Here is a 72,089-nt window from a genome sequence, read left to right on the forward strand (position 1 = left end):
TTTCCGGGCCCTTGGATCTCGTACTGTATGATGATGGTGCCAGAATGCATGAACTAACCTTTTGGGAGGGGAATGAAAATAAAGAAAAACAAAAAAGGTAACAAGTTAGTGCAGGTTATGAGAAGAAAATGTTGCAATATTTAAACACATTGTGCAAGAATATAAATCGCGTCCTAATTTGGGTGCCTCATTGTGCCCGAGGTAGGCCTAGCAATAAATTAATTTGGAGAACTTATAATGCTAAATGCCTCATTTTATTGATAAAAATAAGACGAATTCACAATGATGCTAAATAACAGAAAATAAAATGTCACTAGTGGCCATTGGCCTTATTACATCATTAAAAGCAAAATAAAAGACTCCTAACTACTTGGTCCCAGAAGGACCTTCCCCAGATTTGGCATCTTGATCCCCCTCGAACAGCTTCACCAGCTCGCACAGTCCTAGCAGCAGAAAAGCTTGGGCCAAATGTCCGCTTGCATTCCCTTCAACGTTCCGACAATCTTCAATCCTCTTGAGGAACTTTCCTTCTAGCTTCACTAGACCCTGCTCCAAATACCCTAGTCGTTCGTTGGCGCTGACAGTCATATCCTTCCATTCCTTGATCAACTTTTGATGGGCTTCTTGTATTTCCCGATGCTCACTTTCACACTCTTGAATTCTCTTGCGCAGTTGATTGTACTTAACCCGTGCTTCAGCTTTCTCGTCGATGATTCTATGTCCGTGAATGAACCCGGGCTGACCCATACCATTGTGATTATCTTCTAACCAACCCGAATAGTGAGGCACACAACTAGCATGATACCTGTCTGGCTCAATAAATTCTTTCCCCAAAATGAGCTTGCAATGCCACATGTGTTGTGCTTGGCATTTGTGAGGGCTATCATCGTCCTCGAAATCAGCCCTAAAATGACTCATTTTGTCGACCCCTGGTATGATTTGCTTCCTTCCAGCCTGTCTCATAGCTCGGAGGGGAACGTAGGGATAAGTTCCTCTTAGACCAATGAGTATGAGAAATAGTGCGTCTCGGGATCGAACAATGAATTCTTCCATAGGGAACCATTCGACCATCCACTGTACCTAGTCTTCTTTTAGATTCTCAAATAGCTCCACCCATCTTCCAGTGTCTTCTGGCTGAGCGAACATATTAGGGATATAATTCATACGCCTTGGCTGGTGGAAGGCAATGTGATCATCCCAGTCTCTGCGTAAGATCTCTTGTCGGTATTCTCCTTTCTGGAGGTGCTCCATGAGCCAGAGCTGAAGTAATAAATTGCATCCCTCAAAATGACTTGCTTTCGCTGACAGTTGTCCAGAGCCCGGTATATCTCAGCAACAATCATGGGCACTATACTAAAAGGTTGTCCGCCAATTCCTTCCATCAGAGTCTTGGTTACCATGGCCAGTCTAGTGTGGATCCTAGCCTTCTTCATAGGGAACACTATCATACCCATGAAACAAAACATGAATACGAAGACCCTTCTCTGAATATGCCCCAGTGAGGTGACGGCAAATTCATCAGAGTAGGTGCGGTATGACTTGTTATGGTCGTACCTCTCGTACATATAGTCTAATGGGATGTAGGAGTCTTTCAAACAGGTCAAGTCTGGGTTCTTCTTTAGTCCCATCATCTTAAGGAAACCCCTACCCTTGCAATTCTCTGGCATAAGCAAACCCGGAGTCTCCCAAGGAATACCAACTAAGCCTCCTATTTCTTCGAGCAAAGGAGTCATTTCAAGGTCCCCGAAGCGGAACACGGACCTGTCACTATCCCAAAACAGAGTTGCAGCCTCTATGATTTTGTTGTCAGGCTGGATTTCTAGAAGAGAATGCAGATTCCCTAAGTATTTGCGGACGAGTGTCTGATCACTTGAGTGGAGATCTTCCCACCAATTCAGCAGCCTTGGATGAATGTTGGTTACCATGCCAAATTTGGGGACTTCATGCCTCATTTTCTGCAAAACAAAGTGTTAGACCCCTACGCCACCAGACTCGACTATTTAAACCGATAATTAGCATAAAAAGCATTTAGTTCTCCAAATAAATGCACAAAACATGTAGGTGTCCATTTGGGTTTCAGGGAAACCCGATGGACTTTGGACAAGGCTATCTTAATGAGTCATTATGTGGACAACATAACTGACTCGGCTAGGTTTGACCATGATGCATGCACAATTAAACAGAGTAAGGTTTCTATTGGGTATTAGACAGGTACCCTTGAGCGGACAACTCAAGAGGGAAAGGCACGGAACCGTCGACTGCACCGCTGATCGACTGATTTTACCGCAAATACGCCTTTGCCGAATTTAAAGGGTGATTATATTGGAAGAGCGCAACCACTCATTATAAGCGTTGCTATGGTATTTGTTTGGCACTAGTGGAATATGATGTTGAAGATGCAGTTTACAAGAATGAAACAAATTGATATGTATTTTCACGTTCATAAGATAAATGATTACAATAATTGCAGTAATTACAACAGTAAAGAAAAGACATGAAGAGCCAAGTCAGTTTTGTAGCGAATAAAATACATTAAATAAAGCAATTAATGAGATAGTAAAGTCACAAGCAACATGCAATGGTAAAAGCCTAAAGAATCTCCCCAGCAGAGTCGCCATGATGTCGACGCCCCCTTTTTCTCTAACCGAGGGGTCAGAAATCGGGTATACGACATTGGGAGGACAACTCTATTCCCTTTCGAGAATTGGGTTTAGAAGTTGAAGAGTCGTCACCTAATGATTATAGTGCATTAGGACACTTTTTAGGAGAGTTTAAGATGAAGAGATCAGAGATTAGGGTAAGGGCTAGAACTTATCCCGAGGGGAAGGTGTTAGGCACCCCTCAGGATCCACAAGTGTGGTTCCCGGCCATGCTATAATTGTGACTTTACAAGTAAACAATCAAGGCTCAAATAAGGACTTGCATACAACATTGCAATTAGGTTGAAACTTATGAAAGTAAGTAGAAAGAGAGCAAGGATTTGAAAAGTTTAAACAACTCTAAAGGAAGCGAATAAAGAAAAGGGGTCCTAGGTTTTTGATTAATATGGATCACTTCAATGCAATATCCAGCAATCACTCCTCAGAAGAGGGGTCGCACGTGATATTAGCGCACCGGTCATCATATCCATATTCTACCCTTCCTACCCCGTTAAGGTATTAAAGCGCGGAATGGTATCGTTACTTATTGCATGCTATTATCCGTCCCAATCCAATCAATCTTGGAGGCATTGAGACTACTAATCCTGAAGGGGAGGGAGTTGGGGCTTTTATGGTTTTAAAAGGATAAAATTCTAGGGCGACAAACAAAACACATAAAGCAAATATGGGAAAATACATAACAGTTGAAAGGCTCAAATAAACCTTCTCAAGTCAGAAAATCATAGAGTTTAGCATGTCTTACATGTACTGATTAGGTCTGAATTAAACTTAAAAAAATGCGTGAGGCAGCCTGATTTATTACATACTTCAGATAAGAAATCTGAATCAGACCTGCATGCTGGTTGGAATTGTCAAAGACTGATGCACTTATGGCTTTTACCCTAAAGCTTGCCTAGGTGAAACCTATAGGCATGATATATAATAATGCAAAGTATACTGATTTTAAGGAAAAGCTTTACTGATTTTAGAAAAAAGGGATCTGCAGATTTTAAGACGGGTTTTAGATTCGAAACGAGGCTGATTCAATTAACTGATCCTATAGGCATGGTTTCTAAGTGTCATTGATTTTAAACAGTTGCAAGAATCCTATAGACATGATATCTAGGCGTTACTGATTTTAAACTTTTATAGAAGTGCAGAAGTCCTATAGGCCTGGTGTCTAAAATACTGATTGTTATTTAAACCTATATACATGTTTGCCTAATGATAGATGCATATGCAGAATACAGAAAGTCCTATAGGCATGGTGTCCATATGAGAATGCAGAAAATCTTATGGACATGGTATCTATGTGAGAATGCAGAGTTTCAATGATTTATAAAATGCAGAACTTTAAAACATACTAATTCCTATAGGCATGATCTCTAGATGAGATGCAGAATTTTATAAATGATAACCCCTATAGGCATGATATCTACCCCTTGCATGCATAGTTCCCCACCCTTTTCCACTAGCCGACCCCAAATGTTTATTACAAGATTATTATAAACCAGAATTGATAAAAGAAAAATAAAATAAAATTACATCAGAAAACTAAAAGTCCCAACCAAGGAGAGCCTGATTCGTACTTCTGTCTGAAGCATGAAGTAAACCAACTCCAAAGATCAAGTTCCAAAGCCTTTCTCTTATTTGGGATGTGTCAAAGCTCCCAAGAGTCGCAAAGGGGCTCCGAGCAATGCTTACACCCCAAATATATTTCAGAATCAAGGACATAGTGCAGTGTGGAAGGGTCAGCCCTCAAATGTCCAAGTTCAGAGGGAACTCAAAGTCCCAAAGCAAAGCTCATAGGAGGGGGCAGAACTTAAAATCTAAGAGTAGGTGCAAGTGCAGGGGAGGGGGAGTGATAAGCTAGTGGTCATGCCAAGCAACTTGAAGTATTGGCACACCCCTAACCAACTTGTCATTTCAAGTTGAGGAGTTAGGGCTTATTGAAAGCCAGGCTCAGGCCTGGGCAACCATTTAAGAGGCTACCAAATCATGAGCCTTAACTTAGCATACATAGGGGTAAGGGTAGGGGATTCATAACAGAAACAGTAGACAAAGGAAAAATGGGCAAAGGACATTATCAGCATTAAAACATACTGACACCCTTTACTTGGGGTTAAAATTCCGTTCATGGACAACAACTTATGTTTCCATACCCTGAATCCCCATTTACAAAACAACAGCATATGTACATGTCAAACTTTGCAGGTAATAGGCATAGATGTAAAGGTTCTAAGTAAACACATTAGGATGATTGCTAGGAACTGAATCAAGACATACCAGTAAAAGAGCAAGAGCAGGATGCAAAGACAAAGTAGTAGTAGTATATTAGCCTTGACTTTCACCCAGCTAATAATAAGCAGGAGCAGAGAACAGCAGTATAGAAGAGAGCAAGAAGGAATGCAGGTTTTGAAAGTAGTAGTAGTAGTAGTAGTGTGTAAGAGTATGCAATTCGAAGTATGTTGTAAAAAGTGTTGAATTGTCCCTCCAAAAGTGCGGAAGGGTAGTCCCTTTTATAGTGCAGAGAAGCAAGTAAGAAAGGTAAGAAAATAGTTTACAGTCAATCACATAGAATTTCCCTTCAGCTAAGGGATTTGATTTCAAACGGGTAGAAGGTAATTAAGGAAAGAATTTGATCAGAATCTTTTCCAAAGTAGTACAAGAAGGGAAAATACATAGGAACTATTTAAGGAAAGACTTTGATAGCAACACGGTTTGTGCAAATAAGGAAAGGCAATCAATCAACAGTCAGTAGAATCAGAATTTGAGTTTTGGTATGAATGAACCCAACCAGAAAAGGTGAAGAAAGGTTTAATCAAAGAAAATCAGTAACAATCAATCAAACCCCATTAGAGGATTTCAGAATCAATCAATTAGTAGTTGGCAAAACCCTTTTGAAGAAAGAATTCCTCATATATAAAGCACACAAACATGTCAAACAAGAAAGAACTGTCATGCTAATTAGAAAGAATCTAGTATAGAAATGTTCAGAGTTATAAACAAAGAGGCTCAAATTCAGTACATAGAGTCAAACTTAGTTTGAGAGAATCCATGGTTCCATAATAGAACCCTATTCGCCAAAACCCTAAATCCTAGGGTTTTCGACTCGAATCAGATGTAGAGACGAGGAGACAAATAACTGAAACAGGCTCAGAGGTCTTTTTCAGAGACTCATGAAAAAACAAATAGGTAAAATAGCAGGTTCGAAACAAACATAGTGAAAAAGCTGATTTGAAGCATAAAGAACATGTTTTAAGAAAAGCTTGGAACTTAAACAAGTTCAGAAGACAGAGAGGTAGTGTAAACTTAAGGAAACAGTAGATGAAACATGTTTAGAAAGAATAAAGCCCAGAAGAAGGCAAATAAGAACTAAGAGCTTAGTAGAAAATACAGTAAAGGAACACAGGGGTAAATGAACACATAAGATAAACGTGTGAAAGCATGATATAGAAACCAGTAGAAGAAAGAACGGAGTACAATAGAAGAATGCAAAATAAGGCAAACATAAAGATACGGGAGAAGAACATGCTAGGTAGAAAAGAGAACATACAAACATAACATAGACAGATTCACACACAAAAAAAAAAAAGTCAGAAAACATTTTAAGATTTTTTCAGAAACCCCAAATCGAAGAGAAACAAATTTTGAAAGAAAAGATTGGGGAAAACGTTTCAAAACTCCAGTAGAACAAAGATGTAGCATAGATATAAGAAAACAAATAGGGGAAAAACCTCGAATAGCTTAGGGTTTCAGAGAAACCCTAGAAATGAGAAAGGCTTGGAAGAAAGTCCGATCTAAGTCGGATGAGGTCAGAAACATGCTCAGAAGAACAAGAGCCACCGGAGCAAGGTCGGAGATGGCCGGAATCTTCGAATCGGTGAAGGTATGAGTGAAGACCTTCGAGGTATGGCCTCGATCCTTCGAGCATCAGACATGCAAGAGCCGGAGGAGGTGAGTATAGGTCGTCCATGGCCTGAGAGGCCATAGATTCCGGTGAGTCGGAGGTTGAAGATGGGATGAGAGAGTCTAGAGTTTCAGGAACCTTCGAGAGAGTTTGAGAGATAGAGAGATGAGGAGTCTCGAAAGAATGAGACGGTGGGAAGGGGGTAGGTGAGGGTTTAATTATGGAAAGGGGGATCTAGGCCGTTGATTTTATTTGATCAATGGCTCAAATTAATTCGGAACTAGGCCGGGTTAATTTAAGGATTGTGCTGGGGTGGATTTGGTTGGGTCTTGGGTTAATTGGGTTGGGGTTAAATTGAGGCTAAAATTGAAATCCGAATGGGCTATAATTGCAATGAAATGAGGCTAAATGTTAAATAGCCAATTTTCCCTTTTTATTTTATATAAAATAGTTAAAATAATTTTAAAAGCAAATTAAAAGTACTAACCCAATTAATAATATTTAAATATCATTTAAAAATATTAGAACCAATTTTACAATTATAAAATGCTATTAATCTTAAATTAAGCTATAATTGCAATTATATGCAATTTAGCTTCTAAAATACCAAATAAATTTGTAAAAATATACAAAAATTATATTAACTATATTTTGGTATAAATATGGGAATAAAATAAATTATTCACTAAAACTAATGATTTTGGAAATAATTATGGATTTTGCACTGCTAAAATAGACAATAAATTGATTTCAAAAATCTTAAAACTTAGGGAAAAAATACCAAAACTCTTGGGGCATGCTTATATGTGCATGTACATGCTATTTTGAAAGTATTTTGTATAAAAATACACAGGAAAAAATTAAGTATCAACAATTTATTTTTCGGGAATCATAATCATGTCACGCGAACATATACACAATCACAATAGTAATTTAAATGCGCACCTAAATCAAGCTACGATATTTAAGAATTAATATTAATTGGTCCTGAAGTTTGAGATTGAGTATGGAAGGCCCGGAACATATAGAATGATCATTTTTGGGAAAAATGCGTTCAATTTGCTCTTTTACTGAAAAAATTCAAAGCATAACACAGGACAGTAGGAGCAACCATGGACTTTCAACAAATTCACTCTTTAGATACTCAACGTCCCTTAAACAGACTACATAATTGGAAGAACAATGCAATTCCATACTAGTATATGATTAAAAAAAAAGACATCATGATACATATAGTCCACAACCAAATTAAATTACTAGAGTTGGAACAACACTTCTAGAAACAGATTAGAAGGTGTGAAAGACAAGACCAATATAATTAGCTTCAAAATAAATCAACTCTATGTAAACCATTTATCTAGCAGCATGGAATGTCTCACCAACAAATAATGTCTGTATGATATTCTAAAGTGCATTTACAACAATCTTAAGCTTGAATTAATTTTCTTTCCTAAACTTGTGGCAGACCTTCTTTGCTAAACGTTGATACTTAATTCATGGAATTACAAGATCAATTCAAGAAGAGGTTCTCACACTCTTCTTTATGCTAATTTGGTATCACTTTAAATCACAGACCCAAAACAACTCAAACAAATTATTACAAGAAAACTGAGTAATTGATCAAGATAAAAAAAAAAGACGTGCTGACATAGAACCAAACGACAAGATGGCAAGCATTATAAGAAAAAAATAAAGTTGCAGATAAAGAGACGGCCCTTCTATGAAGTTTATTTGATATGTTTTAAGAAATCTCCGGCAAATACAAACAGTTGCTCCGGAATATTGAAAAATGAAAAATGCTACTGAAAATTTGTCCGGAACCTCGAATTGGCGAACTCGAACATCTCCTCACTTTGACGATTGTTTCAGAGCTGATTTTGGACTGATTTTTAAAGCTGTTTTCGAGTTATTTCGCAACCGGTTTTACTTTTGGTTGGATTTTACTGAACTTTTGGTGGTGTTTATGGGAGCTAAGGTGTGAGGAAGATGAGTGAAAGAGGGAGTGCAATAGCTGCGTTCTTAGCTCTCTTTTCCAGATTTCCTTTTTTCTCTTTTGTTTGTGTGTGCTCGTTAGTGATGGAAAATCAGAGAGGGGGTATTAGGTTTATATTATTCTCCTTTTGTCCGTTTGTGAGTGTGTGTCTCCTTAGGTCTTAGGTGTTTAACAGCTAGGTTTTTCTTTTATTTAAAGGGGGGGGGGAGGCGGGTAAGTTAGGGAGATGGGCTTGGGTAGGTGAAACAAGATTGGGCCGACTTGGCAATTGGACCACTTTAAACAATTGTGCTCTTAGCCTAGTGTCAACAAAGACTAACCTCTTTTCCTTTCTTTAATTTCTGCAGTATTAGCCACTCTAACTCAAATTTTAATTTAAATTCCATTTTTTGTGTGGCTAGGTTATTTATTTATAAAATTATTTTTGATTATTTTTAGGAGTAATTTCCATGTAGGACAAAAATTAGGTGTTCACAATGGTCTGTCATTACATATTCATCAATGACGTCCATTATTATTATTGAAGAGGGGCTTGATCCTAGGACCTTGTTACCTAGGTATAACTATAAATAGTGACTTCAACAACCACTGTAACACACAAAAATCCAAGCTAAATACTCCCTCGGTTTCAAATTAGATGAGACACTTTCCTTTTTAGTCTATTCCAAAATAGATGACACATTTCTAAATTTGGAAATAATTCAACTTTAAACTCTTCATTTTACCTATTTTACCCTTAATGAGAAACTTTTATAACCCCACAAATGTCATGGTCCCACAAAGTTTTTACCCCTTAAGTTTTTAAGACCACAAGTTTCAAAATTTTCTTTTTTTTTTCTTAAACTCCATGTCAAGTCAAACTATCTCATCTAAATTGAAACGGTGGGAGTAATACTTTATTTTCTGTCTAATATTGCTCTTATTGCTGCTTTCGGAAGCCTTGCTCCCTGAGGCTATCTGCTATTTATCTCGATTTCAACGTTAATTCTTGTATTTTTGTTTAATTCATTTATCTTTTTGGATCAAATCAGTTCGTTTGTCAATAAACCACGTAATAAATTCAATTGTACCATTTTACGGGTAAACACAGTGAGATCTCTCATACTTTTTGTATTTCTTTTTCGCTTTGTATTTTACTTGGTTTAGTTGAAAGAATGGATTGAGATTTCCTGAATTGCTTGTTTGAGACGGTTTAAACTTCCCTGTACCTATAATCTGATTTTTTTTAAGCCTCTTTCAATTGCTAGGCAGTGGAGAAACAATTCTCCGTAATGTAATAGAGCTAGCTGAGGACCCTGACGTTGATGCCCGTTTTTATGCCAATCAAGCACTTCAGTCGATAATGTTCGAGTTGGACATGTTAGCTCTGTTGGGAGCTCAAAACCAGAAAAATCTCGCCAAAATTCCTCTGGTGATCTGGGATTATGCCTTCATGTTCTGAGATTATCCCTGCAAGCCAAGAAGCAAAAACAGGAAAGCGAAAGTGAAATGCATTCTCTTGAGACTAGTTTTGTAGGATGTGTCAGCTGAGATGCTTCGACATTAAGGAAGCCCAAGTCTTTCCATGTAAATTTGCCAGGAGACTGACTATTTAGATCTTCAAGAGAATGTAAGAAACTATTCTCTCGAGTTTGAAACGTGCTTGGATTATGTGCAGATTAGCATCGTTAGTTACCTAATTAAATCTGTTACGAAATTGGGTATATACAGAGCTTTTCTGGGACATTTTTGTCGGGGACGGGGACTCAAGATTCATGTCCATTGTGTTGTATGAGCATAGACGTGTTGAAGGATCCTGTTCGACTTACATTTCAAACCAGAAAATTTGAATATTAGTGCTCTACTAGTGGTGTAAAAACTCCTTAGGTAGAACACTAAGGATGTATTGGACATTTTTGCCCTTTATTCTTCAGTTCATTAATTTCTGAAGGAAACAGATCTGCAAATTTAAATAATCAGGAAACTGGATGTGAATTAGTGCAATCATCCTATCAAGTTAAATTAGCTATCCGTTTTGGGACATGGTGACTGTTAAAACTCAGTTGTAACAGTAGTCTAAGGATCATCATCTTCAACTGTTTTAGCCCAACATTTAGGAAATATAAAGGCTCATAATATAAACTTGTAACACCATCCAATTTAAAACATAACCAGAAAGATTAGACATGCTGAATAGGATTCAGAATCACCCAATCTGCTTGGAATAAGATGTCTTTCAACAGACAACAATAACAGTGGGACATGCTTATTAAGCAAGAAACAAACAATGAAGTAAAACAAAACAGACACAACAAACTGGAAACAGTACTTTTACAACTCAGAAAGAAAACACACCACCATGATTAGGACCTCAAAATGCAACAGACACGGTAAGGATGTTTGTTCAAGCCGACAGTGGAGCGCATTTATTTTAACATTTCTCCAAAACCACAGAGACAGACTCATTTTGAATGCTAGAATATACAAAAAGACAAAGTCTTCCTTTATTGGAACAATATCATCAGATGACCTGACTGCAGAAAACACGAAATGGGGTCATACCATATCCATGACCCCAGGCTCCCAGCAAGGTCAATGTCCATATTCTTCCCTGCAGAAAGGAGGAAAATTAGCAAATGAAAAGACAGAAACAAACAGAGGAAAACTGGTGCAAATAAGTTCGAAAGAAACCACTAAATCATTCACAGTAATCCATCTACTATAGTAACCATAGAAGTCCATTTACAGTAGAATAAAAAGAATGGTATTTTCTATTCTTAATCATGGTCGATCTGTTCCTATAAGTAAAAGCAGACTGCATTCAGAATGTAAGGGGAAAGAATTAGTCTTTCACGAATTAGAGGGCAGCTCGGTGCACTAAGCTTCTGCTATGCGCGGAGTCCGAGGGAAGGGCCGGACCACAAGGGTCTATTGTACGCACTTACCCTGCATTTCTGCAAGAGGTTGTTTCCACGGCTCGAACCCATGACCTCCTGGTCACATGGCAGCAACTTTACCAGTTGCGCCAAGGCTCCCCTTCTCTTTAACGAAGTAGAAGAATGCAAATAAAATTACAAAAGATACAGTCTTACACAGGCATTCTACTAAATGAGATAGATGCAGTCACGGAAAATATATGGCAGCTGGAAAAGAATGTAGTCGTGCAGACAAAAGTTTAGTGAAGACTATCATAGAGATTTAATCATTTCAATAAACAATATATTCGACTGACCTTTCAATTCACTTTGTGGCTTTGGATCCAGCTTCAGGAGGGAATATAGTGAGATTGAATTTGATACTTTTAGCTGTCTTGCTTTCCTGTATATCTTTTGCAGATTTGACCGCCTTGCTTGTATTCTCCAGCCTCATCTCTTGAAGGTTAGTTATGTTAGCCAGCTCAAGTGGCACAGCTTCGAGCTTATCACAGGAGATAAGAACAAGGTGCCTAAGCATGGGGAAGTTAATATCCGAAGCCTCCCAAGATTCTAACTCTGACCTTTCAATCCACAAGACCTGGAGTGCGCAAAATCCTGTCTTTGGCTTCCAGGAATCACCGGCAAATGCGTTTTCTTTAAACTTTAGAACCTCAAGGGCTTCCAACTTCCCCAATTTATCTGCCTCACTCCAACCAAACCTTGTGTTTGTCAAAGTTAACTTCTTCACAGTACGTACAAGTTGGGAGAATGTTGGAGGGAGGTGAGGAGCTTTATTCATGTAAAGAACATCATTCACCAAATTCAATTGTTCCAGGCACTTTAGCTCTTCAAGATTGTTGATTCCACCCTTGTAAGCACCAAGAAAAGCCGCCATTTGTCCTCGAATGCTCAATTTTTTCAGATGACACGCCTTTGCAAGCACTTCTTTCTCACAACTTTCTGGTGCAACCATACTAAGAGTTTGTAGACAAGAAGCTTTACCTGACGACGTGGCAGCAGGGGGTTGCAATTTTGCAGGTATGTTGGTGTGAAGATGCCTCAACTGTAACATGTTCCATATGTCTGCTTTTACATCAAGGGTGGACTCTGAGGTACTTGTATTAAGAATAAGAGTTTGTAAATTCCAAAATTTACCAATGGTCAAAGGAATGGAATTGAAGTCACCTGAGATAGCAATATATCTCAAATGAAATAACTGGTTAAAATCCTTTGAGAAGAGAAATTTGAGGGGTTCAACGTCCAAAATCCTGACAAGCGGAAACGCTTTGTGTATGAGTTTAATGTCATTAGGAGTCAACCCGCTGATTTGTTTTTCTTTTGAGGAAAAACAATAGAAAGATCTAACATGCTCCGCAGAAGGTTTCTTGGAGAGAAAGCCTTTCAGATTAGAGGGTTGAATGCACAATCGACGAGATTTATTTGGGTCTTCAATAGGAATAGCTTGATCAGGTGTTAGACTGACTTCTTGAAAAAGCCATTTGTTACTAGCTTCCTTTTTGCAGAACTGATGCAACATGTCGTGAAGACGACAAGTTTTTATTTGACCATCAGACCTCTTTTGCTGCAATATCACTAAATTTCTATTGATAAGATCGTTCAAATAAAACTCTGCTATCTCCTCCAGAGTGTACGATTCCTGCGGCTTTATCAACCCCTCCGCTATCCACAAGCGAATCACTTTCCAAGAAGGGATATCAAAGCCTCGAGGAAAGACACCACAAAACAGGAAGCATGTCTGCATTTCTTGGGGCAAACGATCATAACTCATCTCCACAAATTTCAAGCAGCTCTCTTCGTTATTCCCATAAAGATGCTGAGGCACATTTTTCTCAACTCTTATCCAATCATTTGTGTTCGGACGACCTCTTAATGCTCCTGCAATAACCACTACTGCAAGTGGTACTCCACCACATTTTCGGGCAATGCTTTCTCCATGCCCTACTAAATCATTAGGACAACTTTTCTTGCCAAAAACTCTCTTTACCAACAATTCAAAACTTTCTTTTGGAGTCAAAAATTTCAGATCGTGAGGATCTGGATTGGCATAAGTAGCCAGAACATTATCACGCGTTGTCATCATGACTCGATGCCCCTTTTTGTTTTCTGGGAAAACTTTCTTTACATAATCAATGACTTTTATTTCCCAAACATCATCTAAACAAATGAGACATCTACCTCCTTTCTTGATAAAACTGGCTATCACCTTAGCTAATGCATTCTCATCCTCATGCTGATAATCTTCGGTGCGTCTTGTGAAGAATTTGAGAATATTAAGAAAAACATCCTTTATTTTGTAAGATTGGCCGACGTAAACCCAATGGACACCGAAAAATTCATATGAAAGTTGAGGATCATTGTAGATTTTTCTTGCTAGTGTGGTTTTTCCAAGTCCCGGCATACCCACCACTGGAATAATATCAAGATCCTCTGATCCTTCAACAAGTCGCTTGATCACTTTGTTCGCTTCCTCATCAAAGCCGACAACTTCATCATCCTCCAAAGAAGGACCCTTTTCAAGATAATAAAAATGGATCACATCAGAAACAGAGTGAATAATACTTGTTACATCGAGTTTATCTAACATTTTCATGATTCTGTAAATCTTTTTACACGATCACTAGAACATATAACTTAAACACTTGATTGTTTGTGATGCCATTAATCACTAACTGAATAGATAGTCTTTGGATGCAATGATTTCGTAGTCAGATTTTGGATTTAAGAGTTTCTTTTTATCTTGATTTCCAGATTATTACATCAAACAGCCATTTAATATTGATCTGTAGCTACACATTAACACAAACCATGAAAAGCATCAGACACTGGACTAATGACTCAAAAGGAAACTTTTAAGTACTTATTTTTTCAGTCCAATAATTTCAAATGGGTTTGGAATTATAACACTCTCTTATCCATTAACAGATCAGATAACAACTTTCATCAACCGTCAAACCTATCCCAATTAAATAAAATAAATACATAAATACCAAAAAATTGAATTAAGCAACGAGTACATTTACCTCCACCTTTAGGTTCTGATCTTTCCTCATTCGCGTGCATTCGTTCATTTCTCCTAAACTATTTCACTTTTCTATTTCAACTCATTTTTCCTGCTATCTCTTTTTGTCTTGTTTAATTGATTTATACAATAGAAAGTAAGTCCTCTGTCGCAGTTTAATTAATTAAGTTTAAAGCTCTTTGTAGCAAATTGACTTTAGACCATCAATTTTATTGGGCCGCCCTCAAAGAAACAAACAACAACCATTGTGATAGAAATAGGAAATGAAAAATCTTTTGGGTTTCGGGCATACCTGCGTTACCTCCTGGGAACCTTTTTTAGGTAGCTCAACAACTGGGCGTGCCTGAAGAGCTTGATTGTTTTTGCGAAGTTCCTTGACTTGCCCAAGGATGCCGTTGATCTCAGCGGCAAGATTCCTGACGGTAGCAAGATGGCTCACATTGAAGAATCTTCCCATTTTACTTTTCTCTTGGTGCAGCTTCGCCTGAACCAGGAACTTATCAATGGCATCCTCAGCTTTATGTACAGTTTTATGAATCTCCTCGACCAACACTTTCCACTGCTCGCTGTCACTTGGTAATTTTGCAGCATCGTCTAAGAAGCCTTTTAGGTGTTGAACTTCTTTCAGCAGATTCTCCAACTCTCCCTTTGCACCTCCAATCAGCTTTACATTATCAGTTAATAGCTGCAATAGGTTCTCCGCCAGAAAATTCACCACTGCATCTGCCATCTTTCTTTCTTTTGTAAGCAAGAATGTAAATGGGAGTGGAGAATTTTTCTGAGGAATATGTTCACTTCACTGCAGCTGTTGTACACACACAAAGAAAATGTAGTTATGTGAAAAAGAGTTGACTCGTGTTCGGAATTATGGTCTTTCTTTATTCTTATTTTTAGTGTAGCCAATGACAATTTAACAAGAGTCTGAATGCCAGTTGGCCGTAGTCAATAAAAATATTTGCAAGTGGATTCCATTAGTCTGCGGGCTCTGGCCTTTCAATGTGTAAGGGAGTTCCCTTGCTACTTTCCTCAAGACTCTCACGGGTCGTTCAGTTGGAATACGACTTATACTGGTATAAGTTATGCTGGGATTGTTGTTAATTCACTGTTTAGTATGTTGTATTAAGAATAATAATTGCATAATTTCTAAAAAGAAGGTATAAGTTATATCAGTGCTAATTACCTCACTCTCTATAAGGTATAAGTTATCCCGGTGTTAAAATTAACACCGGAATAAGTTATACCTGGTTTGCTAACCAAATAAAATATTAAGGTGGTATTAAATTTTTATACCGCCCATATACCTTCTTATACCTCCTACCAAACAACTCCTTACTTGTTTGTATTAGTTGACCGGTGTAAGAGATTCTTGACAAGTTCAATTTTGGAGAAAATGATCAAAATCATATTTAATATATTTTGGAGAAGTTCAATTTTGGGGTTATTTTATTTTGGTCTTTGATATATTCGTGTTGACAGGTATAATTGTTGATGTATGTAAAAGGTAACATATTTGATCCTTAATCCTAATTTTAACAGAATTTTCATAATATAATTAAAATATATTTCAGTCTCTTTTAGTTCTCTACCCATCCCCAAACTTTATTACTACTTACTTTCTATATCATTTTCAGTTCGTGAAATCATGGTTGTTTTTTGGTAATTAAACGATCTTATTAATTACCAAACGAGTCTTTACAAAATCACAGTTGACTTAAAACTCAGTCCACTGTCTCATTAGAGTGTATCTACCTACCTATGTACAAAGCAACCAATAAACCTCTAACTCTCCTATGTTCTAGCCTAATCGCCTATCTCTTCAATAATTATTCTGTTACAGAAGTTTTCGTATTTCAGCAGTTGCTCTCACATTACAGACGGATGCAACATACCTAGCTATTTCTTCTACTTCTACTGTGCTTCTCAAAAATTCGATGGTACCTCTCACTCCTGATAGGGGCGGCCCGACAAATTTTGTGGCCTAAAGCCAAACTTTATGAGAGCCTTAATTTTAAATTTTTTTTATTATTTACTTGAAGTCTATTTTTTTAGCTTTTCTTAGATACAAAGTTATTAATAATTTTTTTATAATCAATAACTCCTAATAAGTATTTCTCAATTGACAATATAGCTAATCCATTTAACCTTTCTTGCGACATTATTGTTCTTAGGTAAGATTTTATTAATTTTAATTTTGAAAAATTCTTTCCGCTGAAGCAACGGTAACATGGGTTATGAACATTATTCCATAAGATATTTATGCATTTGAAAAAAAATTTAAATCTTTTTGTTTAATTAAGTGTATCAATTAAACTATTATCTTCTAATTGTACTATTTTTCTTAATACTTTTAATTCAGAAAATAAATCTAAACCATCAATATCGAATTGATTATTATGCTTTAAGGAACATTGGAGATTAAGGTAATATTTTTTCAAATTTCCAACATCTAGTGATCTTAGATTTTACTGCCAGATAGAAAACCAAAATATTTATATGCTTCGAATTGTTCAAATCTATTTTGAAGTAAAAAATAGCCTTGTCTATTTTGTATAAAAGTAATCAACTCTAAATGACTCTTTGAAAGATTTTGAGATTTTATTATCAACATTCGCATCATATTGTTATTTCTTATATATCATACGTTTCTTACGAAATTCAGGTTCAATATTCATTTCAAGTGCAATTTTCTTGGTAGAAATCATAGCAGCTGCAAATCCTTCTTCTCTATATTTTTTAAAGAAAGAAATCAAACTTTTTCACTTTACAGAACTCTTTTTTAAACTTATACCTAGTCTATTAGGTGTATAAAAAAATGGGGACCCTACAAATATGGGGCCTAAAGCAGTTGTTTTCCTTGCTTTATGGAAGGGCCGCCCTGCTCCTGAGTCCTGATAATATGAATTGTCTCAGCATATATCATCTTGAAACTAGTAGCAGCCTAAGAAGTTCCTTTAGCATTTCCATTACCCACTTCCAGTGTTGGCTCCATGAGTAAGCTCTATATGGTTGTCTCTGAAGTCATAGTAGCACCCTATTCCACAGTTGCTTGGCAAGGACACATTCAGCAAAGAGGTGGACTCTGTTCTCTGTATGAGATTGGCATAGCACACAGTCAGTATCCACAAGCATCCCACAATATACATGTCTATCACTGATGAGTATCATGTCCTGGAAATACAGCCACATGATGAACTTAGCTTTGGCTCTTGCTTCATTCCTGAACATGAGGTCTTCTATTCTACCCTAGGTAGTTGGCCAAGCATCTAGTAGTAAATCTGCCAGATCAAGCTAATTTTTCTCTTGGCCAATGTCTAATTTATATCCACCATATCCCTTGCTCCAACCATCTTTCTTACCATCCAAGAAACCTGTTGAGGTATTGGCACGTCAGCAATTTGCTGCCCTTTTATATAATACGAGTGAATATATTTGATCCATAATTTATCCAACTTGTGTGCAAGGTCCCAATGATTCTTTGCAGCAACAGCCACAGTTTAGTCCTCTAGTACTTTTAGGAGTACACATTTTCTCCCAAGCTACTAGTGATCTTCTCGTTATAACATTAACTCCAGACCAAACATAGCTCCTACAATATACTTCTCAGCACTTTACTTGGGATAAAAAATAGCACCAATAAGCCTGAATGCCAAACAATACAGATTGAACTAGCTGGATCCTGCCAGCATATGAAAGCTTGTTAACAGTCCAGGATGAGATTCTTGCCACCATTTTCTCGATGAGAGGTTGTCATTGAGCTAAGGACATCTTCTTAGTGGATAGTGGAACTCCTAAGTATTTGACTGGTAGTTCACCCCTGGAGTATCCTAGCCTTTGTAGTATCTCTTCCCTAACTATTCGTGTCACACCCCCAAAGTAAATAAAACTCTTGAATTGGTTGGCTTGGAGACCTGAAGCCTTATAGAATTGGTGAAGGCATTGTTGGAGATGTGTGACAGAAGGCACATCATCTCTTGCAAAGAGGAGTAAGTTATCAACAAAGCTGAGGTGTGTGATACCCAATTTGGAATATCTGGGATAAAATTTAAATTTTCTCTCCCTTTTAAGCCATTCAGACATCGACTCAAGTACTCCATAATTATTGCAAATAGAAAAGGTGAAATGGGGTCCCCTTGTCTCAATCCCTTAGCTGCTGATGGTTCCCCCATTCACCACAATAGAGTAGGTAACTATTTTTACACATGCTAGGACCCAATCCTAAAATTTTTTGTCACAGCTCCACTATTATTTTCTCCAAGAAAATTCACTCCACATAGTGCTTTGTTCAAGTCTATTTTGATCATACACTTTGGAGAGGTGTTCTTCCTTGTATATGCCTTGACAAGCTCATGAGATATAATAACGTTATCAGCTATTTTCCTCTCAGGGGTGAAACCTGCTTGTGCTTCATTGATGATACTAGGAATGACTCTTTGTAGTCTATCTGCTAGCACTTTGAAGATAATATTGCAAATCACTGAGCAGCAAACAATAGGTCTAAAGTTTTTTAGTGTTGATGGGTTATTAACCTTAGGCACAACGGTGATTGCTGTACAATTTGTGTACTTGTACAGTCTGCCAATGGTGAAGAAATCTTGAATTGCCTTCATTAACTCCTGTTTGATTATAGGCCATGCCTTTTTAAGAAAACATGAGTTATATCCATCAACTCCAGGGGCCTTATCCTTATGGATAACACACAAGCCTTCATAAATCTCCACATCTGAAACTTCTTCACATAAGCTCAGTTGCTGATCATGGGTAAGCTTAGGTCCATTTTGCATAATTTCTTTATTGATAATAGGTAAGGAAGTAGCAGAGGTCCCCATCAAACTCTTATAGAAGTCGACAATATCTTCTCTTATGCTAGCATGAGTAGTTAGCTTCTTTCCATTTGTAGTTGTGATCTCCAATATCTGCTTTCTATGACTTCTTTCTTTCGTAACAACAGAAAAATACTTGGTATTAACATCCAATAGTGTGATCCATTTTGCTCTAGACTTTCTGCTTCGGTATACTTTCTTCAATTAGTGACCATTTTTCAAGTTCTGCAAAGTAATCTTCTCTTGTTCCAGCAGGCTGTTAGTATATTGTAGTTTTATATGTTCCTGTACAGTGATGAGAGAGACCATACCTGGCCTTTTCAATTCTCTATGATATGCTCTTATATTCCACAATATTGAGTTTTTTGAAGAGTGGTTTAAGAGCATTGAGTTTCTTCCAGACGTCCTCCATATTGTCAATAACTATCCTCATTCTCCATATACTGACCACTATTGTTTGAAAGTCCTCATGAGAAGATCACACATTAAAGAATCAAAAGGGTGATCTGATACTGAATCATACAATCTTTATGTTGAGCAGCATAGGTGAGTGATCAAATATCAGAGGTGTGTGATAGTACATGCATTACCCTAGTTTATCATCCAACTGTCATTGCCAAACACCCTGTCAATTCTACTTAATATCCTATCTGCGCCTTGCTGTTTATTGGGGCAAGTTTAGTAGTCCCCTTTCCAGGGTAGCTCATTCAAGAGGAGGGTGTGAATGCAATAAGAAAAATCAGCCATTTCATTTGTAGTAACTGGATTGCCATACATCATATCCTGTGTATATAGCATGGCATTAAAATCACCACTTACAATCCAAGGTTTAGTCATATGCATAGAGATGTCAACCAAACTTGTCCATAGAGCCTTTGTTTGTTGAAATGTATTAAACACATAGACCAGAGTAAAATATGCTTCAAAACCATCCATCCTGCCCCTGACTAAGCAGTGAAAAGGCTGAGCCTCAACTCTATCAATATCCATACAATACACGTTAGGATCCCAGGTGAGCCATATTCTTCCATTTAGTGCACTTTGGTAATTACATTGCAATGCCTATCCGGGTAATATATTTTTAAGTACTCTATTAACACTAGCTTCTTTAACTCTGATTTAAAGCAAACCAGCTAGTTAAATATGCTTATTCTTCAGATATAATTGTAGTTCCTTCTGCTTGTATCTCTTGTTAACACCCCTAATATTTCACACTAGCCAGGCCATTGGGATAATATAGGATGCCCACTTTCTGCTGTAGGCAAGTTTCTGTGATTCCCAACTCCTCCTGCTCTCATTGTTACATAGCTAAGTCTCCGAATACTAGTAGACAATGCTAAAAAGTCCCTGGTATAGCTCAACTCAGGGCTCTTCAGGCTTAGCTGATCCCCTCTGGTAGTCTCCATGATAGTCTCCTTACTTGTATTTATCTACTCACTGATAGCCTGTGGAAACTGCCTTTGCTCAGGCTCTTGCTAGTTATACTCAATAGCATTTGTCTTATTTGCCCCCAATATCCTCAGCATGCTTATCACTCATATCAACAATTTTTTTTATTCTCATTCTTGTGTCACCTTTGGTGGACCCGCTGGTTGTAGAGTTGGCTGAACATTTCCTCTTTATCTCCTCCTCCTCCTCCTCCTCCTCCTCCTAGGTTGTTCAAAAGCCTGCTGCTCAGCTTCAAGTTGCTTACAACAGTGGCCTGTTTTCAAGAAAACACCACAAAATTCTTGCTTCCAGTCATACTCTATCATTTGGTCAAATTGTCTCCCATCGGGTTCTCCCACAGTGACACTAGTGGAAAGTGGTCTAGTAACATTAATTTTAATTAGCATACGTGCATAGGAGATCCTTTTATGTTTAGATATATACTCGTCTGCGTACAAAGGCTTTCTTATTGCACTTTTGCTAATTGGCTGTAACACTCCTCAAATTTATAAAAGTTTCGAGACACGCTGATTATAGAACTAAATTATTATTATTATTTTATTTTTCTTGCCTATAGTGAAAAAAATATTATATATATATATATATTTAAATAATTGAATATACAATTAGGGAATATTAATTTATTAATATTACTAATTACTAAGAATAAGTATATTAATTACTAACTAAATTAAAAAGAAAAGAAAAAAAAAGAGAAGGAAAATACTAAAGCCCATAAGGCAAAGCCTTAAACAAAACTAAAGAAAGAAAAAAAAAAACTGAAGGCTAAAAGCCTCAACAGAACAAAAAGGGCTAAAACGTGCTTTCAGCAGAAGGATTAGAAGTGTTACACGATAAACTGAAACAGAGCACTACGAAACAGAGGCAGCGACTTAGTCAACGAAGAAAAAAAATCTAGGGTTCTTTACAAATCACTTATTCGTGAACTCAGGTATATAAAATTTCTTATTATCAATTACCCTAAGTAGTAATAGGTAAGAATTGAATAGTTAATTCTCTTCTTTCTTTATATCAACAGTAAAGTTCCGTGTTTAGGTGCAAAACTTTAAAATTAATTAAAATACACTAATTGTTGTAGAAACGATTATTTGACGGGTGTCAATTGGATTGGGGCCTACGTATTGGCTCGAGAAGTTTTGAGGTGAGTTTATATAACCCTTTACTAAAGTGGTTTAACTCCCAAAAGCACGCATACAAGGTGTTTGATGAATTGATTAAAAGAATTTATATTTACCTAATTGGAGTGGGTGAGTACCTATTAGCTTAGAATTATTTTAGTGCATAAATTGTATACATCAAAAGATCCTACGATACTTAGTTACTCCAATGAACATGCATGTCCTATAGATAAATATCACGTTTTTGGTGTATCTCTTGAATGAATGCAATTGGGTGGCAGTACTTCTTGCAACATCTATCAATAAATTAATATAAATATTGCAAAAATTAGGAATTCCCAAAAGCTTGTACTTTGATTCATTATTTGAAGGTGTAGAGCTGTTACGTTGCTGCGTGCGTGTTGTGGAGACAGTAAATTCTCATATTTTTGTGTAATTTTTATAGGCCATTCTCATATGGAAAAAAAAAGGAAGAAAATTTCAGGAAGAAGCAAGAATCTTTAGAAATACTTTTGAATGTTTATTTCATTCTTATGTCATACCTTACGTTTAAGAATTCCAAAATGAGTATGTTTGAAAGATTTAGACTTGAAAAGTCACAAGAAGAAGTTTTAGAAAGAAAAGATTTTTGGGAGTATCCTTTATTCTGAGAAGGGGTCATCGTCCAGGCTAAGGGTCCTGACCAAGACGCTGACTTCCTGAAACTACTTGTGCCAAAGTAGGGAGCATACGAGCCAAGGGTCTCGTTGCTGAGAATTTACTTAGTCATGCTAAGGTATGATACATGAGCGCTGAGAACCATGAAGCGAGTGACACCTCGTGGATTGGGCCTATTCAGGTTGGGATCGAACCCGTGCCGATCACACGGTGACTGAGACAGAATTAAGTCAGGATAGTTGGAACTCCCAAAGTATAAAGTGAAGTATTTTTTTTAAAGAAAGAAAAAGAGAAGAATTTCTTTTAGAATATTCATAAATTGCTATTATGCAATTATTTTAGAATTATTCTTATTACATGCATTTAGAACTTTTGCTCGTAATGTATATGTTATTAAAGTTTCTCCCCCTGTTGTTGAGACTCACTGAGTACAGTGGATGATACTGACGTTCTCTTTTGGGAACCTACGTTGGTCTGCGGTACAACGTAGGAACCGGATTTGCAGGCGAGCAGGCTACGAGTTAGGATTTCCTTCCCTTTCAGTGCTATTGGTGAGCTCCGCTTTTGTTCGTGGAGTATTCCTTAGAGTCATCTTTATTTACTTAGAGAACTGTCCAGGAAATTTCATGTCCCGAGCAGTACGTCAGTTTATCAGTAGAGGCTTCATAGACATAGTCATTGGGTTGAGATTCAGATGTTATTTTATAATAACTTAGCAGTAATTCAGTAGTTACTACTAATAAAGCTTTGGAGTTGATTTATTTAAATATTTGAATTAATCAAAAGTATTTGGTTAGAATATTGTTTTGTTGCATATAAAGTTTGGAGTTATAATAGGTTTGATAAGCAGAGATGGTTCGCTCGGTCATGTTTAGTGATCGAGTGTCGGTCTCGACTTGTTCAGAAAATGGGTCGTGACAAACTTGGTATCAGAGCCTCAGGTTTATGGAGTCCTAGGGGTCTATGAAGCTGTGTTAGTAGGGTCTTGTTTATGTGTATGAAGCGCGCCATACTTATAAACATGAGGCTACAAGCATTTAGGAAAAGTCTTTTTTTTTATAATTTAGATCGTGCAATAGAGTCTACCTCTAAGAAATTATCTAATTTATTCGTTTCTCCAAAACTCGCATAAATGGCTCGTACTCACATAAATGGCTCGTACTCGCAACTCTGACACCGATACTCAGGATGTTGCTCAAGAAACTATCGCTACTATTGTGGCTCAAGGTAAAACTAAGAAGGCTTCGACTCAGAAAAGGAGGGGAAAATCCACAAAGGGAGTCCAAATACCCCGGGTTGAACGAGAAGAAGGGGTGGAGCATGATGATTTAGTACCGCCCCCAACAGCAGCCCCGGCTCAGGTAACTATATCTCCTGAGGTGGGTCAAATGCTTAATGCTGTCAACAGTGCTATGGAGATGTTTAAAGCCTTTATGGCCAACCAGAACGAGAGAAGAGATGAGATTCCACCTCAATCAAATAGACAGAGCAATTCTGAGTCCTCAAGAGTGAATGAATTTTTAAAGTTGAGTCCTCCAGTGTTCCATGGTTCGATAGTTGATGAAGATCCGATATTGTGGCTGGAGGGTGTCAAGAAAGCCCTCCGAGTGATGAAAGCATTTGATGATGAAGCTGTGGAGCTAGCTGCTTACCAGCTTAGAGATGTGGTCGGTGCTTGGTTTGAGATGTGGGAAAAGGAAAGAGATGAAGATGATGGTCCGCCTACTTGGGAAGAATTTGAAGAGGCCTTCATGGCTAACTTTATCCCAGAAGAGGATAGGGAAGCTAAGGCTACAGAGTTTGAACAACTCAAGCAAGGGAATAAAAGTGTGCAAGAGTACTATATGGAATTCATAAGGTTAGCTAAGCATGCTCATCACATGGTTAAGACTGAAAAAGCAAAGATTCGTAGGTTTGTTGGCGCTTTAGCTTACCACATTAAGGGTACGACATCAGCTGCAGCAGTAGGGATGGAAGCCTTCTCCTCTGTTGTGGGATTTGCCAAGCAATTAAAGAAAGACAGACAACTAAGGAGAGAAGAAAAAGAGCATAACAAGAAAGCCCGTACAACGGGCAGGTTTAATGGTACATCCAGCGGAGGCGGAAGGGATTCCTCTAATAAGGAGTCATTAGCACCAGCTCAGTTTAGTCATCAGTCATGTGGTGGGTCTTCCTTCAGACGTACTCAGAGTAATGGAAATCAGTCTCGCCAGAATCAGAATTTTAGGACATCATCCTCACATAGCCAGAGTCATGCTGAGCAACATTCACACCAGCAAAGTCTTTGTGGAACATGTAAGCGGCAACATTCAGGTCAGTGCAAGCTCGGGTTTCATGGTTGCTACCATTGTGGAGACATTGGTCATATAAAGGCCAACTGCCCAAAATTGCAACGTAATTTCAGTGGTGTATCAACTCGTCCTTCTAGTTCCTCAGCTACTGCAGTTGCACCACCTCAGGCTCGTGGTTCTCATAATCAGTCCGGGCATGAAGCAGGCAGAGGTGCAGGCCGAGTTACTCAGGGAGGGGACAACCCCGTTTGTTTGCTACACTTGATCGTCAGAGTGCAGAGGCATCTGCAGAAGTTATTACAGGTATACTTTTAGTATGCTCACATAATGCTTATGCCATAATGGATCCAGGTTCAACATTTTCATATGTGACTCCATACTTTGCAATTAACCTCGGACTAGAACCTGAACAACTTAGTGAGCCATTCCTAGTATCTACTCTAGTTGGCGAGTCAGTGAAAGTCACTAGAGTCTATAGAGGCTGTATAGTTTCAGTCCAAGGTCGCAACACCAAAGCCGATCTCATAGAGTTAGAAATGGTGGATTTTGATGTGATCATGGGTATGGATTGGTTGTCTTCCTGCTATGCCATGTTAGATTGTCATGCCAAGATAGTCAGGTTCCAATTTCCAACTGAAGAAGTCTTAGAGTGGAAGGGTAGTTCAGCATCGCTTGTAGGTAAGTTTATTTCTTATCTTAAGGCACAACGAATGATCGGTAAGGGGTGTCTCGCCTATTTGGCTCACATTATTAATCCAGAATCAGAACCACCAGCTCTTCAGTCAGTGCCAATTGTTAGAGAATTTCCAGAAGTTTTCCCAGATGACCTTCCCGGACTTCCTCCCGAAAGAATCATAGACTTCGACATTGATCTCATGCCAGGCACTCAGCCCATATCTATACTTCCCTATAGGATGGCTCCAGCAGAACTTAATGAGTTGAGAGAACAGTTGAAAGACCTTCTTGACAAGGGCTTTATCAAGCCGAGTGTTTCACCGTGGGGTGCCCCGGTCCTGTTGTCAAAAAGAAAGATGGGTCTCTTAGAATGTGTGTCGACTATCGGCAGTTGAATAAAGTTACCATTAAGAACAAGTACCCACTGCCAAGAATTGATGATTTATTTGATCAACTTCAGGGTGCAAAGTACTTTTCAAAAATAGACTTGAGGTCGGGATACCATCAGTTGAGAATCAGAAAAGAGGATATATCTAAAACAGCCTTTAGAACTCGCTACGGGCATTATGAATTTCTAGTGATGTCCTTCGGGTTGACAAATGCTCCAGCTGCATTCATTGACCTCTTGAACAGAATTTTCAAGCCATTCCTGGATACCTTTATTATTGTGTTTATAGACGATATTTTGGTGTACTCTAAGAGCAAGGAAGATCATGCAGAACACCTCAGAATAGCCTTGCAGACCTTGAAGGAGAATGAGCTTTATGCCAAGTTTTCAAAATGTGAGTTCTGGTTGCAGTCAGTGGCATTCTTAGGCCACGTGGTATCTAGTGAAGGAATAAAAGTAGACCCTCGGAAGACAGAAGCAGTCAAGAACTGGCTTAGGCCGACAACGCCAACCGAAATCAGGAGTTTCTTGGGGTTAGCTGGCTACTATAGAAGGTTTGTAGAGGGGTTTTCCTTACTTGCAGCTCCATTAACTAAGTTGACTCAGAAAGCAGTTAAGTTCCAATGGTCAGACGCTTGTGAGCAGAGTTTTCAAGAGTTAAAGAAGAGGTTGACCACTGCACCTGTGTTAACCTTACCGACAGGTTCGGGTGGGTTCACAGTGTATTGTGATGCCTCCAGAGTGGGCCTTGGTTGTGTTCTTATGCAAAATGGAAAAGTTATTGCTTATGCTTCCAGGCAGTTAAAGAATCATGAAAAGAACTACCCCACACACGACTTGGAGCTCGCAGCAGTGGTGTTTGCATTAAAGATATGGCGACATTACCTTTATGGCGAGCATTCTGAAGTGTTTACAGATCACAAAAGCCTCCAGTACATTTTCAAGCAAAAAGAACTAAATTTGAGGCAGAGAAGGTGGCTTGAGCTATTGAAAGATTATGACATCAATATCCTTTATCACCCGAGCAAAGCTAATGTGGTAGCAGATGCACTTAGTAGGAAGTCAATGGGTGTCTTGGCCCATCTTGCAGTACAAAGGCGATCTTTGCGTCGAGAAATTCAAAAACTAGCAAATGATGGAATTAGATTGGATGAGACCGAAGAAGGAGATATAACTGCTTATGCCTTAGCGCAATCCTCCCTTGTTGCACATGTTAAGGCTAAGCAAGACGAAGATCCGTACTTAGTGAAATTAAAAGAAGGAGTCAGAAGCAAAGAAATCACTGCTTTCACTTTAGGAAGTGACGAAGTTTTGAAGTTGAATGATCGGTTATGTGTGCCTGATGTAGATGGTCTAAGGAAGGCCATAATGGAGGAAGCTCACAGTTCGAGGTACTCTATCCACCTAGGTGCTATCAAAATGTATCTAGATTTGAAAGAGTTGTATTGGTGGAAAGGCATAAAGAAACAAGTAGCAGATCACGTGGCTAAATGTTTAAATTGCCAGCAAATCAAAGCCGAGCATCAGAAGCCTGGTGGCCTGGCTCAAGACATAGAGATACCACAGTGGAAGTGGGAGATGATTAATATGGATTTCGTAGTAGGTCTACCTCGCACATACCGTAAACATGATTCAATTTGGGTTATTGTAGACCGACTGACAAAGTCCGCACATTTCCTACCAGTAAAGACGATAGATTCTGCAGAGCAATATGCGCAGTTGTACATCAAAGAAATAGTTCGATTGCATGGTACTCTAGTTTCAATCATATCGGACAGAGGCCCTCAGTTCACAACGCATTTTTGGCAGGCATTTCAGAAAAGATTAGGTACCAAGGTCAATTTAAGCACCGCTTTTCATCCACAGACTGATGGCCAGGCAGAAAGGACCATTCAGACTCACGAAGATATGTTGCGTGCATGTGTTATAGATTTTGGAGGTAATTGGGATGATCACTTGCCACTTATAGAATTTGCTTACAATAATAGCTATCAGGCCAACATTGGTATGGCTCCTTATGAAGCGTTGTATGGGCGGAGATGTAGGTCTCCGGTGGGTTGGTTTGAACCAGCAGAGGTGTCGTTGATTGGTCCAGAGTTTGTTTGTGAGGCCTTGGAGAAAGTTCAGCTAATTAGAGAAAGACTTAAAGCGGCTCAGAGTCGTCAAAAGTCTTATTCCGACAAGAGGCATCGTGAGTTAGAGTTCATGGTTGGTGATAAGGTGTTTTTGAAAGTTTCACCGATGAAAGGAGTTATGAGGTTTGGTAAGAAAGGGAAACTTAGCCCTAGATTTATCGGACCTTATGGAATTCTAGAAAGGAAAGGAAATGTGGCTTATAAGCTAGCGCTACCCGTTGAGTTGTCCTCTGTTCATCCTGTCTTTCATGTGTCTATGCTTAGAAAGTACATCCATGATGAGTCGCATATAATACTTGTCGATACCATAGAAATTAAGGAAGGCCTGACTTATGAAGAGGTACCTATAGAAATTCTCGATAGACAAGTAAGAAAGTTGAGAACAAAAGATATAGCATCGGTAAAAGTTTTGTGGAGTAATCATGATTCAAAAGATGCTACGTGGGAGGTTGAGGAAGATATGAGGAAGAAGTATCCTTATTTATTTGAGTAACAAGGTATGTGAACCTAGGTTTAACTTGACATTTATATTTCGTGTATTAAATACAAGTTAGCAAGTGTTTATGTCCTTCCTAGATTATATTTAGTTGTTGTAGTGATTTAGTTTACGCTATAGTATATTTAATTCATTAAAGTGATTTACTTGTGCTAAAGTTGTTGTGCTTTAGATTCTTGTTAGTTATTGTGGTACCTCCTTGCCGGAGTGTGAGTAATTGATTTATGAGTTGTGTATGGTGCCTATGAATAGCCTGTTATGGTATATTTGGTTGTTGTTGGTGTATTTGTGGTGTTTGTGACAGGGATATTTTTTTGGATAGTCCAATTTACAAGGAAAACTATGCCGAAATTTTTAAAAATTTAGGGAGTTAGCCAAAATTTTGAGCCTTTGGAAGAATGAGTAGTGCTAAGAGGACCTAAGGAATAATTGTTAGCTTAAGGATAAGGCCCTAGCAACATTCGAGGACGAATGTTTTTAAGGAGGGAAGATTGTAACACTCCTCAAATTTATAAAAGTTTCGAGACACGCTAATTATAGAACTAAATTATTATTATTATTTTATTTTTCTTGCCTATAGTGAAAAAAATATTATATATATATTTAAATAATTGAATATACAATTAGGGAATATTAATTTATTAATATTACTAATTACTAAGAATAAGTATATTAATTACTCACTAAATTAAAAAGAAAAGAAAAAAAAGAGAAGGAAAATACTAAAGCCCATAAGGCAAAGCCTTAAACAAAACTAAAGAAAGAAAAAAAAAAGCATGAAGGCTAAAAAGCCTCACCAGAACAAAAAGGTCTAAAACGTGCATTCAGCAGAAGGATTAGAAGTGTTACACGATAAACTGAAACAGAGCACTACGAAACAGAGGCAGCGACTCAGTCAACGAAGAAAAAAAAAATTAGGGTTCTTTACAAATCACTTATTCGTGAATTCAGGTATATAAAATTTTCTATTGTCAACTATCCTAAGCAGTAATAGGTAAGAATTGAATAGTTAATTCTCTTCTTTTTTTATATCAACAGTAAAGTTCCGTGTTTAGGTGCAAAACTTTAAAATTAATTAAAATACACTGATTGTTATAGAAACGATTGTTTGACGGGGGTCAATTGGATTGGGGCCTACGTATTCGCTCGAGAAGTTTTGAGGTGAGTTTATATAACTCTTTACTAAAGTGGTTTAACTCCCAAAAGCACGCATACAAGGTGTTTGATGAATTGATTAAAAGAATTTATATTTACTTAACTGGAGTGGGTGAGTACCTATTAGCTTAGAATTATTTTAGTGCATAAATTGTATACATCAGAAGATTCTACGATACTTAGTTACTCCAATGAACATGCATGTCCTATAGATAAATACCATGTCTTTGGCGTATTTTCTTGTAATGAAGAACTCTTGAATGAATGCAATTGGGTGGCAGTACTTCTTGCAACATCTACCAATAAATTAATATAAATATGGCAAAAATTAGGAATTCCCAAAAGCTTGTACTTTGATTCATTATTTGAAGGTGTAGAGTTGTTACGTTGCTGCGTGCGTGTTGTGGAGACAGTAAATTCTCATATTTTTGTGTAATTTTTATAGGCCATTCTCATATGGAAAAAAAAGGAAGAAAAATTCACGAAGAAGCAAGAATCTTTAGAAATACTTTTGAATGTTTATTTCATTCTTATGCCATACCTTACGTTTAAGGATTCCAAAATGAGTATGTTTGAAAGATTTAGATTTGAAAAATCACAAGAAGAAGTTTTAGAAAGAAAAGATTTTTGGGAGTATCCTTTATTCTGAGAAGGGGTCATCGTCCAGGCTAAGGGTCCTGACCAAGGCGCTGACTTCCTGAAACTATTTGTGCCAAAGTAGGGAGCATACGAGTCGAGGGTCTCGTTGCTGAGAATTTACTTAGTCATGCTAAGGTATGATACATGAGCGCTGAGAACCATGAAGCGAGTGACACCTCGTGGATTGGGCCTATTCGATCAGGTTGGGATCGAACCCGTGCCGATCACACGGTGACTGAGACAGAATTAAGTCAGGATAGTTGGAACTCCCAAAGTATAAAGTGAAGTATTTTTTTAAAGAAAGAAAAAGAGAAGAATTTCTTTTAGAATATTCATAAATTGCTATTATGCAATTATTTTAGAATTATTCTTATAAGCTTTATGTTTTACATGCATTTAGAACCTTTGCTCGTAATGTATATGTTATTAAAGTTTCTCCCCTGTTGTTGAGACTCACTGAGTACAGTGGATGATACTGACGTTCTCTTTTGGGAACCTACGTTGGTCTGCGGTACAACGTAGGAACCGGATTTGCAGGCGAGCAGGCTACGAGTTAGGATTTCCTTCCCTTTCAGTGCTATTGGTGAGCTCCGCTTTTGTTCGTGGAGTATTCCTTAGAGTCATCTTTATTTAGTTATTTTTTTGTTTACTTAGAGAACTGTCCAGGAAATTTCATGTCCCGAGCAGTGCGTCAGTTTATCAGTAGAGGCTTCATAGACATAGTCATTGGGTTGAGATTCAGATGTTATTTTATAATAACTTAGCAGTAATTCAGTAGTTACTACTAATAAAGCTTTGGAGTTGATTTATTTAAATATTTGAATTAATCAAAAGTATTTGGTTAGAATATTGCTTTGTTGCATATAAAGTTTGGAGTTATAATAGGTTTGATAAGCAGAGATGGTTCGCTCGGTCATGTTTAGTGATCGAGTGCCGGTCTCGACTTGTTCAGAAAATGGGTTGTGACATTAGCCCGCCCCGGTAACTCATAGGGAGATTTGGCAGCACCATCCACAGGAGAATTTCAGTCAGAAATTCTTTCTTTAAATCAAAGTTCACAGTCCAAGACATCAGGATCATAGGCTTGTAATTAATCGTGTAGGACCTGAGTACAGAACTTCATGCATGTCACTGGTGGACTGAAACTTGATCACATAGTAGCCTTTATCATAGTAAAAAATCTCAGGCTATGCCACCTTATTACAAACTTATGCATGTAGTTATACCCCGGTATTTCCCCAATAACATGAACAATCAGAGCACATCTCTGTTTCTAGATTTTCTTATCGACATCTTCCATTTCAAGTTGGAGAACGACTTTCCCTTCTACAATTGCTGGAGGTATGTAAGAAAATTTTAATCCATTCTCAGAACTATGATTACCTGCAAATAGGGAGTTCCATGCAGTTGTATTCCCCTTCTTCTCAATTATTGGTTCCTGATCTGTTGTAGCCTTGCTTATACTCACTAGATCTATCAATTTCACAGTTGAATTGCCCTTCAGCCCGCTTAGAGATGGACTTATACTCAGATCCAGTCTCTTAGCAGTTTCCTGTACATTCAAGTCAACTTGTTTTTTACTTCTGCATTGCATCAATTAATGGAACATGAGTAATCACCAAGTCAGCCATTGGAGCTTTATCCGGTTGCATGGGAGCTTCTGTTGCTTTACCAATAACAGCTAAAGGTTGCAACCTACGTCGTCCGCTAGTTCGTGCTGGTCCCCGAGCCATGAATCTACGGTGAGCGTACGTTTAACTAACGTGCGCTGAGGGCATGGGAGCTAGAGAGAGAAAGCGGCCGTCGTTTGAAACAATGAGTGAATTAAGTACATGAAATCACTGTTGTTCAATAAGTTCAACAGTAAACTTGTGTGTTTGATAGCCCGTTTGGACAAGCTGGAAAAATTAGCTTATTTTGAGAAGTGCTTTTTTTCAGAAGTACTTTTCTGAGAAGTACTTTTGTAGAGAAGCAGTTTGTGTTTGGCTAATCAATTTGAAAAGCACTTTTGAGCAATAATTTGTGTTTGGTCAAGCTTTTCAAAAAGTGTTTTTAAGTGACAAATTACAAATAAGGACATGAATAGATTTGCTTAAGAGTGAATATTATATAAGTAGATAAATAATCATAAAGATTTATTACCAAGATAACAATTAAGTTTTTAAATTTAATTTAAGTAAATATGGAAAAATAATAATTAAAAAGTACTTTATTCTTTCAAGATGATTTAAATATTTCAATAATCATTTAACAAATATAAAAGTATTCACCCCAACAAAAATCACAAACATAATAGAAAATTATCCTAAAAATAAGAAGAAACACTTATACATTAGGAGAGTTCTCAATAATATCATCTCTAATTCTATTACGTAATAACTCCATAACATTAGAAGACATTCCTTGCATTTCTGAGTGAATGTCTGATTGCCCATCTTCTTCTTCAAGCTCTGGCATATTATCTTCATTTGCATAATGGTCAAACTCAACATCGGTGGAAGAGTTTCTTCGTATAAAATTATGTATAGTCATAGTAGATCTAACAAGATGAACCTGAGTGTCAAACTTGAAAGATGACATTGAACGTAAAATAGAAAATCTATTTTTCCAAACTCCAAATGTTCGTTCAATTGTACATCTCAAGCTAGAATGGAAAAAATTGAAAACCTCATTCGGATTTCTGAAACTTGAGTTACGTCCAAAATCAGGGAGATGATAACGTTCGCCCTTATATGGTCCTAAGTAGCCCAACATTGTTGGATATCCTGAATCAACTAAATAATATTTACCTAATTCAAGTAAGAAAAATATTAGTAATGAATTGATATGAAAAATAATATCAATAGCATGGGAATTTACAAGACATAATTTTAGGGTCACTTACCTGCTGGAGGATGGGGAAAATTAAGATTTTGTCTTCTAAGTGCTTGATCAAATATTCTAGCATCATGTGCGGTACCTTCCCACCCTGGCCATACAAAAGTGAAGCACATGTCCCAATCACATACGACCATTACGTTTTGTGAAGTGAAACCTTTCCTATCGATATACTTTATTTGATCCTTAGAAGGAACAATACAAGGTACATGTGTGCCATCTATAGCTCCAATACAAATTTTAAAATATGGTCAGTACCAATTATCTTCTCTTAATTTAGTGTGAACATCAGAAAGAGCTGGACCTTTTGGTTTAATGATGTCCATAGCCTATTTCAAACATGCTAGTAAAACTTGATAAAAATATCTGCTAACTGTCTCCCCAAAGTGTTGGAATCGTTCTTGAATCATTCGATTCCCTACCCCATGTCCTACCATCATTAGGAACATAACAACCATCTCCTCTACGGTTATGTTTCTTGTTGGTTCTAAGCCATACTGTTCATTTAACGTTTTGCAGAATAGAAGAAAAATATGTTTTTCCATTCTAAACATCTCATAACAACGCTTATCATGCCCTTCAAGCATCTCTTTAACAAAATAAAAACCTGTATGAAGAGAAGTTCTGCATGGAGTCTTTAAACAAAATCTTAAGTAATACTCTGCTGCAAGAGTTACACCGCTAATTGCCAAATCAAAAACATTATCAATATCATCACAAATTATAAGAACTTCATCAACATCGTCATTATTATGTTTATTCAATGACATCTATAAGAAAAAATAAAAACAAACATTACTTATCTAATAAGAACTTCATTTCCAAACAAACATTACATAATTAATAACAACTTATATACATGAAATGTTTAGCAGGCATTCTTTTACATGAAATGCTGTATGGTTACACACCATTCAGGGGAAAGACAAGGCAAAAGACATTCTCAAATATATTACACAAGGATTTAAAATTCCCAAGAAGCATACAGGTATGATCTTTCAATCTAACGAATCAAATGCCTCAACGATAAGTAGAGACATTTCCTTTTGTGGGAGCGCCTTTTTTTCTTTCTGCCAATAACTAAAGCTGTCTATTTCTTTTCTCCTTTTCCAGGTTAGTCTCCGAGGAAAGCAGTCCATGTATATATTGTTACATAGAGATCCCAAAAACAGGTTAGGATAATCAAAATATGCACAAAAAATAATTACAAAAACTAAAACATCTTATATCTCTAGTCTTTGTGTAGTTCGAACATCTTTTCTAACCATAGCAATTGCAACTCTGGGTCTTCTTGTGCTAAAAACATTTCTCTCATTGATTGCTTGACTAGTAACATACTCGCTTTCCACCATAAATCACTACCAATAATCATACCAGGTAAATTACGAACAACATCCATAACACTCTTAATACTGAGTGGAGTGTCTTTTGACCCCACAATAATTGCAGAACGCAATTCCACAGCTTCTGCAATTCTCTCAATTGATGATGTGATCCTTAAACTAGTACTGACTTTACTTTTTTCCTTTTCAGTTGTAATTGATGATGCCTTCCTTTTTTTAGTTTTATCACCACTCTCATTTGTCTCTCTTTTTTCAGTTACTTCTGGTTCTTCCAAGTTAATATGATCCAATCCTTCTCCTGTATTACTTCTCAAGTCATCCTCCATAATAAGCTCCTCATTACTTGTTGGAGTTTCAAACTCAAATTGTTTCTCAGGTTGAAACCAATTACTTCCAAGTATGTTATCGGGTAAAACTCCAGATGATGGCGCCCATGCATGTTCGCCAGTGGCAACAACATCTTTAAAACAAATTTCCATCAACTCTCGACATTGTAAACCTTTATCTCTGAATTTCTCTACATTTGGGCTCTCCTATATTCATGGAAGAACAATTTAAAATATATTAGTGTTCGAAACAAAATAATAATTCATTATGTTTAAGTGAAAATATATTTAAGAATTCTTAATACCTTTATTTTCCTACTCCACCATTCAACACTCGCTTGAACCATCTTTTTCTCGCAGTCCCATCCTAAGCCAGTCTCCTTTCCAACTAAAGTATCCCAATCTTTCCAAATAAGTTTCAAACTATCCCATTTGTTCTTCAGTTTGGTCTTATCATAGTTTTTTCCAGTCTTGTCATTAAATTTTTGCTCCAAGTTAGACCACCCTATTCTGCTAAAATGAGTGCCAGGACGATTTCCAGCAGTAATTTCTTCCACACATAAATTTAAAAACAATTCTGTTATTTTTGCATCCCATTTAGCCTTTTCGCTATTGTTATCTTGTGTCACTTTCTTGCTCATTATCTTGTAAGTATGCATTGAAAAACATGTAATGAATAAGTAAAAGAAGGAATCATGACAATGTTTTCTATTCTTCAAGCCAAAAGCAGCAGCAAACATTTAATAGTGCTATTTTATCATGACATTAGAGATCACTGTCATATGAAGAGTTTGTTTATCATGAAAGTTTGCCTACTGTTGAGTTTATAAGCACTTGCCATTGACTTAGCATTTACATACAATTGCTATATTAAGTAGTAAGTATATTCATATAATTTTCCTTATAAAGTTTATAGAAGAGATTTATTACACATTGAAATTTTAAAAGAAGGAAAACACTAAAACAGAGGCTTCTATACAACTCGGTATCTTTTGAAAAAATAAAGTATGAAATCAATTTTCTTCCTGCTATAGGTGGTTTATTTGGGACTATTAAATTTCAGAATTTTACAAGGTATCACACTATAAAGTCTTATGGAATAAACACAATTTAATTTGCCCCAAAATATTAGACACACCACTGTTGATCTCTTATTAGGAAGACCAACAATGCAATTTTTTTCAATGTTAAGAACTCCAATATTGACCACCCATAACAACTCTACTTTTGTAAAATAACAGACAAACCAGGTAAATGCATATGCACATCACATAGGCCAAACATAATATCTATCTGTGTCTCAACATCTCGAAGAGAAATTCGGACTCGACAAAAAACTAAACGACAAATTAACAATAGATTAAGAACAAAATCTAAAGGGAGTGGTCTTATGGTATTCACCCACAGTTCCTCAATTCAAAATACAGTATAGTACTGTCATATATTTAGAAACAATGCACAAGAGTAAAGGGGCAAAGAAAACATACCTTGAGAAAAAATTGCAATTTAATAGAAAAATTTTCAAGTTCAATCCACAATTTCCCTTGCTGTTGAAGCGATTTGCTGTTGACATGAAGGAGAAACCCTAAAATATTGTAAAAACTGGAGGGAAGCGTGACTTGCTGAAGAGAAGGTCTTATTATATCCTAAATACTAGGCTTAACGTAGTAAGGTTATTTTGGTATTTATATTATTTTACTAAGGATATTTCTGGAATGAAAAGAATGCAAAACTAGAAGAAGCTATTTTTTTCAGCTTATTACTTTGGCTTATTGAGAAGTCCCAAATTGCATTGATTCCATAATATTAAACTAATAAGTTTCATGTTATGGACTTTATAAATGCAACGGACCAAAAATTGGTTTTGTTCCCCAAAGATAGAAACAATGAATTTTACTGAAATCTATATATTAATATAAAGGAGGGAATAAGAATGCCTATGTGGCACCTCTCTTAGGCTTGGAAAGACATTTATCTATTTTGTCAATTTTTTGCTATTTTATCTCATTTGTCTACTTTAAATATCTATTTTTTCCCTTAAGTGTAACAGTTCCAACAGTTGGCTATGTTTAAGCTTGAATTTTCTTTCAGTTTTTGCACAACATTTCGGTTACAGTTCCATACTCCATTTAACTCCCATTTTCTATTCAAATTCCTTACATAAAATTTCAGTTACACATTAAATTCTTATCTTACCCAATCTTCTTTTATAACTGATCCATCTTCCTTTTTTGCTCATCTCCTCTCAAATTCTTTATTAATCAATTCTTTCTTCCAAAATTTCTTCCTCGACCATGGTGACCAGCATTATGTTGTCAAATTGTCATTTTTGTCTCTTTTTGTTATCCATTTCAGTTTTATAATTCTGCTTTCTTATGCCAGATTAATATCACTAGAAGGGAAAAGTTTAGGAATGTTCTTCAACAATTTATTTTTCCTTTGAGATTAATAATTTTCTTCATGAATATTAATTTTGAAGATTTCATTAGCTTTGATAGTTGGTTTACTTTTGAAATGTATGAAATATTGTTATGGAAATACTTGATGAGAAATTGATTGTTTGGTAGTAGTTATATTAAAGTTTTCTTTGATTTTGGAGCAAGAATTGTTACAATCTTAGTTCGCCCTCGTGAACCGTCGTGACGGCACCTAGTCTTTACGACTAGGTAAGCCTAACAAGTGCGTAAAATAAATAGAAAACTTGTGGAAATGTAAATTAAAAGCCAAGAATAACCAAAGGAAAGCGATATATAAAATGCCGCTCGGCATATACAGCTCAACATCTAAAAAATCCTACAACACTATCTCAAAACCCGGAAACTCACGGGAACACAAGCTGAAAGAAAAATAGTGAAGTGCTCTAACTCCAAAATGCATCAACAGTAAGATAGAAAGGCTAACATTATAGGATAGAATAAAGATAAAGATTCCTTGGTCTGTGGATGCGGCTGATGTACCTCGAAGTATCCGAAACATCTCCCTGCCTCAAGGTGATAAGCCTGGGTAGAGGTACCTGGATCTGCACATGAAAAACATGCGCAGAAAGGGCATGAGTACACCACATCGGTAGTCAGTAAGTGCCAAGCCTAACCTCGGTCGGGTAGTGACAAGGAAGGTCAGGGCTCTACTGAGGTTAAATAAAATATAAGGATTAACAGTAAAAAATAAGCAGTATAATTAAGTGCAACAGTAAGAAATAACATAGAATGGAAAGAACAACAACAACTAACACAAATACAAACAAACCATGGAAGAAATACGGCTCAACACATGAATAACAACCGGGGCACCTTCCAGGATACCGTCCTGTAGTCCCAATTACAACTATCCAGTGGATCTCCCGGGATACCGTCCCATAGTTCATCATATATATATGTCCGAAGGATCTCCCGGAATTACGTCCCGTAGTCTAACTATCAATGCGCGGGGATCTACCGGAATCCCAATCCGTAGTCTCAAATGTAAATACCCAGTACTGGGGGAATCTACCGGGTGCATTTCTGTAGTTCCATATAATTGTGCAGGGGGATCTACCGGAAATCTAACCCGTAGTCCTAAAGTAAACAGACAAGGGGGAGCTACCGGAATCCCACATCTGTAGTCCCAATGTAAATACACAAACAACAGCAAGAAAAATACTCAGAAATTGGAAATTTCATATCAAGGAATCAAGAATTCTAACCTAGCATGCTGCACGGAGTTCAGGTAAAGTAGGTTGAACAAATAAGGCGATGAAATCAATTAGACATGCTTCCCTAAACTAACAACAGGTTCATTAGCACAAGTAATTAAAGTAGAAAAGGAAACATGCTGATAATTACTTAGTGGAAACCGGATTTTCTAACAATTTTGCACAAGTACGCACTTGTCACCTCACCTAAAAGACAATTTAATTAACAAATACACCAATTCTAAGGGAAGGGTTCCCCCACACAAGGTTAGACAAGCCACTTACCTCGAACCAGCTCAAAATCAACCCGACACCACATCTTTGCCACGAGTCCTCGACTCCAAATGGCTCAAATCTATTCAATTCAATTGCATAATGTAAATAATACTTCAAGTAACTGATTCTACGATTAAAGTCTAAGCTAATATGCAAAATTATGTAAAATGACCAAAATGCTCCTCAGGCCCACATCTCGGAATTGGTAAAATTTATATTTTCAGAATCCTCACACTCTCACGAGTCTAACCATATCAAAATTATCACAATCCAATGTCAAATACCCAATCTCTTGGTCTAAGAACGTTTCCTCCAGTTTCTACCAAAATTCCAAAATTAAAGGATGAATTTAAGTGAAGATTCATGAAAATTAGTCTAAACCGAGTAAGAATCACTTATCTAAGTTGCCCGGGTGAAAATCCCTTCAAAAATCGTGATCTCCCGAGCTCCTAAGTCCAAAATATAAATTATAGTCTAAACCCTCGATTTTAGGTTTTAAATTCTCCCAAGGATTTCCTTAATCGCGATCACGTAAGGCCAGTCGCGATCGCGAAGAGCAAAAATTCACGTGCCTCAGATAACTCTATGCGAATGCAGAACCCCGTCCGCGAACAAAATTCTCTAACTCCCTCAACCTACCTGATCGCGATTTACTCCACGCGACCGTGTAGAGAAATGATTGACCAAACTTCTGCCATCTTATTCCTTCTTCGCGAACGCGACCTAGCCCACGCGTTCGTGATTTAACCTTCCTCATATATACGTGTTCGCATCCCATTTCACGCAAATGCGAAGGGAAAAAATCCCTCAGCCTCGCCTAAGCCTTCACGATCGCGATACTCTCCATGCGATCGCGATGAGGAGTTGTCTGCAACAGCTGAACCTGCAATTCTTCAACTTTTTAACAACTAAAATGACCCGTTGAGCATCCGAAACACACCCAAGTCCCCCGGGACCTCAACCAAAGGCACCAACATATCCTAAAACCTCATTCAAACTTGTACCAATCTACAAAACACTACAAACAACATCAAATTCTCCAAAACACATCGGATTCAAGCTTAAGTTTCTAAATCTTCCGAATTCTGGTTTTGATAAAAAACCCAACCAAACTACCTCCGAATGACCTGGAAGTTTGCACACACGTCTCAAATGACATGACGGAGCTACTGCAACTCTCGGAATTCCATTCCGAACCTCGGATCAAAATCTCACTATCGAACCAAAAACTTCCAAAATTTCAACTTTCGACATTTCAAGCCTAAATTAGCTACGGACCTCCAAAACACAATCCGAACACGCACATAACCCCAAAATCACCAAACGGAGCTAACAGAACCATCAGATTTCCATTCCGAGGCCGTCTTCCTACTGTTCCGACTACGGTCAACTTTCTAATACTTAAGCTCTCATTTAGGGACTAAGTGTCCCAAAACTCTCCGAAACTCAAAACCGAACATCCCGGCAAATCAAATTAGCAGAAATAAACTTGGGGAAAATAGTTAACTGGAGATCGGGGCGTTAATTCTTAAGACGACCGGCTGGGTCGTCACATCCTCCTACACTTAAACATTCGTTCGTCCTCGAATGAGCATACAGACATACCTGAAGTAGTGAAGAGATGAGGGTAACGACTACGCATATCCTGCTCGGTCTCCCAGGTTGCCTCCTCGACCGGCTGACCCTGCCACTGGACTTTTACTAATCCAATATTCTTTGACCTCAACTTTCTGACCTGTCTGTCCAATATAGCCACTGGCTCCTCAACATAAGATAGATCCTTGTCCAACTGGATTGAACTGAAATCCAACACGTGCGACGGATCACCGTGATACCTCCGGAGCATCGAAACATGAAATACTGGATGAACCCCTGCCAAGCTGGGATAAAAGGCAACCTCCCCAACACGCCTCAATATCTCGAAAGGGCCAATAAACCTCGGACTTAACTTCCCTTTCTTCCCAAATCTCATAACGCCCTTCATAGGCAAAACCCGAAGCAGAACCCTTTCACCAACCATATAGGAAACATCACAAACCTTTCAGTCCGCATAGCTCTTCTGTCTGGACTGGGTTGTACGGAGTCTATCCTGAATCACCTTAACATTCTCCAAAGCATTCTGAACCAAATTTGTACCTAACAGTCTAGCCTCACCCGGCTCAAACCAACCCACCGAAGATCTACACCGCCTACCCTATAAAGCCTCATACGGTACCATCTGAATGATCGACTGGTAGCTGTTGTTGTAAGTGTGAGCACATAATTTTTGATAATATTTAATTTTTTTATCACTTTTTCTATGTAAATATTTTAGGGGTTTTAACCTACATTTTTTAGCTTTGTTACACTTTTTATTATAGGGTAAAAATACAAAATTTAAAAGGTGAATTATTACTATTAATATTATTTTATTTTTATTCTTATTTTTAAAATAATAATAAAAAATTCCGAAAAAATATTAATTTTTTTAATTTTCGGGAGTGATTTAAAAAATAAGAAAAAGGAAAGTATTGAATAAAAAAAATAAAAGTAAAAGTAGGTGAAATTCTCTTTTAAAAAGTAAAAGAAAGTAGAAAATTAAAAAAATAAAAGTAAAGTTTTGTGGAAATTTAAAAAAAATAAAAAGTAAAAGAAAGTTGGAATTAAAAAACAAATATAAAGGTATCTAAAAATTAAAAAAAAATTAAAGTAAAAGAAAGTAGCATTTTTAAAAGAAAAGCAAAAGAAAGTGGATTGTTTTTTAAGAAAAGTTAAATAAAGTGGAATTCTCTTTTAAAAAGTAAAAAAAAAGTGAGATTTTAAATAAGATAAAAGTAATTAAAGTTGGAGGTAAAGAAAGGTGGGATTTCTTTTTATAAAAAAATAAAAGCAATTTGTAAGTAGGATTTCTTTTAATTAGAAAATAATAAAATAATAAAATATTTTTTAAAAAAATCTCAAAAATCTCAAAAATTTTGCTATAAATAGGGAAAAAAAAAATAAGAGAGCAGAAGAAAAAGAAGGGGGCGGAGAGAGCGGTATATACTCGATATACACTCTGGATACATTGGATATACCGGGGCAGAATTCATTTTGGAGAGAGTAAAAAAGATAGAACCAAATTTTCTGAAATATTGAGAGCGGAAGAACACTAGAGAGAGTTCAAATCTAGAAAGAGAAAACAAAGAGAGATTTCCGGACTATTTTTCTTCTCAATTTTTACTGGTTTTCTCCGTGTTGCTGGGATTTCTAGATTGAGGTGTTGAAGCTACTGTGTTGGGCTTTCTACTGCTGTATTTTGCTGTTTGCTGTTGCTGATTGCTTACCTCATTTTTCTGTTCTACATACCAGGTACATGTCCTGAAACTTAATGTATGTAAATATACAGTTGAAAATGAATGAAGTGGAGGCCTATTGTTGTTGAAGTGGAGGCCTATTGTTGATTTACTGCTTTCATCATACTGTAATAATCGTACTGATGGACTGTTAATTATAAGTTTGTGCATTTGAACCGTTAAATGTGTGTTAGATATTTAGAAATGCATATGAGTTTAGTTGAGTATTCGTTGTAATAATTCTATGCTGGAATAACAGAATAGTTTCTATTAGTTTAGTTAATTTCCGATTTTCCTAGATCTGTATAAATGGTATTTTCAAGCTGTGATTAATTAGGCCGTAAACTATTAAAGTAGTGTGATACTTCTTCTGATCATGGGAGCTTTATATTTAGTAGTGATGATGTTAGTTAATCTATAATTCTGAGTTTGAGTGGTTGTGTGTGGGTTCGAAATCAGAAAGTTAAAAGTAGATATGAGATATGTAATTCGTAAGGTTAATTTAGGCAATCCATTTTCATCCAGTATCCTTAATTCTCGAGTTTCAATTCTCATATGTGGTCACGTTAGTGTTTAATCAAAGTTCATGAGTCAACATTTTAATAAAAATGAGTCATAGTAGGGAATTTAAAATTTGAACTAGTATGCACCATGTTTGAAATTGTGATCATAGGCAGTTTACGTGGGTCATGAAATCTGAAATCAGTTGCTTTCCAACTCATGTTTAATGTTGCATTGAATTTATTTTACTGGCTAGTTAATTTTAGTAGTAGATTCATCAGATTTGTGTTCTTAATTAAATTGAAATTCCATTTAGTGTAAAAGACAAGGCTTAACAGGCTAGTCCCTAAACGTTTGGGCCTCAGGATAATTGATGCACGGCCCAGGCCAGTTTTGGCCCCTTACTCATTTAGGCCTGGGCCAAGGTCTGTTTTGGCCGATTTTATGGTGTATATCTGGTTTTAAATTCCCTCTGATGGGCTCACATCGGAGCCCAATAGTCGGATGTTGGTGCAAAAATATTACTTAGTTTGCATCAGTCCAGTAACAAATTAATTAGGGCCTTTCTTTTATTTTAGAGACTAATTAAGTAGAAAACTATAGATTGCTCTAGGTTTGCACTTTAAAATATTAAAACGGGATGAGCCTCGCTAAACAAAACACATAAATTGCGGGGCCCTCGATAATTGTATATATTAAAATACTTAGATTTCGGGATAGGCCGTTTAGCGAATTTCACGGCCTTCCCCAAAATAATAACGCGTTAGTCTCTTTAGGCGCGTATTTTAATAACATTACCTCCCTAAACTCGGGTGCGTATTTATGTGACCCAAATCCAAATTCCAATGATGTTAAAATATGTCCAAAAACCACGGGTGCATTTATGTGACGTGGTTCAAGACTTGTTTTAATGACGTTGCAATTTTCTTTAAAAATGAATAAAAGCAGTTAAGGTTAAAATTTGCACATAGGTTCATAATTGTTAAAATCAGATAATTTAAGCCAAATATAATAGTTGAGCGACCGTGCTAGAACCACGGAACTCGGGAATTCCTAACACCTTCTCCCGGGTTAACAGAATTCCTTAGTCAGATTTCTGGTTCGCGGACTGTAATACAGAGTTAATCTTTTCCTCGATTCGGGATTCAACCGGTGACTTGGGACACCATAAATCTCCCAAGTGGCGACTCTAAATCTTTAATAATAAATCCCGTTTTGATTGTCCTTTAATTGGAAAAACTCCCTTATGCCCTTGCGGGTGTATGTAAAAAGGAGGTGTGATAGCTCTGGCGACTCTGCTGGGGATCGAACCCCAGAATCTCTGGTTCAAGGTTCAGAATTCGAGCTTAGAATAATTTATAGTTGGATTTATCCATTTTATGATTTTGTTACATGATTTGGGCCTAATGTGCTAATTGATTGCTTTTACCGCTTTGATATTCCGTGAGCTGTATATAAACTGTTGTGAAATCCCTCTTCTCTCTGAGTCTTCTAAATCATGAAGAAGTGTGCACTTCGTGTGACTTCTTTTCTGTTAGAGTCATATTCCAAATTTAGAACGAGGTTCGGACAAGTTGCAAAGCCGGTGAAGCTTCTGTATTCCCGGTACGCTGCCCCTCGGCTCGAGCTGTCCGCTCGGGTAAGCCAGGTCTAGAACAAATAAACCCAGGTTTTAAACCTAGTATAACAATACCTCATGCCGGATCCCTAGTAGGAACGTTTGCTTGCATCATGTGCCTTTGACTTAGGGGACTCAACATAGAGGTTGGGTCCGTCTAGGACAGGTGTGCTCAAAATAACAGACCATCTTGATGCACCCTATGTGCTACATGTTGCATTTCTTCAAGGGTAAAAGGGTCATTTGGCGGACCAATGATAATTGAGGGCGAATGAAAAAGGAAAAGAAAAAAAAGGAAAAAAGAGGGTGAAGTGTGAAAATAAAGCAAGTAGGGCCTAGTTATATTTTTGTTACATTTTATTAAAAAAAGAAAAAAAAGAGCTTGAAAATTCAAAAAGATTTTGCACTTTTTATCATTTTTCAAAAAAAAAAAATCGAAAAAAAAGAAAAGAAAATCCAAAAAGAGTTTACATGTTTCATCATTTTTTCAAAAAAAAAAAAGAGAAAGAAAGAAAAAGATATTTTCTCTAAATTAGTTGTTATTTTTACTTCTCGCCCGTATCCTATCAGCCCGAACTACGCGAACCTGATTCTCGTCTCTCGGGGCGGGATACGTAGGCAACCCACATAGGGTCCGGTCTTACTAGTAAATATTATGTTCTTGGCTTTGCGGGGTCTTAGCCAAATTTTGCACTTCTAGCCACCTTTTGGCCAAATAAGCCATTTTGCAAAAATAGCCTCAATCATGTCTTGCATGTGTCCAGTAGGGAGTGTTATTGTCTCACATAGTATTGATTTAAAATTTTCTCATAAAGGTGTGGATTTATTTACCGGAGTTTGAGCATGACAGACACCTTGTGACCATCCAGTCAGGATTGCTCAATCAGGAGTTGCTTAAGGAGATTTGTTTTATTTTTATGTTTTGAGTCCGTTCTTCATTTTATGTCGTCTTTTACTTTCTAGTTTTGTACAGTAATGTCAAGTCTTTTGTTATTGTATTTTCTTCTTTATATTTGAAAAAATGTGTTGTAACTCAAAAATCCAAAAAAAAGAGATATTGCATTTTATATTTCCGTTATAAGTTTTCTTTAGATTACTAATTCTAGAAATGAAAAAAGAAATATTTCTGAGGTTGTATTTCCTTTAGGCAATAAATATCTAGGACTTAAAATGAATTGTTTTTATGTTTCCTTTAAGTATAGTAGGACCAAAATTCAAAAAAAAAAAAAGAAGAGAATTTTTTTTTAGTATTTCTTTAAAAGCTTTATTTAAGGTGTTAATTCAAAATCCAAAAAGATTTTCTTGTGAGAAGTTTCTTTGGGAAATTAGTGAAAAATGAATTTTTTTTCCATTAGAACTTTAGGATATTGTACATAGAAGAGAAAAAAAAAGACAACATACTTTATCTTTGATTTATTTTCAGAGTTTCTCTTTTAGGCAATCAAAATTGAAACCCAAAAATATTTTTTTGCTTGTTTCAAAATCTTGCGTCAAGATATCAAATGAAAATTCAAAATAATTTTCTGTGGTTTATTCTTTAGATTTTCTTCCTAAAAAAAGAATCAAAAAAATATATTTTTCTCTTCTAGGATATTTCCTTAATAGAATATTTGTTTCAAAAGGATAAAAAAAACATGCTCGTTAAGCTTGAGTTTAGAATATGTCATAGAACGTTAAGTCTAGAAATTCAAAAAAAAAAGGATTTGCTAGTTTTATTTATCTTTTATCATCAGAGTAGTTGTGGAGGTAAAAAAAAGGAGAATGTCAGTTTGTTTACTTTATTCTCGTTCTTCCAGAACTACGCAAAGATCTGATTCATGCGGCGTCATAATACGTAGGCAACCTACATAGTGTTCGATCAAATCATTTTATTTTTTTAAAAAAGAAATAAAAGAAGGAAAAAAAGGGAAAAAAGAAAAGAAAAAAGGGTGAAATTATGGGACGTGAGAAATGAGAGGAAAGAAAAGAGTGATAATTAGAAAAAAAGAGGAAGGAAAATGATCAAGCAAGTGCTAGAAAAGCAAAGAAAAGGGAGGTTGAAATGAACAAATTGAGATGTTGCCAAGTGACCTTATGACCCTCGAAGTCATTCTAGAACCGTTAATTGTGGCTAGGTGCATTGCACGCAATGTGATATTTTTGTTGTTAAATGCCCTAACACTAACGTGATGGCCTCATTTTGTTATATTCATAGCAGAAGGGTGGTTGGTTTGTGGTTTTTAAAGTGGTAACTCTTCTCTACAACACAAAGTCAAAAGGCAATGGCAGACAACAACAAAACTGAGTTGGTTGATACCGGTGCCCGAAAGCAGTTGGTTGAACAGGACAATGGGTTGGTTGAAGAGGTAGAGATGTTAAGACAACACATGGCGGACATGTATCAGGCTTGGATGACTGGGAAGGCACCACCCCCGCCACCACCTAGCTTCCTAGATGCTTCCCTTACCCAAACTCAGGACATAATGCCAGATGATCCTCCATACTCTCCAGATCTACCCGCTTATCACAACTTTCCCAATCACCCTAGTAGCTCCATCACTCGTCCTCCAACTATCTTTTCCAAAAGTGCCCTCCTGTCATATCCACTATTCCCAACAATGAATATCCACTCAAAGCTCATGACCAAAACTACCCCGTAGAGGTTGCCTACAAGGTTCCTGACTCATACAAGAAGAGCCCTCAGGATAAGCTTCATGTAGAAAATGAAAGGTTCACAGGAAGAGAAGGGAAAGAAGGGATACCCAGGAGGCTGAAAGACATAGAAAAATCCTTGAAGAACAAATAAGGAAGGGAAGACCAGGGTAGCATGGCTTACAAAGAACTGTCTGTGTCCCCTGACGTTCGCCTGCCCACAGGGTTCAAAGTGCCAAAATTTAACTTGTATGATGGGTGTGGAGATCCGGTAGCCCACCTGAGGGTCTATTGCAGTGAAATGAGAAGCGTTGGAGAGAAAGATGTCCTGCTGAGGGCATATTTCAGTAAGAGCCTAACTGGGGCAGCTTTGGACTGACATATTCGTCAAGATGTTGGTAAGTGGCCTACATTTGGAGACATTGCTCAAGATTTTGTTCGATACTTTCAGTACAGATCAGGCGTTACCCCAGACCGCTCCTCCCTATCTAGAATGGAAAAGAAGCCGGAGGAAAGCTTTAGAGAGTTTGTGCTCAGATGGAGGGAACAGGCTTCTCGAGTCAATACCCCGATTGGTGAAGAAGAAATGATTGAGCTTTTCCTACGAGCCCAAGGGCCCACCTATTTCAGCCATTTGATCCTGGCCTTGGGAAAGCCTTTCAAAGATGTGTTAAAAATGGGGGAGCTAGTAGAAGAGGGAATCAAGTCAGGCAAAATCATGAGTTGTTCGAAAGACATTCAGAACATCCCAGTAAGCTTGGGTGGAAGAAAGAGAAACAGAAAAGATGATCCGATGGGCTTTCCCGATCAACACTTCCAGCCTCAACATCGTCCCCATGATATCTTGATGCACCTGGTGATCTCCCCAATGCCACTTCTCTCCATGGAACTCCCAAAATCGTACATCACTCTCTCAGTACCCAGCTCTACAAAATCCCTATCCACCCTCATGAGCCTATCGAAAACCCCCTGGATCAGCTTTCCGGCCCAATCAAGCATTTAAGAATGAGAGGTTGCTGAAAAAAGAAAAGGCTTTCACCCCATTGGGAGTGTCATACGCCAGTATGTTCCAAAAGTTGAAGCAATTGGACATGTTGAAGCCGATCCAGATAAAAATGCCAAACCCTCTTCCAAAGAAGTTTGATTTTTCTCAAAGGTACGCATATTGCTCAGATGCCCCGGGGCATGACATAGAGAAGTGTTGGAATCTGAAGAAAGCAATTAAGAAGCTTATTGATGCAGGCGGCATTGTTGTGCAAAATCCAGATGCAGCAGACACTAGCCAAAGTCCATCGCCTATGCATAATGAGACGCATATGATGGGTATGATTTATTTTGAAAAGGAATATGAGAACTCTTCTGAGAACCTCAGAGGTTCACATGCTACAAAGCTTTCAACGCTATTAGAGGTTGATCCTAAGAAAGAGCAGGCAAAGGGAACCCAAAAGAAATTTGCTAAGAACAATGTGATGGAGACTTGTGAAGGTCCTAGTATTGTTGATGCAGAAGTCAGTGGCTAAGATGTTGAGTTTGGTGATTGGAAAGACGCTCTTTTCTTGGTTATCCAGGGAGGAGTTTGGTGGTTTATTTTGTTGTCATTTCTATTGTCCGGATTATTCCAAGGGTTGTAATCCGGATATGGTCTTATGACTCAAACCTTTCTATCCTTTTATTTTTGCCTGGTTTGTTTAGTCATAGTAACTCCTTTAGTGCTGTCTAGGTTGTTCCAGGTTTGTAACCCCAGTTTAGTGCTTGTTTTGTTGTTCAAAAGCCTTCACCATCTATCTAATGCAAGTTTCCGTTTTCTGTTATTTATGGTCATTTTGTTTAGTTCTCTTTTCTTTTTACAATTCTTTCCCTGTTGACTCTAGTGACATGACATGCATGCATAATTCTCAGCCTGGTCTTAAAAAAAGAGTCAGTTTAGTCATGAAGCAATGAAACAATTTTATAGATGATAGGGACATTTGAGCGAAATAAGTAAAGACATTTTGAGATCACTTCAAGCCCGAATTGCGTGAAACTGGGGCAGATAGAACATAGAGAAACCCTATTGAAATGCATCCTGCCGCATCAGGTTGAAGCCAACGGCAAGTTTGCCCCAAATTGATAGGGGTCGTTCATGGTAATGAGAGTGATGGTGTTGTCCAATAGTGCTTTGTAGTTAACAGATGTAGAAAGCGAATGCGTGGATATGGTTATCAAGTCTGGTACAATCAGAAGATGATACGAATGTTTTCCTTGGTTTGTTTAATTGTGTAGTTTGCACTTGACATGTTTCGGAGATTGGAATGACGAATGCATTTTGTTCTGCTATCTAAACACTTTATCCTTCGTTACCCCTTTGAGCCTTATTTATTTTCTTTCATATCCCTCTTTTGGAATCAGTAGCAAAGGTCAGAAACGCAAGCATGAAAGATAAGTGAAGGAAAAAGAGAAAAGAAAAAGAATGAAAAAAGGAGAAGAAAAAGAAGAAGAAAAGGAAAAAAAAGAGAGAAGAAAAAGGAAAAAGAAAAAAAAAACAATAAAACAACAAAAAGAGAAAAGGAAGAAAGAAGAGAAAAGAAGAGGAAGAAGAAGAAAAAGAAAAGAAAAATCACAACAACAAAGTAATTTGTATGACATGAACTACGTTCGACCTGATTCCTTTTAAGGATACGTAGGCAGCCTCATGGTTCGGTCCCATCAAAATAAAAATCCAAAAGTCCCTAAGCAAAGAAACTGGGGCAGAAGTTGTGTTTGCTGTAAGAAATCTGATTTCAAAAGTTGTAATTTTAAACTCATGTCGAACTGTTTTGAGCCTTTGATACCCTTTCTTTCTAACCCCATCCAAAATCCCACATTACAGTCCAAATAAAGACCTTCCGATCAGTCTTCGAGAGATGCCAATTCGAGCAAATAGAGGTGATTCATATCAGGGTAACACTCTGGTCCAAGCAGGAAAAGTAATAAAAATGAGAGAGTCTTATCGGTGAAAACCCTCACAGGCACCGTAAGGCTATGGGAGTCGAGAGAAATAAAAATGAGAGAGTCTTATTGGTGAAAACCTTCACGGGCACTGTCACACCTCCTTTTTTGCCCGCGCCGCCGCAAAGGGACGCGAATGGGAGTTTTTCCAATTAAAGGACAATCGAAAGGGGATTTGTTTTAAAGATTCAGAGTCGCCACTTGGGAGATTTATGGTGTCCCAAGTCACCGGTTGAATCCCGAATCGAGGAAAAGAATGACTCTGTTTAACAGTCTGCGCACCAGAAATCCGGATAAGGAATTCTGTTAACCCGGGAGAAGGTGTTAGGCATTCCCGAGTTCCGTGGTTCTAGCACGGTCGCTCAACTATCATATTCGGCTTGATTATCTGATTTTATACAAATATGAACTTATGTGCAGATTTTAACTCTTTACCGCTTTCATTATTATTATTATTATTATTATTTTACAGAGAATTGCAATGTTGTGAAAATGTATCTCGAACCACGTCACAATCAATGTACCCGTGGTCGTCGACACACTTTGACTCCGTTGAGATTTGGATTTGGGTCACATCAATGTACACCCACATTTAAGAAAGTAAATTATTAAAGGCGCGCCTAAAGCGACTAGCGCATTATTATTTTTGAGAAGGCCGTGAAATCTTGCTAAAACGGCCCATACGAAGTTCAATTAATTATTAACCATTTATTGAGGGCCCTGTAGCTTGCGTTTAAGCTCGTCTCATTTCTTTTTTTAAAAAAGGGCAATCCTAAAGTGACTACATTTCTATTAAGTTTGTTTCTAAAATAAAGGGAGGAATCCTAGTTAATAATACTTCCTAACTCATGTTGCAATTAACCTTAACTAATTATCCACAATCATTCAAATATCCAATTATCAAAAAATGTAAGTCCAGAATCAATTTCCAAACTTATTTCCTTTAACAGAGTTAATCAACAAACTATTCTAGGCTAATTAGTGTTAAACAAATCCAACAGTCAAATTACTCCTCCAGTTTTGAACTAACTCACAATTGCCATTACTAAGTACAAAACAGTATGACTCCGGGATTGCACTGCCAATTATTAGGACGATTGAGGATTGTGAATCACAAGATCGCTTTATGTTTTGAATAACTTCTGATTTTTAAAGCTTAACTACACTAAATGAAATTAAATTACCACATGTCTTAACAAACTATCAAATGTCCCGAACAATCCATGAGTTCGACAGTCTGAACCAATCTAAATCGTTGTAAAACAATTTTATCACATTCCAAACTACTACAATCCATTATGATAAAATATGGCAAGAACTAAAGCTTTCAATGAGGCTATATTTCCATTTTTCATTTCATTCCAAATGGACAGCTACATGGTTTGAGATTTAGGACATGTACCTGGAAATGGCAATACAAGAAGAAAAGAAGGAGGAGTCAGCAACAGTAATAACACAGCAACGCAGCAGCAACCCAACAGCAGCAAGTCAAACCAGATTCGAGGCCCGGGAAAAGTTTGAAGAAAACCAAGCAATCTCGATAGAACAAACCCCAAAAGTTTGTAAAAAGACTAAAGAACAACAACCCACATCACCATAAACTGACTCAACCACGCGTGTATTAAACCCGAAACTAAACTCGTTTCTCACTTTGTTTTTGTTTTCTCTTTTTAAACTCTCCAACACTCTCTTAAGATTTTCAGAGAAATGTTCAACCCTTCTTTAGATTTCCAGAATGTCTTCCTCTCTCCCCAAAAAAATCCTCTCTTCAAAACCATCCTAAGTGACTCTATTTATAACCCAAAGTAGGTATGGGCAACATACTTTAATCAATCCCTTTTTAATCTCTCCATCCCATTATGTTTTGTTTCCCACACTTTCATGCTTTGTTCCCCACTATACTAAACAAATACATTAATTTCCACCACCATATGTCTTGTCCCCCACTATATTAAACAATGAATTATTGCCCATTACAACATGTCTTGACCCCCACCATGTATTAAAAAATGTATTCATTCCCACCATTACGTGTCTTGTCCCCCACTATATTAAACAATGAATTATTGCCATTACAACATGTCTTGTCCCCCACCATGTATTAAACAATGTATTCATTCCCACCATTATATGTCTTGTCCCCCACCATGTACTATTGTAATATTATTAATGCCTAGTGGGCGGAGCACTCAGATTAAATAATTGTCCAAATTTTCAATTTCAATAATACCCCTCCGACCTTACTGAAATTACCATTTTACCCCTGAAAATACTGCATTTTACCAATCTACCCCTATCAGCTATAACCAATTCGCCTAATCAATTATAACCAAAATATAACAGCTATAACCAATTCCTAAACAAATTCAAACTAAATGATGAACAACAAAGAAACAACTGGAATTATTTTGACTGAACAATATTTTTTAACAACAAACCTACTTTCAGATTCAACAACAATAACAAATTGATCATAACAAATAAGTAGATTCAAATCACTAAACTCAAAAATCAATTGAACTTCAAATTAAATCTAACAACATTATAACAAGGATGAAATGATTCAAACTAAAATGAACACTCGACATTAAATCACTTGACGAACAACTAACAAACTTCAAACAAAATATGAACACAAATTATGTCTAATACAAACAAAGGTCTAGGTTCGAATTCAAACCAAACCATTGGCACACAAACACAAGAAGAAAAGGAACGGAAGATGAATTCGCTGAATGAAAACTAAGAGACAACAGAATGGAAACCTACTAGTTTGAAGCTCGGATTTGAACGGAACCTTGACGAGCTAGTTGACTAGAGTTAGAAGCAGAACGATGGGGGTCACTGGTCGGACGTTTGGAGGTTGACGGCGGGGAGATGAAGCAATGGGGGCTGGTTCGTTTGTTTGCCAAGAAGAAGAACGAAGCAGCAGCAGTAACGCTGCCCAACTAGTGGCGGGCAATGGAGGCGGCGATGCTCTTTTGGACGTGACGATCGAGCTGTGGTCGTTCATAGCTGGAGGTGAAGGACAACTGTGAAAGCTGCGGGCTGTTAGTGGTCGCCACTGGTCGACGAGGAAGGCAGCCATGGGAGCTCGAGCTCGACGATGAAGACGAAGAAGAAAGCAGCCTGCTTGGCTTTTGTTTGGAGCTGCTGTGTTGTTGATGGTCGCCGACAGAGAAGGTGATGAAGAAGATGAAGCAGTAGCAGTGGTCGACGTCATTCATGGTGGTTAGTTTCACGACGGAGAATGAAGACGAAGCAGCAGCAGCACTGGTCGTGAGGAGGAGGCTTGTGGACTGGAGGGTGGTCGACTTTCATGGATGCTTGCTTGGCGGAGCAGCTACTCGTGAGGTGGAAGGGAAATAACGAGGGAAGCCATGGGAGGGTTGAAGGTGGAGGGGGTGTTTGGGGAAGATGGTGCAGCAAAGGGGGGCGGATGGTTTTATTTTTAGGGTTTTGTTTTGTGAAAAATGAAAGATAGGGAGATAGGGGTGTTGGGTCTTTGGGGTTATGGACTGGGTCGACCCGGGTCGAAATGGACCGGGTCGTAGGGGAAGGTTGGGTATCTTTGGGCCTGTGGTTTAAAATTGAAGAAGAGGCCCAATCCGATTTTCGTCTATTTTTTGTTCTCTTTTCTTTTACTTATTGATAAAACTAAAATGTATGAAATTAAATTATAAAAACCAAAATTATCTTAAAATACTAATTAACTTCTGATAATAATTATCACCCAAAATTGAACATCAATAAAATAAAATCACACAATTTGGACATTAAATGCTAAAAATGCGAAAGATGCCTATTTTTGTAATTCTTGTAAAACAAAGTTAATTTCTCATAATTGCAAACCTAAATCCTAAATGCAAATGCGACATATTTTTGTATTTTTTTTATTAATTTAGCAAATAAACATGCAAAGACAAATACAAACAATACAAGAAAAATAAAACAATATTCACAACAATTGCAAACAATCAAAAAATTGTTTTATTTTTGGAATTTTTTGGGAGTAATTCTCATATAAGGCAAAAATCACGTGCTTACAGCTGCTCCTCTTTGTCCGAAGACACGAAGAGTTTTCATGCAAAGATAAAGTGAGCGATTTTTGCCCATACGAGTACTCCGTGTGAAACATTTTTTTTGAAAAAGATTTAACCGAACCTTTGCTTCAAAGGTTTCCTACATATCCCTGGCTAGAAGGGAATCAGGTTAATGTAGTTCGGGAAGTTTTGGTAGCTGGGACTACCATGGGACTGCAATGTTACTGCTGTTGCATGCTGTTATTACTGCTTGCTGACCACCTTATTACACCATGCTGAAAGAAAACAAAAAGCTAGACTAAACTATAGTCTATGAATTACAAAATCTTATCTAGATCTTCAGTCGTGCTCTTGTATCTCTTGTTGCTACGATGTCTCGGTGACTCCTCTGGTATTTCTTGTCTTGTATTTCCCCTTGATTGCCGACCTCGAACTGCTTATGTCCTTCTTGGGAGCTTCGCATTATTTTTCCATTGGATCTTGAACTGCCTTCCTGTGCTGGGGATTTTTGTTGTTTCCCGCTGGGTATTTCGGTTGTATTCCTATGCTTTACTGACTTGAAATGTATTCCTCTGTTATATGGGCGGGCTCCCAACTTCAGCCAACAACTTTGAAAATAAAGCGTCATTCTGTTCTTCAGGGGGGCTCCTGACCTCAACAACAACTTTTAAAAATAAATCGCCATTCTGTTCTTCAGGGGGGACTCCTGACCTCAACAACAACTTTGAAAATAAAACGCCATTCCTTTCTTTAGGCGGGCGAGTTTCAACAATTTCGAAAAATAAATCGCCATTCTGTTCTTCAGGGGGCTCCTGACCTCAACAACAACGTTTAAAAATAAATCGCCATTCTGTTCTTTAGGGAGGGGGCTCCTGACCTCAACAACTTTTAAAAAACTCCATTCCTTTCTTTAGGCGGGCGAGATTTCAACAACTTCGAAAAATAAATAACCATTCTGTTCTTCAGGGGGGGCTCCTGACCTCAACAACGTTTAAAATAAAACACCATTCTGTTCTTCAGGGGGGGGGGGCTCTTGACCCCAACAACTTTTAAAATATGCATTTGGCAATGCTTTATGAAAATATATATTTTGGCAATGTTTATACAAGCCGGACCACTCGGGTCGAATAGATTCAATATCCTATTAGAGTGCGGATAGACCCATCATATCCTATTCGAGGGAGGATAGACCCAAAATATCCTTATTCGAGGGCGGATGAACCCAAAATATCCTATTCGAGGGCGGACGAACCCAAAATATCCTATTCAAGGGCGGATGAACCCAAAATATCCTATTCGAGGGCGGGCGAACCCAAAATATCCTATTCGAGGGCGGACGAACCCAAAATATCCTATTCGAGGGCGGACGAACACAAAATATCCTATTCGAGGGAGGACGAACCCAAAATATCCTATTCGAGGCGGATGAACCCAAAATATCCTATTCGAGGGCGGATGAACCCAAAATATCCTATTCGAGGGCGGATGAACCCAAAATATCCTATTCGAGGGCGGATGAACCCAAAATATCCTATTCGAGGGCGGATGAACCCAAAATATACTATTCGAGGGCGGACGAATCCAAAATATCCTATTCGAGGGCGGACGAACCCAAAATATCCTATTCGAGGGCGGATGAATCCAAAATATCTTCAAAACTTGAAATTGTCTTACCTCCGATTGTTTTTCTTAAAATCGTGCTGTCTTGCTATCCCTTAAAACTTGAATTGAATTCCTCGTTCCTCCGAGAAAAGTTTCGACAATGGCAGAAAATGTTCTGCCCCAGTTTTGGTGTTTTTCCTTGTGGCATGTTTTTCTCCATTAATAAGTTTTCCTTTTCCTGCTTCAAATCAAAGAAAATTTGTTAGTTTTAAAACATGGTGAGTGGTCGTGCCACTCCTGTTGGGGTTTATTTTTCCCTTTCTCCCTTCCCCGCTCTGTGTTTCATTACGCTATCAAAACTTGCTGGGGATTATTTTGCTGGGGATGAATTTTCCTTTTCTTCCTTCCCCACTCTATGTTGTCCGACCCTCTTGGAACTTGGTCAAAAATCTGTCGAGGATGCTTCTACATCTCGATGATCTGCTGGGGATAACACTGCAAACCGCTGAGTAACACTGCTGGGGATAACACTGCTGAGAATAACTCTGCTGAGTAAAATATGTTATCTTACTCCTTCCAAAACTACTTCCTTTAAGTAGGATGTTTCATTCCTCTGCAAACTGTTTCCTTTTGCAAAACTGGTTTTTCTCTTTTTTTTTTTTTTAATTATTTTTTATTTGTTTTGTTATCTTCTTCCTTCGAATACTACCTCCCTTAAAACTCGTTTTGCCTTTCCCCGAAAAACTGTTGGGGATACCGCTTTTCACCAAACTTGTGTTATACTTCCCGAAAATTTTCGCAATGAACGAAAATTTTCTGCCCTAGTTTGACAATCTTTCTTGTGGCGCATCTTTTTGTCATCGGTAGCATTCCCTGTCCCTACTTTAAATCAAAGAAAATTTGGTCAGTTTAAAATGTAGTGGTTGGTTGCGATACTCCTGCTGGGGATGCCATCAACCATTCTCCATCTATGCGTTGTCTGTCCATCTTGAAGCTTGGGCTGATACCTTCCGCCCTTCTTGACGATTCATTATTCCCAAACCTCTTAACCATTTTCCCGGTCTCCTTATCTGACCTCATACATTTTCATGACAGCTGATGTCACTTGAAGATCGTGCATGTTCATTGATTAACCACTTTCTTTGTCTATTCGTGTCACTGAAACAACCTTTTCTGCTGGGGATATCCCTCTTCTTTTGTGGCATAGCTCGGAAACTGGCATTTCCTCGACCTTTTAGTCTCATATAAATTTCCCAAATCATGCCCATCGCTCTCCGCGTTGTTCTTTCTTGATTTGTCCATGGGCCTTGGGCTTGAGGTCTATAACCTTTGATTTCGGCGAGGATATCCCTCTTGACACTCGTCCATCCTTTTGTCAAGTCCCTCTTGCTGGGGGGATATCTTTCTTGATACTGGCCTCATGCTTGTTCCTTGCTGACTATACCACTTGGATGTACTAGTCAGATCTCATCTTGCATAATTGGAAAGCTGATGGTAGATTTTGAAGTCATTTATCACTTGTTCTGACCAAACAGACTCTATTGGGGAATTTTTCTATGAAAGGAGAAAGATAAAAAGGAACAAAATAAAAGACAAAGGAAAGAGATGACTCTCTATGAGGAAACTGTAAAATAAAAACCTATCAACTGCGGATACCAACCCTAATGGTCATGACCTGCATATATGGCCTATCCTCTGTCGTTAATCGCCTTTCACAACTTTCGTCTGGTGATTTCCATCTGATTCTCAATCTTTATTCGACTTGTAGTGCCCGAAGGGTTTTCACTGTCAAGCCTCTCTCATTTTGGTTTTTTTTCTCTCAACTTTCATCGCCTTATGATGTCCGTGAATATTTTCACCGATAAGACTCTCTCATTTGTATCACTTTCCGGCTGGGGATTTGGAGTGTTGCCGATATGACTCTCTCTGCTGGGGTTTCTTTTCGGCTATCAATTCATTTCCAGTCCATGATCCTCTTCTCTGTTGGGAATCGGGGTGCTATCCCCGACTTCCGTTTGTATGGCTTGGTATCTTTCGAAGACTGGTCAAAAGGTCTTTCTTTGGACCGTAACGTGGGGTTTTGGATAGGGCTAGAAAGAAAGGGTATTAGTGGCTCAAAACGAATCAATTTGGGTTCAAAATTTACAACCTTCGGAACCGGCTTTCTCTACATCAAGCACAACTTCTGCCCCAGTTTCTTTCTTGGGGATTTTTATTTTTTATTTTACACTATGCACACTTATGCACACTATGCACAGTATGACCGAGCCGTGAAGCGCCTACGTATCCTCTTTGAGGAATCAAGTCAAACGTAGTTCCCAATTCCTTTGTTTTCTTCTGACTTTCTTTTGTTTTTGTTATCATTTTTTATTTTCTTTTTATTTTTTTCTCTTTTGTTGTTTTTATTGTTTTTTTGTTACTTTCTTTTCTTTTTTTTTCTTTTTCTTTTTTCTTCCACGTTTTTGTTTCTAACCTTGGCTACTGATTCCGAATGAGGGGTATGAAAGAAAATAAATAAGGCTCAAAAGGGGTAACGAATGATAAAGTGTTTAGGTAGCAGAACAAAATGCCTTCGTCATTCCAGTCTTCAAAACGTGTCAAGTGCAAACAACACAATTAAACAAAGATTTGTAGCCTCTTCTGATGGCGTTGGACTTGGCAATTATATTCACACATTCGCCTTTTCATTTATCATTTTTAAAGCACCGTTGGGCAACACTCTCACTTGCTTTTATGGTTTTTCTTTATGTTTTATTTGCCCCAGTTTCACGTGGCTCGGGCTTCAAAGGATCTCACGCTGTTCCTTTTTCCCTTAAGTGTCCCGAACATCTCCCCATGTCTTTATGATTAACTCTTAAGATTAGGCCTAAACTGTGCACGCATGTCATGTCACCAGAATCGGCGTTGAACAGACAAAAAGGATAAAAGAATTAAACAAAGAAGATGACGGAAAGTAACATAAGACCGGAATTTGCATTAGACGGGCGGTGAAATGATTCGTATAACAAAACAAGCAAAACAACTGGGGTACGACCTTGGAACAAACCCCAAAACAAATCCTAGACAACACTAAACAAACAACTATGACAAAATGGAAGGATAAGAGGGTTTGACACAAGACAATATCTGGATTACAACCCTGCAAATAACCCGGACAACAAAAATGATAACAAAATGAACCACCAAAACTCCTCCCTGACCAACCAAGAAAGGAGCGTCTTTCCAATTGCCAAGCTCGGCATCTTAGCCACTGAATTCGGCATCAACCTTACTGGGACCTCCACCAACTTCCGTCTCACTGTTCTTAACAAATTGCTTTTGGGTTCCCTTTGCGGGCTCGTTCTTAAGAACAACCTCTGATAGCACTGAAAACTTTGCAACGCGCGGACCTCCGAGGATCTCAGAAGAATTCTCATGCTCCTTTTCAAAACAAGTCATATTCAACCTATGCATCTCACTTCGAATAGGCGATGGACTTTGGCTAGTGTCTGTTGCATCCGAATTTTGCACGACAATGTCACCTGCATCAATAAGCTTCTGAATTGCTTCCTTCGGCTTCCAACACTTCTCTGTGTCATGCCCCGGTGCATCTGAGCAATATGCGCACCTTCTAGAAAAATCAAGCTTCTTTGACAGAGGGTTTGGCATTTTTATATGAATCGACTTCAACATGTCCAAATGATTCAACTTTTGGAACAAACCGACATATGATCCTCCAATAGGGGTGAAAGCCTTTCTTTTTTTTCCAGCAACCTCTCATTCTTGAATGCTTGATTGGGCCAAAAACCTGATCCAGATGGCTTTCGGTAGGCTTGTGAGGGTGGATAGGCATTTTGTGGAGCTGGGGATTTGGAAAGCGAAACATGTCTTTGGGAGTCTCGTGGAGAGAAGTAGCGTTGGGGATAGGAGTAGCGTTGACAAGTGATGGAACTACTCGGGTGGCTGGGAAAGCTATCATAAGTGGGTTGGGATGGAGAGTATGGAGGATCATCCATTATGGTGTTGGGTGCTTGGGTAATGACAGAGTTTAAGAAGCTAGGCGGTGGCGGGGGTGGTGCTTTCCCAGTCATCCATGCCTGATACATGTCTGCCACATGCTGTCTCAACATTTTTACCTCTTCTACCAACCCGTAGTCCTGTTCAACCAACCGCTTTCGGGCATCAGTACCAACCCACTTAGCTCTGTTGTTCTCTGCCATTGTTTTTTTGCCTTTGTGTTGCAGGGAAGCGTTACTTTCAGAACCACAACCAAACACCTTTCTAAAGATTGAAAAGGGAACAAAAATGAGAGCAACCGGTTAGCGTTAGGGTTTTCACAGATAGGAAAAACACACATTGAGGATGCAATGCAACTAGGCAGTTAACCCTTTATATCATGCATTTGCTTCAATTACGTGCGTAATTCCGGCTTCTTGTAATTGTGCTCCCTTTTTTCTTCTTTTTTTTCTCTTTTTTTTTTAATTTTACTTTTTAAGGGTGGTCGAATCTTATGTGGATTGCCTACGTATCATGTCCCCGCATGAATCAGACCGGGCGTAGTTCTGCCAAAATGAAAGGTAACAACAATGAAACATTTTTTTTTTGGAATTTTCAATTTTCATAATAAAACAAACTGGGCTTCAAAGATTTAAAGATGACCTACAAACTCGAAAATCAAACAACCCACATATTCTAATCAAAAGATTTACAAACTCAAAAACAAACGACCAGCTTCCTTTCTCTGTTTGACAAATGCAACCAAATGGTTATTTTTGCAAACGTGGCCCCTTCCAAATTTCACATGAATTTTGAGGCCGGGGAGGATAATTTTATGACATTTTACAAACTTGTCCGTTCTTTTACGAAAATAGCCTTTCGACAACTGAAAGATACTCTAAGGCTATCTCAGCAAGAACGATTTAATAAATCTCCGAAGCTGGAATGGCTTATTTTGACTAAAAATCTAAGCGGTATTTACTTGACCACTGACTCTTTTTTTTTTCAAATTAAAATAAAAGGCCAGGTTTTGCAAAGACGACCTTTCAGCACCTCAGCGACGAAGATTTTAAGGCTGTATGGGTCAATTGGCCAAAATCAAAAAAATGACCCAAAGGTGGCTGTTTATGCAAAGTCAGCCTTCCAGCACCTCTTTCGGGAACATTCGGCTATTTTGCCAAAAACAGTATCACCCGACTTATTTATGACTTTTTTTTTCAAAATAGAAGACCCAATATTGCAGACACGGCCTTTCAGCATCTCGGGGACGACGATTTTAAGGCTATGTGGGCCAACCGGCCAAAATCCTAAAACAATGATTAATTGTGGCTATTAATGTAAAGTGAGTCTTCCGGCGTCCCTTTCGGGATCATTCGGCTATTTTTGGCAAAAACAACACCACCGACTTATTTATGACTCTTTTTCTTGTTTTTTTTTCTTTTCAAAAATATAAACCAGATATTTGCAAACACGACCTTTCAACGTCTCGGGGACGAAGATTCTAAGGCTGTGTGGGTCTAACGGCCGAAAAACTAAAAAACGACCTAAGGTGGCCGTTTATGCAAAGTCAGCCTTCCGGCGTCCCTTTCGGGAACATTCGGCTATATTTGACAAAAAGCGGCATCACCCGACTTATTTATGACAAAAATTAAAATTGACACATTTTTTTGTTGCTATTTTTGCAAAAGGGGAGGTTGGACCCGATGAGGGTTGCCTACGTATCTCACATTCGGGAACATTCGGCTATATTTGACAAAAAGCGGCATCACCCGACTTGTTTATGACAAAAATTAAAATTGACACATTTTTTTGTTGCTATTTTTGCAAAAGGGGAGGTTGGACCCGATGAGGGTTGCCTACGTATCTCACATCCTGTGAGAATCAAACCAGCGTAGTTCGCCGATAAAACAAACTTCTTTTGAAACAAGACTCTTTTTTTATTGGCAAATAAAACTATTTTTCATAAACAAAAATCCCTTTTTTTTCTTTTTCTCTTTTTTTTTCTTTTCTTTCTTTTTTTCATTTTCTCAAAAATTCAGCAGAGTTTCGACACTATTTGGACACTAGTTTTCAAAACAGGCGATTTAACGGTTTTTAACCCTCGTACCTCTATTTCTCTTTCCTCAAAATATTCAAAAGCCGGTCAACACGCAAGTCCGAATCAAATAAATGCACAGGTAGAAGCAAGTAAGATGCATCAGGATGATCATTTTCATTTTTTGGTACACCTGTCCTAGACAGACCCAACCCCTGTGTTGAGCCTCCAAAGTCAAATGCACGTGATGCAAACAAACGTTCCTACTAGGGATCCAGCATGAAGCTGAGTTATTCTAGGTTCATAACCTGGGTATTTATTCTAGACTGTGTACCCGAGCGGACAACTCGAGTCGAGGAGGGGGCTACGTACCGGGGACCCGCGGGATCGTCCGGCTTTGTAACTTGTCCGGCCTCTTTCTTATTTCAAGATATGACACTAACAGAATAGGGAGTCTCGACCAGCAAGCTCCTCCCCGGAGGTAAGAAGAAAAGGGTTTCGGCACAGTTTATATACAGTTCAGATAATATCAAAGCGGTAAAAGCATCATTTAACACATTAGGCTCAAACATGTAAAAATCAGATAAAGCCAAATATAACAATTTATCTAAGCTCGAATTCTGAACCCTGAACCAGAGATTCTAGGTTCGGTCCCCAGTAGAGTCTCCAGAGCTGTCACACCTCCTTTTTCGCCCGCGCCGCCGCAAAGGGACGCGGATGGGAGTTTTTCCAATTAAAGGACAATCGAAAGGAGATTTGTTTTAAAGATTCAGAGTCGCCACTTGGGAGATTTATGGTGTCCCAAGTCACCGGTTGAATCCCGAATCGAGGAAAAGAATGACTCTGTTTAACAGTCTGCGCACCAGAAATCCGGATAAGGAATTCTGTTAACCCGGGAGAAGGTGTTAGGCATTCCCGAGTTCCGTGGTTCTAGCACGGTCGCTCAACTATCATATTCGGCTTGATTATCTGATTTTATACAAATATGAACTTATGTGCAGATTTTAACTCTTTACCGCTTTCATTATTATTATTATTATTATTATTATTTTACAGAGAATTGCCACGTTGTGAAAATGTATATCGAACCACATCACAATCAATGTACCCGTGGTTGTCGACACACTTTGACTCCGTTGAGATTTGGATTTGGGTCACATCAATGTACGCCCACATTTAAGAAAGTAAATTATTAAAGGCGCGCCTAAAGCGACTAGCACATTATTATTTTTGAGAAGGCCGTGAAATCTTGCTAAAACGGCCCATCCGAAGTTCAATTAATTATTAACCATTTATTGAGGGCCCCGTAGTTTGCATTTTATTTGGCGAGGCTCGTCTCATTTCTTTTTTTAAAAAGGGCAATCCTAAAGTGACTACATTTCTATTAAGTTTGTTTCTAAAATAAAGGGAGGAATCCTAGTTAATAATACTTCCTAACTCATGTTGCAATTAACCTTAACTAATTATCCACAATCATTCAAATATCCAATTATCAAAAAAGGCAAGTCCAGAATCAATTTCCAAACTTATTTCCTTTAACAGAGTTAATCAACAAACTATTCTAGGCTAATTAGTGTTAAGCAAATCCAACAGTCAAATTACTCCTCCAGTTTTGAACTAACTCACAATTCCATTACTAAGTACAAAACAATATGACTCCGGGATTGCACTGCCAATTATTAGGACGAGTGAGGACTGTGAATCACAAGATCGCTTTATGTTTTGAATAACTTCTGATTTTTAAAGCTTAACTACACTAAATGAAATTAAATTACCACATGTCTTAACAAACTATCAAATGTCCCGAACAGTCCATGAGTTCGACAGTCCGAACCATTCTAAATCGTTGTAAAACAATTTTAATCACATTCCAAACTACTACAATCCATTATGATAAAATACGGCAAGAACTAAAGCTTTCAATGAAGCTATATTTCCATTTTTCATTTCATTCCAAATGGACAGCTACATGGTTTGAGATTCAGGACATGTACCTGGAAATGGCAATACAAGAAGAAAAGAAGGAGGAGTCAGCAACAGTAATAACACAACAATGCAACGGCAACCCAACAGCAGCAAGTCAAACCAGATTCGAGGCCCTGGAAAAGTTTGAAGAAAACCAAGCAAGCTCGATAGAACAAACCCCAAAAGTTTGTAAAAAGACTAAACATCAACAACCCACATCACCACAAACAGACTCAACCACGCGTGTATTAAACCCGAAACTAAACTCGTCTCTCACTTTGTTTTTGTTTTCTCTTTTTAAACTTTCCTACACTCTCTTAAGATTTTCAGAGAAATGTTCAACCCTTCTCTAGATTTCCAGAATGTCTTCCTCTCTCCCCAAAAAAATCCTCTCTTCAAAACCATCCTAAGTGACTCTATTTATAACCCAAAGCAGGTATGAGCAACATACTTTAATCAATCCCTTTTTAATCTCTCCATCCCATTATGTTTTGTTCCCCTCACTTGCATGCTTTGTTCCCCACTATACTAAACAATAAATTATTGCCCATTACAACATGTCTTGTCCCCCACCATGTATTAAACAATGTATTCATTCTCACCATTACATGTCTTGTCCCCCACTATATTAAACAATGAATTATTGCCCATTACAACATGTCTTGTCCCCCACCATGTATTAAATAATGTATTCATTCCCACCATTACATGTCTTGTCCCCCACCATGCACTATTGTAATATTATTAATGCCTAGTGGGCGGAGCACTCAGATTAAATAATTGTCCAAATTTTTAATTCCAAAAATACCCCTCCGACCTTACTGAAATTACCATTTTACCCCTAAAAATACTGCATTTTACCAATCTACCCCCATCAGCTATAACCAATTCGCCTAATCAATTCTAACCAAAATACAACAGCTATAACCAATTCCTAAACAAATTCAAACTAAATGATGAACAACAAAGAAACAACTGGAATTATTTTGACTGAACAATATTTTTTAACAACAAACCTACTTTCAGATTCAACAACAATAACAAATTGATCATAACAAACAAGTAGATTCAAATCACTAAACTCAAAAATCAATTGAACTTCAAATTAAATCTAACAACATTATAACAAGGATGAAATGATTCAAACTAAAATGAACACTCGACATTAAATCACTTGACGAACAACTAACCAACTTCAAACAAAATATGAACACAAATTATCTCTAATACAAACAAAGGTCTAGGTTCAAATTCAAACCAAACCATTGGCATACAAACACAAGAAGAAAAGGAATGAAAACTAAGAGACAACAGAATGGAAACCTACTAGTTTGAAGCCCGGATTTGAACGGAACCTTGACGAGCTAGTTGACTGGAGTTAGAAGCAGAACGATGGGGGTCACTGGTCGGACGTTTGGAGGTTGACGACGGGGAGATGAAGCAGTGGGGGCTGGTTCGTTTGTTTGCCAAGAAGAAGAACGAAGCAGCAGCAGCAACGCTGCCCAACTGGTGGCGGGCAATGGAGGCGGCGATGCTCTTTTGGACGTGACGATCGAGCTGTGGTCATTCATGGCTGGAGGTGAAGGACAACTGTGAAAGCTGCGGGTTGTTGGTGGTCGCCACTGGTCGACGAGGAAGGCAGCCATGGGAGCTCGAGCTCGACGACGAAGACTAAGAAGAAAGCAGCCTGCTTGGCTTTTGTTTGGAGCTGCTGTGCTGTTGGTGGTTGCCGACGGAGAAGGTGATGAAGAAGATGAAGCAACAGCAGTGGTCGACGTCGTTCATGGTGGTTAGTTTTACAACGGAGAATGAAGACGAAACAGCGGCAGCACTGGTTGTGAGGAGGAGGTTTGTGGACTTGAAGGTGGTCGACGTTCATGGATGCTTGCTTGGCGGAGCAGCTGGTCGTGAGGTGGAAGGGAAGTAGTGAGGACAGCCATGGGAGGGTTGAAGGTGGAGGGGGTGTTTGGGGAAGATGGTGCAGCAAAGGGGGGCGGATGGTTTTGTTTTTAGGGTTTTGTTTTGTGAAAAATGAAAGATAGGGAGATAGGGGTGTTGGGTCCTTGGGGTTATGGACTGGGTCGACCCGGGTCGAAATGGACCGTGTCGTAGGGGAAGGTTGGGTATCTTTGGGCCTGTGGTTTAAAATTGAAGAAGAAGTCCAATCCGATTTTCGTCTATTTTTTGTTCTCTTTTCTTTTACTTATTGATAAAACTAAAATGTATGAAATTAAATTATAATAACCAAAATTATCTTAAAATACTAATTAACTTCTGATAATAATTATCACCTAAAATTAAACATCAATAAAATTAAATCACACAATTTGGACATTAAATGTTAAAAATGCGAAAGATGCCTATTTTTGTAATTCTTGTAAAACAAACTTAATTACTCATAATTGCAAACCTAAATCCTAAATGCAAATGCGACATATTTTTGTATTTTTTTTTATTAATTTAGCAAATAAACATGCACAAACAAATGCAAACAATACAAGAAAAATAACACAAAATTCACAACAATTGCAAACAATCAAAAAATTGTTTTATTTTTGGAATTTTTTGTAGTAATTCTCATATAGGGCAAAAATCACGTGCTTATAGGCACATTGAGGCGACGAAAGTTGATATGAGAGAGGCTTGATGGTGAAAACCCTTTGGGCACTACAAGTCGAATAAGGATTGTAAATTAGATTGGATAATCGGAGCATTGAAGCCCAGTTTCACGGCTTAGAGGGTACAACAATAGTTGAACATCAGACTTGCTTGACAGAATAGGCCACAGGTGCATGTCATGGTCGTTAGAGTTGGTATCCAATCTGATAGGTTTCTCATTTGTAGTTTTCTTGTTAGGAATCATCTCTTTCCCTTGTCCTTTACTCTGTTTCTTTTGTCGTGTTTACTTCTTTTTGCTGAGTCTGTTTGGTCCAAACAAATGAGAAATGACTTCAAAATTTGCCACCAGCTTTCCAAGTGCACAAAATGAGATCTGGCTAGCACATCAAAGCATCATAAGTCAGTAAAGAACAACAAGCGCACTGAACTGGTAACAATCAACTTGCTTTGGGATCCTTATAAAATACAAAGCTTTGGTACATATCAATCCAAAGACAATGCAACAAATAGAGGGTGTTAGGTGAACGGATCAAATGTATCTACTGTGTTAAGATTGACAAAAGTGGTTAACTAAAGGCAAGCGAGGTCTTCCAAGTAGAAATCAAAGTTATCATGGCAAGCGAGGGAGTAGTAGACCTCAAGGCTATGGCCAGGAAGAACAACATATACACTGAGTTGGTAACAATCAACATGCATTGGGATCCATGTGAAATACAAGGAAAAAAAAGGTGGTAAAGCAGTGACAAACAATATCTTTCATGCAGAAATCAAAGCTATCATGGCAAGCAATGGAGCAATAGACCTCAAGACCAAGGCCAGTGATTTAAATCGGGAAAGAAAAATGTGTACTTTGAAGTTGGTAATAATCAATATACCACGGGGATCATGTGAAACACAAAGGTTTGGTAGATGCCGGTTCATGAGCAATGCAACAGATAGAAGGTATTGGGTCTGAACGGATCAGAGGTATTTTCTGTGATAAGGGTGACAGAGAAAATGGTCAGTCAATAAACAGGCAAGGTCTTTCAAGTTGAAACCAAAGTTATCATGGAAGTGAAGGAGCAATCGCCTTCAAAGTCAATGCCACAAAGCAACCACCATATTTATAAACTCACAAGTTTTCTTTGTTTGAAACAGGGACAAATATTGTGTCCAAATCAAAGCTTGGAAGATTGAATTTTTTTCAAATGTCATGCCCAAATTTTGTCAGCACAAAGGCGGTTTGAGAAGGGGAAAGGAAAATTTGTTCGATCTGTAGGAACCCTCCATGAGGAAAAGCATGGTTCAGAGGCAAGGAATTTTGTTTGTCATGCAGAGATCCTCTAGAAAGAAAGCATGGCTCAGGTAAGTTCATTCTCGGCTCTTTAGGACCCTCCTGGATAATGAGATTTAGTTTTAAGTGTTCAGGACCCTCCTGGACAATGGGATTTAGTTCTAAGACCTTCATAGAAAATAAGATTTAGCGTAAGTTTTACCTTTATGAAATATGATTTAGCTTTGAAGTTGTCACTCTTAAGGTGAGATTTAATTTTCAGGACCCTCCTGGAAAATGGGACTTAGTTTAAAATTCAAAACAATCATGAGTAGTAACATCTAACATAAATGTACCCTAAAAGAATATAAGTTGGTTTCAAAAGTTTTTTTTCTGTAGATAGAATTCAGCTAGGAGTTGTCAGGACCCTCCTAGAAAATCGGACCTAGTTTAAAAAAACGAAACAATCATTAATAGAAAAATCTAGCATAAATGTACCCCAAAGGAATATAAGTTGGTTTCAAAGATTGCATGTTTAAGATAGGATTCAATTAGGAGTTTTCAGGACCCTCCTGAATAATGGGACCTAGCTTTAAGATTTCCATTAGATAACAAGATTTAGCATAAGTTCTGTTGTAGGGTAATATAGTTTAGCCGTAAAATTATCACTCTTAAGATAAGACTTGATTTTTGATTGTCAGGACCCTCCTGGATAATGGGACGTAGTTTAAAACTGGTTTGGATAACAAGATTTAGCTTAAGACATACCTTCAGTAGATATAATTCAGCTTTAAAATTGTCATTTAATTAAGAGTTGTCAGGAACCTCCTGGATAATGGGGAATAGTTTAAGACCCTTTTAGATAACAAGATTTAGCGGAAGTAACACCTTTAGAAGATATAACTTAGATTTAAAATTGTCGTTTAGTTAAGAGCTGTCAGGACCCTCCTGGATAATGAGGAGTAGTTTAAGTCCCTCTTAGATAACAAGATTTAGCGGAAGCCATACCTTTAAAAGATATAGCTTAGATTTAAAATTGTCGTTTAGTTAAGAGTTGTCCGGACCCCCTGGATAATGGGACATAACTTTCAAGTTCTTAGTAATATTTGGTAATATGATTCAGTTTAACACTCACATATGCGCCCAACTACCAAACTGGGGCAGAAAATTTTCTTTGTTTTGTCTATTTTTGTTGAAATCAGGGACCCGCTTGGAGAACAGGGAGAAGCAAGTCAATTTTCAGCAATCAGGCGCCCACCTGGAGAGAAAGGGAATACAATTCAAGTTTCAGCAATCAGGCGCCCACCTGGAGAGCAATGGAATACAATTCAAGTTTTGGCAATCAGGCACCCACCTGGAGAGTAAGGGAATACAATTCAAGTTTTGGCAATCAGACGTCCACCTGGAGAACAAGGAGTAACAGTTCAAGTTAGCAGTCAGGAGCCCGCCTGGAGAGCAGGGAATACATTCAAGTTCAGCAGTCAGGAACCCGCCTGGAGAACAAGGGAGTACAATTCAAGTTTTAGTTTTCAAGTTCTTATTGATATTTGGTAATGTGATTCGTTTTAAACTTACATATGTTCCCAGATACCCAAACTGGGGAAGAAAAATTTCCTTTGTTTTCGTCTATTTTGGTTGAATTCAGGAGCCCGCCTGAAGAGCAGGGAATACATTTCAAGTTAGCAGTCAGGAGCCCGCCTGGAGAGCAAAGAATACATTTCAAGTCTAGCAATCAGGTACCCACTTGGAGAACAGGGAGAAGCAGTTCAAGTTTAGCAGTCAGGAGCCCGCCTGGAGAGCAGAGAATACATTTCAGTCTTTACATTTTTTAAGTTTTGAAGTTGGGAGCCCGCCCATATAACAGAGGAATACATTGAAGTTTGAAGTCAGTAAAGCGGAGGGTTACAACAAAAATCCCCAGCAGAAATCAGAAGGAAAACCACAAGTCGATCCAGAAGTAAAGAAATAGTGGAGGAAGCACAAATCAACAAAGCAACATCAGTCACAAGATCAAGTTTGGAAATAAATCTTTGTAAAGTATAGATTATAGCTTAGTCTAGCTTCTTCATTTTTGTCATGGTGTAATAAGGAGGTTAGTAGGCAGTATCAGCAGCAGCATTAGCAGTAATAGTAAAACCGCAGCTTCATGGTAGTCCCAGCTACCAAACTTCTTGAACTACACGTAACCTGATTCCCCTATAACCCGGGATATGTAGGTTGTCCAAAATCAAGACTCGGTTGCACCCTTTCTCTTTTCTCTTATCCTTATTTCTTCCCTTTTGAATAAAAATATGTTCAAAAATTATTCACCTGGCTCACCTTATCTTTGCTTGAAAACTCTTCATGTTTCCAAACAAAGAGGGGCAGCTGTGAGCACCTAATTTTTGATAATATTTATTTTTTTTATCACTTCTTCTATGTAAATATTTTAGGGGTTTTAACCTACAATTTTTAGCTTTGTTACACTTTTTATTATAGGGTAAAAATACAAAATTTAAAAGGTGAATTATTACTATTAATATTATTTTATTTTTATTTTTATTTTTAAAATAATAATAAAAAATTTCGAAAAAATATTAATTTTTTTAATTTTTGGGAGTGATTTAAAAAATAAGAAAAAGGGAAGTATTGAATAAAAAAAAGTAAAATTAGGTGTGTTTGTACTCCTAATGTCACTTCAAACATTTTTGGATTTTTGAATTATAACTACTTTAATAAAACTAATAATTATCACTAAATTATGCTACGAGAATATTGCTAAGTTGTATCTAATGGGAAGAAGGGCACTAGGGTCATGACACTACCTAGGTGGCTAATTGACGAGTAGATGTTACTAAGGTTCGACTGACTTAATTGGGACTTATGCTATAACCGTTGCACAATTTTACTCACTCTCACACCTCTCGGTAGAGAGAGTGATTTTGCCCAATTGACTCTCTCGAGACCAAATGGGTAGGCAAATTAGACCGAGCAACTAGGGTTCAAGTAGGGTGGTTACTCTCTCGAGATTTAACCCGTTAATTGGGACTATCATTTCTCATGATTCCATCCTAATTCCTTGTTGGGTAAATTTTGGGGTCATAGACTCTCTTTCTCAAGAAGGGTTAAACCCACAAAGCTTGATTCAGTGTTTGCAACCACCAATTCTAAATTAAAACATAAAATCAACCCAAATAGCAATTACCCATAGTCAATCTAACCCTAGATGGCAACACCTATCAATTACCCACACTAGGGTTGAGCCACAACCCTAGATAATGGGTTTAGCTACTCATGCTAGATAAAGAAATTGAAAGATGAAGAACTAAGCATAATTAATTAATTGCTAAAACAAAACTACAAAAATCTACCAAAAATGGTTACAATGCTCGATGCAGCTCACGTCTAAAGTCAAAAGATACAAAAAATAACCTAAAAATGGTAAAATGTTCTATTTATACTAGGCTGAAAAAATTGGACAAAAATACCCCTGCGGGGTCAGTGCGGGCCGCACTAAATGGAACGCGGCCGCACTGGGATCCTTGACTTTAACTTTGACTCCTCTGATCTTGGACTCAGCGGACCGCGTAGAATGGACTGCGGTCGCGAAGGGAATTGGCGCGGTCCGCACAACAACGACTGCGGACCGCATGGCCTTGTCTTGGCAACATTGAAGTTCTCTGAATCTCTTGACCGCGGACCACACAAAGAAGTAGTGCGGCCGCGGAGCCTTGACCGTGGAATGTGGACCGCGAGAAGTGTACTGCGGCCGCGGAGTCTCCAGCCATAAACCAACTCTCTGAACCTCCTAGTGCGGCCGTATTCCATTTTGAGCGGTCCGCACTAGGCTTTCTTCCCTTAGATTTCTTGGTCTTTGATACTTGAGTAGGTTTCACTCCTTGTTGAGCCGATCTTTGACATTTTGTCACTTTGTTGATCAAACCTGTAACAAGCATAACTTGTGAGCCTTTTGGGACTATTTTGTTACATTATATGATCAAAAAATAGGCAAGTACGGGCATAAAACATGTTAAAATCCCGACTTATCAACTTCCCCAAACTTAAACCTTTGCTTGTCCTCAAGCAAACAAAATAAGACCCACCCCTTAAAGGAAAATCCAAGTAATTCCAGCTATTCTAAAATAACCTCAACAAGCATCAATTGGGACTAACAATTGCCCTCAATACGAATGCATCATTAACACATTTGAACTTTGAAAAACCATGGATCAAGTGTGACTCAAGAGCATCAATAGTTGACTCATTACATCAAAGATCTTCTCTCATTTACTTTGGTCATTGTGGAACCCAAACTCACACATCCGCAACTCTCCCTAAGCGAACCTCACCTTTTAGAGTATTGACACACAAACCGAGGTTAATGAAATTTCACTCATCTCTCCCAAGAAGAAGGTCACAAGTCCGGATCTAAGTACCATATGATTGCCCCTCATGTAAGTATCCATTAATGTAGGCTTCCTTCAACTCAAGATCATATAGGGCTTTTGTGGAGTCATTGTGAAGGATTTTGGGTAAGGGTATGACATGTTTTTATTCAAGTGGGTTCAATTTTCCCTTAAGCACTTCTTTTGATTCTTTTGGAACAATTCTCTTGACTCTTTGAGTCTTTTCACTTCTTTCTAAGGGGCTAGAGAAATACATTGTCACTCTTTCTTATGCATTTCAAACCATTTCTCCTTTTTCAACTTTTCACACCTTTCTTTCTTTGCTTTTCTTGAATCCCTTTGATATCATTTTCACATTGAGCATTTTGCTTTTCTTTCTTTTTCATTGCCT

General features: G+C 37.9%; 3 protein-coding genes and 1 long non-coding RNA gene across 4 annotated transcripts; 2 read left to right on the plus strand and 2 right to left on the minus strand.

Moving 5' to 3' along the window:
• Positions 1-10,680: 10,680 nt before the first annotated feature.
• Positions 10,681-15,322, minus strand: LOC104213295 (putative late blight resistance protein homolog R1A-3). The gene is made up of 3 exons (XM_009762801.2): positions 14,769-15,322; positions 11,754-13,966; positions 10,681-11,132 (listed from the first exon to the last, which is right to left on the minus strand). Exons 1-2 carry the CDS (start codon positions 15,204-15,206, stop codon positions 11,762-11,764), a joined length of 2,643 nt encoding a protein of 880 aa, XP_009761103.1. The 5' UTR covers positions 15,207-15,322; the 3' UTR covers positions 10,681-11,132; positions 11,754-11,761.
• Positions 15,323-21,501: 6,179 nt separating this feature from the next.
• Positions 21,502-23,321, plus strand: LOC138888996 (uncharacterized). Its single transcript, XR_011406529.1, has 3 exons — positions 21,502-21,676; positions 21,824-21,886; positions 23,011-23,321. It is a non-coding gene; the product is annotated as an uncharacterized lncRNA (long non-coding RNA).
• A 350-nt stretch (positions 23,322-23,671) lies between these two features.
• On the plus strand, positions 23,672-32,299 carry LOC104227343 (uncharacterized). The gene is made up of 3 exons (XM_070172790.1): positions 23,672-25,114; positions 30,822-30,882; positions 31,788-32,299. The coding sequence occupies exons 1-3, from the start codon at positions 23,672-23,674 to the stop codon at positions 31,898-31,900; spliced, it is 1,617 nt and encodes a 538-aa protein (XP_070028891.1). The 3' UTR covers positions 31,901-32,299.
• A 1,714-nt stretch (positions 32,300-34,013) lies between these two features.
• Positions 34,014-36,479, minus strand: LOC104227342 (L10-interacting MYB domain-containing protein-like). The gene is made up of 3 exons (XM_009779565.2): positions 36,333-36,479; positions 35,151-35,489; positions 34,014-35,052 (listed from the first exon to the last, which is right to left on the minus strand). Exons 2-3 carry the CDS (start codon positions 35,484-35,486, stop codon positions 34,408-34,410), a joined length of 981 nt encoding a protein of 326 aa, XP_009777867.1. The 5' UTR covers positions 35,487-35,489; positions 36,333-36,479; the 3' UTR covers positions 34,014-34,407.
• Positions 36,480-72,089: the final 35,610 nt, after the last annotated feature.

The sequence above is a fragment of the Nicotiana sylvestris genome, chromosome 4 (genome assembly GCF_000393655.2).
Source record: "Nicotiana sylvestris chromosome 4, ASM39365v2, whole genome shotgun sequence".
Lineage (NCBI taxonomy): Eukaryota > Viridiplantae > Streptophyta > Magnoliopsida > Solanales > Solanaceae > Nicotiana > Nicotiana sylvestris.

What these genes read in the sequence shown, in the direction of transcription:
- LOC104227342 (XM_009779565.2), bottom strand. Translation starts at nt 35,486, where the DNA reads ATGAGCAAGAAAGTGACACAAGATAACAATAGCGAAAAGGCTAAATGG. An exon ending in GGTGGAGTAGGAAAATAAAG is followed by an intron (nt 35,053 to 35,150) that starts GTATTAAGAATT and finishes CCATGAATATAG; the next exon opens with GAGAGCCCAAATGTAGAGAA.
- LOC104227343 (XM_070172790.1), top strand. Translation starts at nt 23,672, where the DNA reads ATGGCTCGTACTCGCAACTCTGACACCGATACTCAGGATGTTGCTCAA. An exon ending in ATCTGCAGAAGTTATTACAG is followed by an intron (nt 25,115 to 30,821) that starts GTATACTTTTAG and finishes GGTACAACGTAG; the next exon opens with GAACCGGATTTGCAGGCGAG. An exon ending in CTTCCCTTTCAGTGCTATTG is followed by an intron (nt 30,883 to 31,787) that starts GTGAGCTCCGCT and finishes TCAATTTCACAG; the next exon opens with TTGAATTGCCCTTCAGCCCG.
- LOC104213295 (XM_009762801.2), bottom strand. Translation starts at nt 15,206, where the DNA reads ATGGCAGATGCAGTGGTGAATTTTCTGGCGGAGAACCTATTGCAGCTA. An exon ending in GTTCCCAGGAGGTAACGCAG is followed by an intron (nt 13,967 to 14,768) that starts GTATGCCCGAAA and finishes TATCTTGAAAAG; the next exon opens with GGTCCTTCTTTGGAGGATGA.